The sequence below is a fragment of the Thalassophryne amazonica genome, chromosome 23 (assembly GCF_902500255.1).
Source record: "Thalassophryne amazonica chromosome 23, fThaAma1.1, whole genome shotgun sequence".
Lineage (NCBI taxonomy): Eukaryota > Metazoa > Chordata > Actinopteri > Batrachoidiformes > Batrachoididae > Thalassophryne > Thalassophryne amazonica.
Window position 1 is genome coordinate 34,795,467 of NC_047125.1, and position 71,249 is coordinate 34,866,715.

General features: G+C 43.2%; 4 protein-coding genes and 2 long non-coding RNA genes across 7 annotated transcripts in view; 4 read left to right on the forward strand and 2 right to left on the reverse strand.

Moving 5' to 3' along the window:
• The window catches only part of ephb4b (eph receptor B4b), a 43,501-nt gene extending 28,307 nt beyond the window's left edge, over positions 1-15,194 (forward strand). The window contains 9 exon segments of the mRNA XM_034164286.1: positions 3-116; positions 7,529-7,776; positions 9,143-9,289; positions 9,360-9,428; positions 10,001-10,050; positions 10,129-10,228; positions 10,304-10,497; positions 14,185-14,343; positions 14,429-15,194. Of these exon segments, the coding sequence (XP_034020177.1) occupies positions 3-116; positions 7,529-7,776; positions 9,143-9,289; positions 9,360-9,428; positions 10,001-10,050; positions 10,129-10,228; positions 10,304-10,497; positions 14,185-14,343; positions 14,429-14,534 (1,187 nt within the window). The 3' untranslated portion in view covers positions 14,535-15,194.
• Positions 15,195-35,344: 20,150 nt separating this feature from the next.
• Positions 35,345-41,337, reverse strand: si:ch1073-157b13.1 (7SK snRNA methylphosphate capping enzyme). 2 transcript variants are annotated; one of them, XM_034164821.1, is made up of 8 exons: positions 40,903-41,337; positions 38,329-38,712; positions 37,388-37,638; positions 36,882-37,179; positions 36,304-36,805; positions 36,009-36,221; positions 35,820-35,928; positions 35,345-35,595 (listed from the first exon to the last, which is right to left on the reverse strand). In XM_034164821.1, the coding sequence occupies exons 2-8, from the start codon at positions 38,703-38,705 to the stop codon at positions 35,543-35,545; spliced, it is 1,803 nt and encodes a 600-aa protein (XP_034020712.1). In that variant the 5' UTR covers positions 38,706-38,712; positions 40,903-41,337; the 3' UTR covers positions 35,345-35,542. The 2 variants fall into 2 exon arrangements, with proteins under 2 accessions (XP_034020712.1, XP_034020713.1); XM_034164822.1 differs by having other exon boundaries at positions 35,531-35,595; positions 35,798-35,928; positions 40,903-41,336.
• Positions 41,338-44,080: 2,743 nt separating this feature from the next.
• LOC117504756 lies at positions 44,081-59,798 on the forward strand. Its single transcript, XR_004558896.1, has 4 exons — positions 44,081-44,360; positions 54,846-54,927; positions 55,074-55,145; positions 58,976-59,798. It is a non-coding gene; the product is annotated as an uncharacterized LOC117504756 (long non-coding RNA).
• Positions 47,499-51,511, forward strand: LOC117504757. Its single transcript, XR_004558897.1, has 2 exons — positions 47,499-47,642; positions 51,475-51,511. It is a non-coding gene; the product is annotated as an uncharacterized LOC117504757 (long non-coding RNA).
• LOC117504755 (high mobility group protein B2-like) lies at positions 48,546-54,273 on the reverse strand. The gene is made up of 5 exons (XM_034164253.1): positions 54,117-54,273; positions 50,538-50,696; positions 49,978-50,129; positions 49,728-49,902; positions 48,546-48,703 (listed from the first exon to the last, which is right to left on the reverse strand). Exons 2-5 carry the CDS (start codon positions 50,685-50,687, stop codon positions 48,578-48,580), a joined length of 603 nt encoding a protein of 200 aa, XP_034020144.1. The 5' UTR covers positions 50,688-50,696; positions 54,117-54,273; the 3' UTR covers positions 48,546-48,577.
• Positions 59,799-65,942: 6,144 nt separating the features above from the next.
• Positions 65,943-71,249, forward strand: part of LOC117504780 (CST complex subunit CTC1-like) — a 10,913-nt gene continuing 5,606 nt past the window's right edge. Inside the window, exon 1 of the mRNA XM_034164277.1 lies at positions 65,943-66,135. Within this exon, the coding sequence (XP_034020168.1) occupies positions 66,094-66,135 (42 nt within the window). The 5' untranslated portion in view covers positions 65,943-66,093. The remainder of the gene's footprint in view (positions 66,136-71,249) is intronic.

Genomic DNA, 71,249 nt, shown 5'->3' on the forward strand with positions numbered 1-71,249 from the left:
AGCGATGAAGGTGTACATTGACCCGTTCACCTATGAGGACCCCAACGAGGCGGTGAGAGAGTTCGCCAAAGAGATCGACGCCTCCTTTGTCAAGATTGAGGAAGTGATCGGAGCAGGTAAAGTCGTCTTCTTTCTAACCCGAACCCTCTGCCTGAGTTAAATTATTCCACAAAGTAGGAAACACTTTACAAACTTTGAGAAAAATAAATAAATAATGTTGACCAGCAGTGAGGAATGTCAGAGAAAGTTTGGATTTCTCTTTTTTGTGAACATTTTACAAGATCATGAACCTTCTTGGAAATGTGAGAACATCTGAGAACTTTCTGAAGAATAATTTTGAATATTTTGATCAATGTCTTCTTATTGTTATTTGCAAGTTTAGAACATGGCAAACAGAAACAAAACTGTAGAAAGAACAAAGAAATCCCTCCCCTCCCGCCCCGTGCTATATCGGTTCACAAAACATACCATATTTCCATTTGGTACAAAATCATAATATAAGGATTTGCATACAAAATACAGAATTGAGCAGTTTAGATCAGATTGTTAGCAGACACGGTGTCAAAATAAAAGGAAGTGACTGATCATGGAATTTCCCAGAGGAACCTTTAAGTGTATATCTTATCTTTTCCAAATGTACATGTGCCATTACATCTTTCATCCAATGAGCGAATGTTGGAATGTTGAACAAAATTAATCTACGAGCCAATAAAAAACAAAAAGCAATCATTTTTTCTTGGTTTCTGTTCAAAATAGATTTTGGGGACACTTCCCCAAACAAAGTAATCCGAGGACAGGGGTACACAGTTTTTACTGGAAAGGCCTCAAAATGTAATCCCAATATCCACGAAGTCTGGGGCAGGTCCAAAACATGTGCACAAGTGTAACAGGTGTGTGTTTGCAACGATCACATGATGGGTCCAAATCTGGTTTGATCTCGGACAACTTGTCTTTAGACCAGTGCAGACGGTGCACAACTTTGAATTGGACCATTGCATGTCTGAGTGAGACCGAAGATGAGTGAATGTTATTTATCACCCTTTGCCACACAGAGTCCGATATAGTCTCATTCAAGTCCATTTCCCATTTCCGCTTAAGGTCCTCTAGACTGGGCTCATGATATGACATGAGTAAGGTCTAAATCCTACTCAAAACCTTTTTAGAGTCAGTTTCATAATCCAAAAGTTTGTCCAACAGTGACCAGGAGGGACACAAAGGAAAACAGCCAGAATTTGACCAACAAAATTTCTCAATTGCAAATATCTAAAAAAGTGTGACTTTGGAATATTATATTTCTTTACCAGCTGATCAAATGAAGCAAAATTGTTATCTATATATAAATTGTACAAAGAATGTGTCCCATGCCCCTCCCAGACAACAAAGACATCATCAGTCACTGATGGGACAAACATGTTTTTTTTTAACTGGTGCTGTGAATAGTAAATTATTACATTTAAATGATCTTCTACATTGATTCCAAATTTTTTCGTGTGTGTACCACCACTGGGTTGGAAGAGTAAGATGAGATAGACTGTTTGAAGGATAATAGAGCAATGCGACAGGAGAGCTAGACTGTATTGAGCCTCGTTCCAAAATTACCCAGCTAGGTGCTGCATTATCTCCTCTAAGCCAGTACAACGCCACTCTATTGTTAGTGGCCCAGTCATAATACATAAAGTTAGGGAGCGACGTGCCACCCAAATACCACAGCAGCTGCAGTATTTTCTTGCCCAATCTTGGATGTTTTTTATTCCAAATAAAAGATGATATCTGGCTATACAGTTTAGAGAAAAAAGATTTGGAAAGAAAAACCCGTCAAGCATATCCAACAACACAGGAATGCTAGACATAGGATTTGAAACAAACAATAGTGCATCGTCTGCATAAAGAGACACCCTTTGTTCTGAGCCCATACGATGACCAAACTCTGCCGTACTGCCAAGGCTAATGGCTTGATGGCCACTAAGAATAAAAGCGGTGAGAGAGGGCGCCCTTGCCTTGTGCCTTGTTGTAATAGGAAATAGGATGAGAGATTTTTGTTGGTCTGACCTGCTGCCATTGGGGAGCAATAAAGCAGTCTGATCCAAGATAGAAATTTGGGGCCAATTTTAAACATATCCAGAGTTTTGAAAAGGTAATCCCACTCCACCCGGTCAAAAGCTTTTGCAGCATCTAGAGAGAGAATAATTTCAGTATCTTTGTGATCAGGTGGAGTGGGGGAGTAAAGAATATTAAACAATCACCTGATGTTAAAAAAGGATTGGCGATTTTTCACAAATCCTGTCTGGTCAGGTGAAACAATCGTGGGAATAACTCTTTCGAGGCGCTTCGCCAGTACTTTTGTCAGTATTTTAGCATCTGTATTTAAAAGTGAAATTGAACAATAAGAACTACAGTTTAAGGGTTTTTAAAATCTTTTTTAAGCAGCAGAGGGTTGACAGCATGGCACGTGGACCGTGGAAGTAATGATGAATTCAGGGACTCTGTAAACATAGACAGTAATATTGGAGACAGCAAATCCGCAAACCTCTTACAGAAATCTGCCAAAAAGCCATCTGGTCCTGGAGATTTGCCACTTTACCAGGCTTATCTCATTTACTGAAATATCCCTCTCCAAGTCATTAACTAAGTCAGAATCTATTGCAGGTATGTTGAGATCTTTGAAGAAGTCTTCAAAATCAGGTGTCTGAGGAGGACAGTGATTGAAAATAATTGCTGAAGCATTTATTAATTTCTCCATCTTCTGAGAGCCTTGGTAATTATTAATTGTTGAAATACTTTGATAGGCAGATCTCTGTTGCAGCTGGTGTGCGAGCAGACGTCCCGCCTTTTCCCCATGTTCATAATATCCACATTTTGACTTGGAGATCAGATATTCAGCCTGCTGGGTAGATGAAGTATTGTATTCAGTTTGTAATAGAACTCGTTTCTTCACCAGTTCTGGTCAGGTTCCCTGTCCAATAACAAAATTGCTTCATTTAGACCTTTTATTTGTTCTGGGTTCTTCCTTTTCTTATCAGCGCAATATGAAATAATTTGACCTCTCCTGTAGGCTTTTATGGACTCCCAGATGGTACAAAATACCTGGGGTTTGATTAGTTTTAAGGAAAAAAGAGCATCTCTGCATTGATAAATTATCAAAGTTATCACCTGATAGGAGCAAAGAGTTAAATCGCCACAGATGAAACGCTGGCAGAGTGTCTGGAATTATAATTTTCATACTTAGTGCGGTGTGATCTGAAAAGACCACAGCACCACAGTCACACTCCTTCACAAGATGTAAAACTGTGTTGTCAATGAAGAAATAGTTGATTCTGGAGTGTGTCGTATGAACAGGGGAATAGAAGGAATAAGCTCTTGTAGTGGGATTATAACGGCACCATACATCGGTCACTCCATAGGTCTCTAGAAATGATTTTATTGATTGAGTCGACTTTGTGAGGTTCACTTTACCAGGTGCACTTCTGTCTAAAGAAGAAAGCACACAATTAATATCTCCACCAATTATAATACTGTGTTGACATGTTGGGAATCTTGGAGAAAAGTTTGTTAAAGAACTCTTGGTCGTCCCAGTTTGGTGCATACACGCAGACTAAAATTACAGGGAGTGTGTATAATTTTCCCACCACTATGACAAAGTGCCCAGTGGTGTCAGTGTGCACGTTAGATTCAGTGAACTGTATATGTCTGCTAATCAATACGGCTACACCTCTCAATCTGCTTCGGACGTTAGATTGAAACACCTGACCAGACCGTTTTTTGCTTAGGCTCAGGCTGTCAGAAGAACACACACGTGTCTCCTGCAGAAAGGTAATATCTGCATTCAGCTGCTTTAAATGTGATACAATTTTCCTATATTTTATGTTTTGATTAAGGGATTTTACATTCCGAGTTACAGTTTTGACTGGGAATCCATGAGTCTGCCTGCTCACACACACACACTGGTCATCTTAGAAGTATTTTAGAGTTTACTAGTACACAAACCATTATCCCTACAGAAACATAGGTACAGACAGAGATTTAAACAGTAACCCATAAATAGCTGGTATAGCAAACCCCCTCTCCTGACTGAACAAGGAGACAAAAAACAGAACAAAAACAAATCCACACATTAATGTGCTTGTATTGAGTTATACTGCTACGTAGGCTGCTTGGGCTCCCGTTTAGCCCCTAATTTAAAATAAAAGGCTCACATGAGCATTGAATGCTTATATTAGCTCCTCAATTCACCAAGAAACAAACTAGAAATACGTATAACTAAACGCCAAAGCGGCACAACAAATATGTAAACAGACATATTTCAGCATAAAATAACAACAGGTGGGTAAACAAACTGTCTGAGAAGATTGTAGATAATTAAAATCTAGATCTACAGTCACCTTCACCTATGCCATGACCTGGTCTGGATCTGTAAACACCAAGTCCTCCTCTCCTCGTGTGATGTGGAGTCGTGCTGGGAAAAGTCATCCATCTCAGTCGCGCAGCAGCCTCTTCACGGCTATAAACGCTGCTCCAGCCTTGGCCACGCCGGCTGTGTAGTCGGGGAAGATCATAACCGGTGCACCTTTAAAGTGTAGTTGGCCCTGAGTACAAGCGCGGCATAAAACCTCCACACATTCTTGGTGATAATGAAGGAAGTTTGTTCACAATCACCCGCGTTCTTCCGCCTGCTATTTTCTGTCCGGGCGACCAATGTGAGCGATCCACCAGCAGCTCCTTCTCCAGCTGTAACACCTCTCTCAGTCATGTAGTAACCGCTGCCGCGGAGCTGGACTCGGTCTCAGTGACACCAAGAATACGAACGTTACATCTCCTCTTCAGCCCTCCATATCTTCACCTTTGGCTTTCAGCTCGGCTACTGGTTCTCGTAAAGCAACCACTTCATCTGACCATGTAGACAGGCCCTCCTCCATCTCACTAACTCCAGTGTTCACCTGGGCCATGTCGGCACGGAGCGCAGCAGTGTTATTGGTTAGTGCCGTTTTCACTGACTGTAGCTCCAACTTAAGCATGTTGAAATCTTCTGTGAGGGCCTCTTACATTTCTTTCTTTATCACCTCAGAGATATCAGCTTTCAGATCCAGAGGTACCTCTGCCTTCAGGTCCGTCATCGTGTCGGCTTTGCTGCCCTTAGGGGAGGTTGGAGCATAGCTTCTCGCAGTATCTGGAGAACTCCAGTCCGAGGCTGCGGCGGGCCTACAACTGCTTTGTCCAGTGAACTTATATTTCCGAAGATTTGCAGCCATGTCAGGATTTTAGCGACGTGTAGAACAGCAGTGTCCCAAAAACTGAACCGAGTGAGCAAACAAGTTTCAGAATTTACTTCAGAAAATGCTCATTCAAGCAGGCTTCTCAGGAGCCCTCTTCCAACACGTCTTACCCCACCGCCGCCAGAGCAGAACCCCTCCAATTTGGAATACTTTATTTGTTGAGAACTGTTTTTGTAAACTGGCAGGAACTCCAAAAGTCTTAAAATTTGTTAGAAATTATGTGATTTTTTTCTTTTTTTTTCATTTTGCTTTCATTTCAAGTTTTTAAGAACTTGAGGCCCCTGAGTTTCCCCAACGAGCCTCCATGAACCTTTTGGAAATTTTAAAGAACCTTTTTTGAAACCTGTGTTTGTATAAACAGCCTTATTGTTACCCGGCACTCAGTGCTTTTTTACTTCTTGTTTTTTAAGAGATGCTTGTTTGTTTTATTTCATGCCCTTCTGTCTATTCCTACTGTTCTATGCTGCAATGTGACACTGAAATTTCCCCATTGAGGGATGAATAAAGGCTTTTCTTATCATATCTTATCTTAAACTGTCCACTGTGAATGATGGAAGCCTTTTTAAAAGAAGTCAAAGTCCAGCACATTTTTGGGGAAGACTGCACATTTTTTTCACCTGTTTTCTGGCTACGACACCACGGGTGTCAGATCCCTGTGGGTCCTGTGGACAGTCTTGTCAATGATGAAGAAGCCGTGACAGCAGTTTCAAACTGACACGGTCTTGACCTGTTGTGAAACATTTACACGTCCTCTTGCTATTGTCTTGAAGACAATCCTGGTCATTCTTGGACTCTCGGGTCACATCAGGGTCTGGACCAGTTGTCATGGTACCTGCACTAAACATCTTGCGCCATCGTAGACTTTCTGGTTTCCTTGTAGCTCCATCTTGTGCAGTCGTAGGAGAGTGTTGATTCTTGAGTCTTGGTTCGATCTTGGTGAATCATCTTCTCCGTGGTGAGAAGTTTGCAGTTTTGTCGTCAACACGTCTTGTGAGTAGATTTTGATAAAAGACATGACAGCGTTGAGGCGTTGACAGTCGTGGAGAGACTCGTGTGTGTGTGTGTGTGTGTGTGTGGGAACGAGGGTGCATGCTGGAGGAAAGGTGACAACAATCCGGGTCCTTGCACGAGCAGAACCAGGTACTGGATGTGGATCCGTAAACCGCAAACCTCTTCCACTGCTTAAAACTCAGACGAGCAGAACCTGCAGGTTCAGACTGAAGACGGCAGGAGACACACGTGTCACGTGGACGCTGCACGCCAGATATCATTCCCGCATTTTCCAATAATTTAAGGAATGTCAGTGTTCGTCTGATTGGACACCTGATTCACTTTCCAGCACGATGATGCTTGAACACTGAAAATAACATTTTACAGTTTCGTGGTGAGTTCAGGAATCGTTGGATTATTCTGTCACAGCAGCCAGATGAACTTGTGAACTTTGACCCCCCCCATAAGGAGACTTAGTTTTCTCAGCATTCAGAGTAAATTTTAGAAAAATATGACAGCTGATCAGCTCCATAAAGCTTTTTATTAAAAGAAAACAGACTTGTGAGACCAGAGACCCGTTGCAGCCTGGAGCTGATGAACAGATGGTTCCCATGGTAACGAGCGCCCAGTTACAGCTCGGTGATGTCATCAGCGGTATCTCCACACACGCTACATGTATGAAGTGAGCCCAAAGGAACATTACACCCCTTCAGAACGAATGACATCATCAGAGGGTGTCAGGACCCGGGTCAGGTTCCTGCTCCAGCCCTGATTGGTTCCCTCTTTGTGCTCGTGCCTGCACAGAGATCTCTGTTCTCCGCTCTTTAAACAGAATACGCAGGTTACAAAGTTGCGCTGCTGGCTCCGCCCACAACGCCTCCAGAGGTCATTTAACATGTTGAGACCCTCTAAACACATCATGGAGCAGGTGCCTCAGTGGGTGAGGACTTTGACTCCACCATGCAGACCCGGGTTTGAGGAGACTCTTCTCCTGCGTCCTATCAGTTCATCCACCTGGAAACGGGTACCGGCCTCAGCTGGGCGGACTGGAGTCCTGTCCAGCTGAGGAGTGGAAGACCCCGGTGATAAACATCAAGGCGTCCCTGGACCTGGTCTTAGGTCTTCCAGACACACCTGTCCAGGTGTTTGTTTGTGTTTTCTCAGTAAATCAGCTGAAACCTTTGACGGTTTTCTTCAGGCTTGTTTTCATGTTTGATTGCGTTTTAAAGGTCCTACCTCTCATCAGACCTTCTGCTCCACCTGTCCAGGTGAGTTCGGGGAGGTGTGTCGTGGCCGGCTGCGGATCCCGGGTCGGAAGGAGAACTACGTGGCCATCAAAACCCTGAAGGGCGGCTACACAGAGAAGCAGAGGAGGGACTTCCTGTCAGAGGCCTCCATCATGGGTCAGTTCCAGCACCCGAACATCATCCACCTGGAGGGCGTGATCACCACCTCGTGTCCCGTCATGATCCTGACCGAGTTCATGGAGAACGGCGCTCTGGACAGCTTCCTGAGGGTGAGACAGGAAGTAGATCAAAGACACCGTGATAGTCCATCCTGTCCACCTCGAGACTCAGGATCAGGTTCTAGTCAAAACTCTGGTACCTGTGGACTGACATGGTTCCAAAACAAACTGCTGTTAGAAAGTGTTTTGACTTGTGTTAGTTTGACAAGTTATTGATCCTGAATTAACAAAGTACAGATCACAGTAAATATCATGACTCATTAAAGAGTATAAGTACCACTGAGTACTTGTACTCATGTCTTCATTCACAACTCAACCCGGAACTCTCCATGGGAACTGAATAAACACCAGCGTTGTTTGTGACTTGGGACTTGATACTGGTACTTTAACAAGAACTCAAAGACTTGGGACCTGATATTGGTACTTTAACAGGAACTCAAAGTCTTGGGACTCGATACTGGTACTTTAACAAGAACTCAAAGACTTGGGACCTGATATTGGTAGTTTAACAGGAACTCAAAGTCTTGGGACTCGATACTGGTACTTTAACAAGAACTCAAAGACTTGGGACCTGATATTGGTACTTTAACAGGAACTCAAAGTCTTGGGACTCGATACTGGTACTTTAACAATAACTCAAAGACTTGGGACCTGATATTGGTACTTTAACAGGAACTCAAAGTCTTGGGACTCGATACTGGTACTTTAACAATAACTCAAAGACTTGGGACCTGATATTGGTACTTTAACAGGAACTCAAAGTCTTGGGACCTGATATTGGTACTTTAACAATAACTCAAAGACTTGGGACCTGATATTGGTACTTTAACAGGAACTCAAAGTCTTGGGACCTGATATTGGTACTTTAACAATAACTCAAAGACTTGGGACCTGATATTGGTACTTTAACAGGAACTCAAAGTCTTGGGACTCGATACTGGTACTTTAACAATAACTCAAAGACTTGGGACCTGATATTGGTACTTTAACAGGAACTCAAAGTCTTGGGACTCGATACTGGTACTTTAACAATAACTCAAAGACTTGGGACCTGATATTGGTACTTTAACAGGAACTCAAAGTCTTGGGACTCGATACTGGTACTTTAAGAAGAACTCAAAGACTTGGGACCTGATATTGGTACTTTAACAGGAACTCAAAGTCTTGGGACTCGATACTGGTACTTTAACAATAACTCAAAGACTTGGGACCTGATATTGGTACTTTAACAGGAATTCAAAGACTTGGGACTTTGGACATGACTACAAACCTGATTTGGTAGTTTTGGATTTTACTGATTTTACTGAGTTTGAAGGGGAAGATTCCAGAGTGGCGTGAAAAGACTGAAAGAGACCAGGACCTGACCTGGAACCTTGAGGTGGGTTGTGGTGTTTCTGACCTCATTCTTGTCTGACAGATGAATGATGGACAGTTCACCACCATCCAGCTGGTGGGGATGTTACGTGGCATCGCTGCGGGGATGAAGTATCTGTCAGACATGAGCTTTGTGCACCGAGACCTGGCGGCTCGAAACATACTGGTCAACTCCAACCTGGTCTGTAAGGTGAGACCGCCCGTGTGTCTCCGTGTGTCTGTCCAACATGTACCATCCTGATAGTTTTGTCTGTATTCAGGTGTCAGATTTTGGCCTCAGCAGATTCCTGACTGAAAACTCCTCAGACCCGACGTACACCAGCTCTCTGGTAGGTCAGCAACTCCTTAGCAATTAGCCTGTTAGCTCCAGACCACTCAGACTACATTTATAGACCTGAAAAAATACTGATAATGTCTGATTTATTTACTCAGAAATGTTGCATCTGATTAATTCTGACTTCAGACGGTCTGGAATAAAACCTGATTGTCTCACTGTTAGAGCGAAATAAAGAAAAATTAGGAGCAATAACCAAGTCTGTCTGATTCTTCCTGCTACCAAATTAGCATTAGCTAACATAGCCAAGCTACTGGTAGATCAGTATTAGCTATCTGAGTGTTTGTCTGAGTCTTGCTGCTATGAAATTAGCATTAGCTAACTGAGGCTAGCTGCTATCATATTAGCATTAGTTAACCTAGCCTAGCTGTTGGCAGCTCAGTATTAGTTAGCTGAGTGTCTGTCTGTCTTTGTCAGCATATTAGCATTAGCTAACCAAGGCTAGCTGTTGGCATATCAGCATTAGCTAACTGAGTGTCTGTCTAAGCCCAGTTGCTAGCATATCAGCATGAGTTGACCCTAGCTGTTAGCACATTAGCGTGAGCTAACTGAGTGTCTGTCTGTCAGGGAGGGAAGATTCCCATTCGATGGACAGCTCCTGAGGCTATCGCCTACAGGTGAGTATTAGCAGTATTAGTACTGCAGTACTACACTCGTGTTCGAAGTAACTGATGACAGCAACTGACTGATCGCAGGAAGTTCACATCAGCCAGTGACGCCTGGAGTTACGGCATCGTCATGTGGGAAGTGATGTCATACGGAGAGCGGCCATACTGGGACATGAGCAACCAGGATGTAAGATGTGTTTGTCTGTCACTGCCTGTCTGTGTCTCTGTCCACCTGTCTCACTGTCCCGTCCCTGTGCATCAGGTGATTAATGCCATTGAGCAGGACTACAGACTGCCGCCGCCCCCAGAATGCCCCGCCTCTTTACACGCGCTAATGCTGGACTGCTGGCAGAAGGAGCGGGCCAACCGGCCGAGGTTCTGTGACGTGGTGGCAGCACTCGATAGGCTGATCAGAAACCCCGCCTCCCTGAAGGTGACACACCCAGACGGACCAGGGTGAGACTCAATAACACACCTGACTAATGAGGCAATTAGACAGAACCTGATGGAGGTCAGAGGTCAAAGGTGAGACTGGTGTGCAGAGGACGGTCACGGAGAGGCTCCTCCTGTGTGCAGGTGAAGGGGCGGGTTTTAGAGTGAGTGACAGTCATAAACACTGTGACCAGCTACACGTGAGGAGGCGGAGCTTGTGAACCACAACTGTGATGCCGAAACCTCAGAAATTCGTAATGTTGTGGAAATTTCACATTCCTGACTTCATCCTGTAAAAAAAAGTGAGACCCTTCAGCTGCTCCCTTGGTCACCAAAACAAATCTGAGGTGGATCTGCATGATGAAGATACCTTCCCAACACAATTCCACCTTACACTGGAGAAATGTAGCAAAGGTGGGATTTGAACCGGGAACCTTCTGCACTCAAACCAAATGCACTAACCACTTGGCCACCACCACTGTGTTTCATTATCTCTAAAGATGAAAAAAATGCAACTTGAATTATGTGAAATCAACAGAATTAAAAGTCTGTTGTGCAAAAGGTCTCAGAATGATCAAACAAAAACAAAACAGCACTTGTTTTTTCACCTATAAAACAGCAACTATATATAAAACAGTAAACTTTGGTGACGTGTTGATCTTTGGTTGACGTGTGTACTGTGACGTATGTGGGTGACAAGATGGCGCCTGGTGCAACGCTGCCATACCTGAGCCTTTGGCGCCCTCTGGTGGCATTTTAATTGAATTATCAAACGTCAGTCAGAATTTGATACATTTTTATATCATGATCCATTTTCAAGTTGTTATAATGAATATTACAGTAAGTTATTGGCTTTTCTGTCCCCTGTGGTTGACATGAGTATTGCAGATCAAAGATGTACTGTATTGATACAGTCAGAAATCATCTTTAATCAGGCATGATGTCAAATATTTTACATATTTAAAGTAGACCTGCATTGAAATAAATGCAGTCAGATCTTTGGACCAAAAAATGACTTATATTTACACATAAGATCCTTCTGAATGTAGTAAAGTAAATCTGCAAGCCCAGATCTGTCATTCAACGGAGAAATCTTTGTTTAAAAATGACAAATTTACAGCTAACATTTAGCCCTCCGCAAAACTGTCTTCACATCCATGACGCTGCCGAGACGTCAGAGAGAAGACTCTCTCCCAGCATGCATTGCGCGCGCCAACTGTAATTTGTGGATTTACATCAGTTTGCATCTGCACCTTTTTCTTGTCTTATACGGAAGGATCTACTTTTTTAAAACTTCATATTGTCTTGCGGCACGTTTGGTGAGAACACATTTCTTTTATTTGTGCTTGAAAATTATTTTGGGGGACTTTTTCATACGCCCATTTGACTGAGTGGTGTCACATTGAAAATCTACTGTCTTTCGCCTCCGGTGTACCGTCGCGGGGTACGGAGGCGAGACCCGCAAAGAATTCAAGTCATTAAAAAGATATAAACCTCTCTCAGCGTCCATGGAGCTCTGCGGCTCCGATTACCGAGACGAGCGGCGCTGCAGATTTTGCAGCAAGACGTCTGTCCTTGCGAGCAACAGGTGTCACCGGCCGCTCCGCATCAAAACGGCGAGCGTAGTCTCTGGACTTGTGCCAAGTTGGCTGCACCTCCATTCAGTAGACAGAGGGGTGGTGCCGGCTGCACAGCAGACACGGGGGTGTGAGTGGCCCGTGGCGGAATTTAACGAGCGCATGCACTCGGTAAGCGTATCGGGGGCAGTGAGAGCAAGGCGTCGGAGAAGAATGTCGCCCGCTGTCGATGTCGCCGCTGATCTGAGCATGCAGATCTGTATCTCGCATTCATTGCAGCTTACTTCTGGATGTTGAAACCAGGACATGTTTAACAGTAACATTACTAACAGATAAAATCAATTTCAGTGCAGGATCGGACTGAAGGTGGGAGCACTCCGTCTTATCTCTTACGTCACTGCAATGTCCCAGATGTACAAACTGTTTTCACAGAGGGCTAAATTTTAGCTGCAAATTTGTCATTTTTAAACGAAGATTTCTCAGCTGAATTACAAATTTGGGCTTACAGATTTACTTTACTGCATTCACAAGGGTCTTATAAATACATATCAGCTATTTCTTTCTGAAATCTGACCACATTTATTTCAATGCAGGTCTACTTTAACAAATATTTGTCTGCATAACCCAGAACCCTTAACCTCTAACCCTGAATCCTTTATTTGTCCAGTCACAGAAAAATATTTTCCAGTTAAGTTTTTCAATATTTGTGGCTTCAGTTTCTTGTCCAACTAAAAGCAAATTAATATCCGTTGTCCCCCTGTGGATCACTGACCCTGTGTTTGTGTCTCTGTCTGTCTCTCAGTCCGTCCCAGCCTCTGTTGGACCAGCGTGTCCCTCCTCCGTTGTTCCCTGTGGATCACTGACCCTGTGTTTGTCTCTCTGTGTCTCTCAGTCCGTCCCAGCCTCTGTTGGACCAGCGTGTCCCTCCTCCGTTGTTCCCTGTGGATCACTGACCCTGTGTTTGTGTCTCTGTCTGTCTCTCAGTCCGTCCCAGCCTCTGTTGGACCAGCGTGTCCCTCCTCTCTTGTTCCCTGTGGATCACTGACCCTGTGTTTGTCTCTCTGTGTCTCTCAGTCCGTCCCAGCCTCTGTTGGACCAGCGTGTCCCTCCTCCGTTGTTCCCTGTGGATCACTGACCCTGTGTTTGTGTCTCTGTCTGTCTCTCAGTCCGTCCCAGCCTCTGTTGGACCAGTGTGTCCCTCCTCCGTTGTTCCCTGTGGATCACTGACCCTGTGTTTGTCTCTCTGTGTCTCTCAGTCCGTCCCAGCCTCTGTTGGACCAGTGTGTCCCTCCTCCGTTGTTCCCTGTGGATCACTGACCCTGTGTTTGTGTCTCTGTCTGTCTCTCAGTCCGTCCCAGCCTCTGTTGGACCAGCGTGTCCCTCCTCCCTTGTTCCCTGTGGATCACTGACCCTGTGTTTGTCTCTCTGTGTCTCTCAGTCCGTCCCAGCCTCTGTTGGACCAGCGTGTCCCTCCTCCGTTGTTCCCTGTGGATCACTGACCCTGTGTTTGTCTCTCTGTGTCTCTCAGTCCGTCCCAGCCTCTGTTGGACCAGCGTGTCCCTCCTCCGTTGTTCCCTGTGGATCACTGACCCTGTGTTTGTCTCTCTGTGTCTCTCAGTCCGTCCCAGCCTCTGTTGGACCAGCGTGTCCTTCCTCCGTTGTTCCCTGTGGATCACTGACCCTGTCTCTGTGTCTCTCAGTCCGTCCCAGCCTCTGTTGGACCAGCGTGTCCCTCCTCCGTTGTTCCCTGTGGATCACTGACCCTGTGTTTGTCTCTCTGTGTCTCTCAGTCCGTCCCAGCCTCTGTTGGACCAGCGTGTCCTTCCTCCGTTGTTCCCTGTGGATCACTGACCCTGTCTCTGTGTCTCTCAGTCCGTCCCAGCCTCTGTTGGACCAGCGTGTCCCTCCTCCGTTGTTCCCTGTGGATCACTGACCCTGTGTTTGTCTCTCTGTGTCTCTCAGTCCGTCCCAGCCTCTGTTGGACCAGCGTGTCCTTCCTCCGTTGTTCCCTGTGGATCACTGACCCTGTCTCTGTGTCTCTCAGTCCGTCCCAGCCTCTGTTGGACCAGCGTGTCCCTCCTCCGTTGTTCCCTGTGGATCACTGACCCTGTGTTTGTCTCTCTGTGTCTCTCAGTCCGTCCCAGCCTCTGTTGGACCAGCGTGTCCCTCCTCCGTTGTCCGCCTGTGGTTCGGTTTCCGAGTGGCTTCGAGCGATAAAGATGGAGCGTTATGAGCAGAGTTTTCTTCAGGCCGGGTTCACCAGCCTGGACCTGGTGTCTCAGCTGAACACTGAGTGAGAGACACCCCACGGAGACATCAGCCTGCCAGTCATCACTCAGGGCAACAAGCACTTATGCTGTCTTTATCTGTTTCCATAGAGACCTGCTCAGAGTGGGCGTGACCCTCGCTGGCCACCAGAAGAAAATCCTCTCCTCCATCCAGACACTCAGAATACACAAAGCCCCGCCCACCATGCTCTACTGACCAATGACAGCCCTGCTTGTCTGTACTGTGGAAAACCACAGCTCTTGTGATGCGTCATGCTCCTCCCACTAATGTTTGACACGCCCAGTTCACTTAACTCCTCCCATTACCCTTTGACTTCTCCAATCTTCACTCCGCCCACTGTTCCAGTCACAGGGTGGTTGAAAATGGGCGGGGCCTGAATTTTGTTGATGTCATGACTGGTTGCTGAGGTGATATTATATTAGGGCGGAGCTAATTTAACCAGACAAGCTCAACAAGTGTGTTTTTTACACTTGGACAGATCAGGATTTGATCAGACTGGATTATGTGACACGTTAGCCGCCTCTGTTTAACTCGCCTCGGACTTCTCTACCTTTTACTGACACACTTCCAGAATGACCTTTTACCTCAGTTAGAACAAACTCCGCCTACTTCCGACCTGTGGCTAATCAGAGCAGAGATCAGCTGAGACTCGTTAATGATGTCAGAGGTGACTGTTTGTGCATTTTTATCGATTAAACATGAATTATGTCTGTTTTTAAGTGTTTGAAGCAAAAAAATGTGAATTTTTTTTTTTTAGTCCAAAGAGCAAAAACAAACAAAAATCCGTGCAGATTTTAGAATCTTGTTGTGACTCCGCCCTGCCACAACACACCAGCCAATCCACACCTGAGGAAACTCAAAGCCCCTCCCATTTCAACCTGATTGGTCCCACTAAGACGCCAGCATCCAGCACACAAACATCATCTCCATTAAGCCCCGCCCACTGATGCCAGCTGGGCCAGTCACAGTTGTGAACGCAGTGTGGGAAGAAAAAAAGGGTTTTTACAGAGAACTAGAACAAATTCAGTGCTGTTTCCTGGACACACGCCGAATAAGAATCAAACTATGACTGCAGGAACTCAGGAGGACCAGTGTCCAAACATTTCAGAACTTCCAGGAGACTGAAGATTCATGTCTCCTTGAATCTTTTTAGTGAGGAATCTTCTGGGATCAGTGCCGTGGAACATTTTCAGGAATTCTTTGAGACCACTATCGGAGATTTCAGCGGAAATCTTTTGGGACTTTCAGGGAAATATTTATGAGACATTAGAGGACCGTGAGTGGCGGTTTGACGCCTGCAGATGGACATGAGTCCACGGCTCTGTTGGAATTTAAAGTGCTGTCGTGGATTTGAATGAGGTCACTCAAGGACTCCAAAATACCAAATCTTTAAGAAAAATACTGAACAAACGGACGTCAAAGACAAACGTGTAAAGATCCACCTGACAGATATCGGAACGATTGTAAAACTCTTTTTTGTATTTTAGCACTTCTTCTTGTATCTGATCGTCTTTCACGTTTTTATACAAAAACTGTATTTCAGGAAAAGTGTCGTTATTTAGTAAAGAAACAAACACAAACATCTGTCTGGTTTTTCTTTTTTCTCTGGGATTGAAGACACGGGATCAGATCTCCAGGACCAAAGACCTGGTCTGAGACCGTCCCTCCTGTCTCTATGACATCACTGTCATCAGATGAAGTCACAGTTTATGACATCATAATGAAAATCACTTCAGCCATTTTTAATGAAAAAATATTTAAAATATCTCCTTTAATCTTCAAATGAAAACAAATCTCAACCACACAACCGACATTAAAATATTAAACTCAAAATAATGATTTTAATGTCATTTAATCCTGACTTAAGATGCACTGACAACAGGTTTAACTTAAACCAGACTTTGTGTATTTTCAGTGCAGTTTGATCAATTTCAAATTAATTTCATTTATATAGCACCAAATCACAACAAAGTTGCCTCAAGCTGCTTCACACAGTAAGGTCAAATATTACTAACCCCCAGAGCAAGAACACAGGTGACAGTGGGAAGAAAAAACTCCCTCTGATGATTTGAGGAAGAAACCTCAAGCAGACCAGACTCAGAGGGCGACCCTCTGCTTGGGCCATGATACAGACACAATTTACAAAACAATACACAAACCTTTAGTGTGCTGACCTCTGGAATTTTATTTATGTCATTTTGTTGAGATTTGTTTTCAATCTGAATTAAAAACATTTTTTTATTAATATAAAAAAAAAAAAATCAGAATTAAATTTTAAATTAAATGTTACCAAAAAATAAACTGTGTAAACATGATGGGACACAAACCTTTAAAAACACTGCACGTTTGCAAAGTTCACTACTGATATTTCTGATTATAAGACAGAAAAATCTCAAATCTCTTCTTTTAAAACACACTTTGATCTATTTCCTGTGGTCTCACTCGGATGTTAATGTCCACTGTACTCACGCCGCTGTTTTTAGATGAAACGGTGTCACCATGGCAATGCTGGTTTAACGTTTAATCCACGTTCTTTTTCAGGAGCAGCTTTAGTCGTCACATTCAGTTTCATTGTTATTTGATGTTTGAAGTGTGCTCATAGTTCAGGATGCTACAGTGCTGCTTTATTAATCCAAAGGTTGTTGGTTCAAATCCACCAATGAGGCTGAGTTTATGTTTTGGTTTTGTTGTCCACTCATAAAACAGAAAAAACTGAACCTAGTTTGTCTTTTAAAATGTATGAAAACACTTACTGTATGTTGTTGGTTTAACGCCCAGTCAATTTTATTTCAAAAGTCTTGATGAAGCTCCTGAATGCCTACTGAGAAAAAAACAAACAAACCTCAGTTTAAACAACTGAGGTATGAAAGAATCCACAAGGAATTTTAACCAACAACCTCTGTGACCAGTCCTGATTCTTAACCAGCTGGAATCTGACAGATGGAACTTTGATTTGATTGTGAGAGATTTCAGCAGCTTCAGTCTGACCTGGTTTCCTGTTTGAGCAGTGCTGAAGATGGTCGAATGGTGAAGGACGCTGCACGGCAACGTGCAAATGTGGGTTCAAGTCCCAGCAGGATCAAGTACAGGTATGCAACACATATGTGAGTGTGAACCAAAAACTTCAAAACTGGGTTGCGTAATATCTTTTCCGCCGTTGTTGGCTTGCGTTGCATCATTTCTTGTCGTCAATTTGCATTTCATCATGAAGAAAGACATCATGGAGCTCCACCCAGGTGAGTTAACGGTAGGTGTTTCTTTATTGCGTTCGGTTTTATTAATTTCATAATCCGTGATCGCTGCAGCGACTTTATTCTCCTGAATTTTTATTTCATTTTAACATGCAAACTGCTCCTGTTTGTGGTGTTTCCACAGTTCCACATTTTAGATGCAGAGTGCTCACACGGGGAAGAAATACTGAAATAAAAGTATAAATACTACACTGTCAAAATACTCTGTTCCAAGTAAAAATAACGTCCTGTTGAGTTTCTTCCCACGACTGTTCCTCATCATCACAGCACAGACTGACCTTTTATTTTTAACATCACTAGCAGCTCAACACTGACGGCTCAGTTAGCAAACGTTGTTTTACTCATCTGAAGGTTGTTGGTTCAAGTCTGTATTCAGGTTAACTCACTGTTTTATGTTTACAGGCCACATTTGTGACAGAAAAAGTGAACTCTCAGCTGAATTCAATTTACGATACGCAACATGTATGTCATTGGTTTGAATCCCGGGGTAGCCTGCTGAACTTGCTCTGAGAAAAACTTCTTTTGATATAGAGCCACAGAGGATTTGAACCCATAACCTCTGTGTTTCCAAACCTGAGTCTGAATCTTTTGGGATCTGATGAACTTTTGTTATTGGATTGTGATAAATTTCAGCTACGTTTCAAACTCAAACCCACGGCTGCAGCTTCAGCCTGGTCTGGTTTCTGGTCTTTGTCAGAGTTAAAGGTCGTCTAACGGTGAAGGACGCTGCACAGCAATGTGGAGACGTGGGTTTGATTCTCAGCAAGATCACATAGTTTTTTGAAGTGTGTTGGTTTATTTGTCTGTGACACTGTGAAGAAAGAAGCCTGGTGATGTAACTGCTGTTTTCTGAACATTAACTTTCTTCTCCTGGAAGTGATTTTATTTGACTGTAAAGTTCAGAAAACGTCTGAAACATTTGAGTCAATAAACTCCTCTTTAGTAAAGTTTCTCTTTGAACTTTGAAAACAGTTTGACTGAAGACAAAAGAGTTTAGAGGAAGACAAACGTCTAGCGTGCAGCAGAATTACCCAGAGTGCACTGCTGCATCATTATGGAAACATGATACACATTTCTGTGTGTGTGTGTGTGCGCGCGCGCACTTGCCGTTAACTGTTTTCACAGAAATAGAGAAAGAAAGAGAGGAATGCTGTTGTTGGAAGCTCTCCATGAACACACAGTCTGATGGTCTTACCTCCAGCCAATCAGGATCCAGCAGGATGCACTTTGTTCCTCAGCTATCAGCAGTGGGTGAGGTCGTGACCCAGCCCCCTTTTTCAGGTGTAAGTGACCTGTTAGCCTATCAGCTGACAGATCACCCTGCTGATGGACAGGTATGATCACCATGGCAACAGGCCGCCTGTCTGTCAGTCAAACACAGACATGATTTTATCAGTTTTTACAGACGACACAAATACCTGAAACTTAAAAGTGCACGTGCACATGCGCGCGCACGCACATACACACGGGTGATAGGATCATCCCGCTGACTGAGTGCAGTACTCTGTGTCACCACACAGGATTTAACACAGGGTGAAGAGGGGCGCTGTTCCACACATTTTAATACACCAACACTTTTTATTCATATAAACCAGTAAATGTTGTAAGGGATGATTTGATTTTTCACATACAACATTTAGATTCATAATTTAGGTTTAATTAACATGTTTAAAATATGTGCTTTGCCATTCTGAATATTAACTCAATACCTCGACCACTTATAAGTTATTTCAGAGTGAAGTGAATATAAAATGTGAGGAAATAAAGGACTGGAGTTCTGTCGAGTTGAGCTCTCTATCACGTTTCACTATTCATTCACTGAATATACGATTCTTGACAACGTTTGCTTATTCTGACAGGCAAATAAATGTATGAATTATTCATCCGAACATAGTAATGTGTAAAATGTACTCACTATAAAAAGATAAGTATTCTTAACCTTCATCTTTTTATTGTTGAGATAGTTATTCATCACAATAAAAATATTAGTTTTAGCCTAAAATGTACTGTTGTTGTCATCTAAGGTGGGTTTACTTAGAGGAGCTCAATGCCACGTGTGAGGTGGAGCACCACTCGACGGGTCATAACATTAAAACAAAATAATATCAACGTCATCTGATTTCTCTTTATGTTGGATCACTGATCTGTATATGTTACTGGATCGCTCATCGCCCCGCTGATCTGTATATGTTACTGGATCGCTCATCGGCCCCGCTGATCTGTATATGTTACTGGATCGCTCATCGGCCCCCGCTGATCTGTATATGTTACTGGATCGCTCATCGGCCCCGCTGATCTGTATATGTTACTGGATCGCTCATCGGCCCCCGCTGATCTGTATATGTTACTGGATCGCTCATCGGCCCCGCTGATCTGTATATGTTACTGGATCGCTCATCGGCCCCCGCTGATCTGTATATGTTACTGGATCGCTCATCGGCCCCCGCTGATCTGTATATGTTACTGGATCGCTCATCGGCCCCCGCTGATCTGTATATGTTACTGGATCGCTCATCGGCCCCCGCTGATCTGTATATGTTACTGGATCGCTCATCGGCCCCGCTGATCTGTATATGTTACTGGATCGCTCATCGGCCCCGCTGATCTGTATATGTTACTGGATCGCTCATCGGCCCCGCTGATCTGTATATGTTACTGGATCGCTCATCGGCCCCCGCTGATCTGTATATGTTACTGGATCGCTCATTGGTCCACACACACTCCGTACAATCCGCTGAAGCAAACTGGCGGCCATCTTACCACTCCCAACTTATGCAGACTGCACATAGACAGCTTATTAGAACGTCAATTTCAAGTAATAACTGAGGTGATTCTCTTATTTACTTATTTTTGTTCTTTGGATAATGTAAGATTGATCCCTCCTAATCAATGCCTGCCATGATTAGCTATTTGATTTATTTTCTTTCTTTCTTTTATTACTTTGACACTTTCTTCTCTTACTCATATCTCACCGGGACAACTATCTATTATCTTTGCCTAAATGCTGGAATAAGGGACAGAACTCTTCAAATTATTGTTCATTATTTCCCATTTCAATCATACTCACAGGTGAAATGTTCCTCCACAGCCTTTGATCTGGCGATTTGCGCAGTTATAGCTGCACAAGAAGGTATTTTTTAACAAAATTACAAAGAATAAAGTTGCATGCGCCTCATTAAAGATCACTAGAAAAGAGCGTTCAGGAGCGGGACATGGGAGTGGTAATATGGCGGCCGCTTTGCTTCAGTAATATTGGCCAATGACAGATCCGGTATTATATAGAGATCAGTGGTCGGGACACCGTTCGTTTTCGGCCACAGCAGACTCTCCACCGCACACTGCACCCAAGCGTTAGTCTCACCCGTCCCTCTGCCTCGTCCGCCTTGTTTATTTCAGAAAAGTCTTCTTATATCCATTTTCCGTCGTGAATTTCACACTCTGCTAGATTGTCTTTCCGCCGTTTCGCGCGCTCTTCACCGTTCCTTTCAAATTAGAAGCCCAGGTTTCAAATTAAAAGCCAACTTTTGAATACTACATTCAACATTTATAATTAAAAATAAACATATTAATTATTAAAAAGATGTATAACGTGGAGGAAAACTTTGCTTTTTGAAAACGGTTTAAAAGTCCAGCACTGTTGTTGGTAGCTAGCGGTTAGCTCATGTGTTAAATAGAAACCAGAGAAAAATAAATAAATCTGCATCAAATCGCAGTTTCTGTTCTTCTTGAACAACGTCAGATTTGATGGTTGGACCACACTGACCTTTTTAATCCTACTGGGAATCGAACCACCACCTCCACGTGTCTGCAGCGTCGCTCACCGCTCGACCGACTTCAAAACCGATAAAAAACAGAACCCAGATGAGTTTGAAAACTATTTGAAACTGTCCTCATGAAGGTTGTATTTGGACTTGATTCTAAAGGTTTCGATGCAGGTGTGTTGTGATTAAAGCTGCTGGTTCAAATGCAGTGAGGAAGTTTATTCCTTCAGGTCTGAGTTTGTTCCCAGAAGAAGCTTGGCTGGTTTGGAGCGTTAAATTAGGGTTCGGGTTCTAATCCTAATAATGAATTCAATAGCAGGAAGTTCTTCAGTCCGTACGGGTCAGAGGGTCAAAAGGTCAAAGGTCCGTTACCGTGGAGACCTTAGAGAGGCCAGTCAGACCGTCAACTACACATCAACCAAATCAAGACGGGACCAAGTCCTCGAGACCAAGTCCTCGCCCATCTCCTGACGTGTTGACATCTGGACTCAATCAGACCAGGAATGATGGAGGGGAGGAGACAGAGAGAGAGGGAGAGAGGGGGGGAGACAGAGAGAGAGGGAGAGAAGGGGGAGAGAGGGAGAGAAGGGGGAGAGACAGAGAGAGAGGGAGAGAGGGGGGAGAGAGAGAGGGAGAGAAGGGGGAGAGAGGGAGAGAAGGGGGAGAGACAGAGAGAGAGGGAGAGAGGGGGGAGAGACAGAGGGAGAGAGGGGGGAGAGACAGAGGGAGAGGGGGGAGAGACAGAGAGAGGGGGAGAGACGGAGAGATAGGGAGAGAGGGGGGAGAGACAGAGGGGGGAGAGAGAGAGGGAGGGGGGAGAGAGAGAGTGCGAGGGGGAGAGAGGGGGAGAGAGAGAGAGAGAGGGGGAGAGACGGAGAGATGGGGGAGAGAGGGGGAGAGAGAGGGGGGGGAGAGACGGAGAGAGGGGGAGAGGGAGAGGGGGAGAGAGAGAGGGGGGGACAGAGAGGGGGGAGAGATGGGGAGAGAGGGGGAGAGAGAGAGGGAGAGGGGGGGAGAGGGAGAGGGGGGAGAGAGAGAGAGGGAGGGAGAGGGGGGAGGGAGAGAGGGAGAGAGGGGGGAGAGAGAGGGGGGAGAGACAGAGAGATGGGGGAGAGAGGCGGAGAGAGAGAGGGAGAGGGGGAGAAGGGGGAGAGAGAGGGAGAGAAAGAGGGAGAGGGGAGAGACGGAAAGATGGGGGAGAGAGAGACGGAGAGAGAGGGAGAGGAGGAGAGAGAGGGGGGAGAGACAGAGGGAGAGAGGGGAGAGACAGAGAGAGGGAGAGAGGGGGGAGAGACAGAGAGAGAGGGAAAGAAGGGGGAGAGACAGGGAGAGAGGGGGGAGAGACAGAGACAGAAGGAGAGAGGGGGGAGAGACAGAGAGAGAGGGAGAGAGGGGGGAGAGACAGAGAGAGAGGGAGAGAGGGGGGAGAGACAGAGAGGGGGAGAGACAGAGGGAGAGAGGGGGGAGAGACAGAGAGAGAGGGGGGAGAGACAGAGAGAGAGGGAGAGAGAGAGGGAGAGAAGGGGGAGAGACAGGGAGAGAGGGGGAGAGAGAGGGGGGGAGGGGGAGAGAGAGAGGGAGAGAAGGAGGAGAGAGAGAGGGAGAGAGAGAGGGGGGAGAGATGGAGAGATGGGGGAGAGAGGCGGAGAGAGAGAGGGAGAGGGGAAGAGACGGAGAGATGGGGGAGGAGGGGTAAGTTCAGTTTCTATTAGCTCACTTTGTTTTCCTTCTTGAATACAGATTTGGAGTAAATTTAATTATGTAACATGAACTACTTTCCAGAAAGTTCTGCTGTCGCGACCCGATCACACCACATCTTTTACATTCAGTCACAGTCACACATCCAGGACGTAGCCTGATCCAGAGGTCTGTGGCCTGAAATCCAGCAGCGACCAATCAGCACATAATCTGGTTCAAACCAAAAACCTGAAAGCGCTGTTTTGTTTTTTCTGTTGTAGACACTGTAGAGAGTGAATGGAGGAGGAACTACTTTATAAACGTCACAGGAACTGAATCCTCTCTAATCACAACCACTGAATCCTCTCTAATCAAATCAAATCAATTTTATTTATATAGCGCCAAATCACAACAAACAGTTGCCCCAAGGCGCTTTATATTGTAAGGCAAAGGCCATACAATAATTACAGAAAAACCCCAACGGTCAAAACGACCCCCTGTGAGCAAGCACTTGGCTACAGTGGGACGGAAAAACTCCCTTTTAACAGGAAGAAACCTCCAGCAGAACCAGGCTCAGGGAGGGGCAGTCTTCTGCTGGGACTGGTTGGGGCTGAGGGAGAGAACCAGGAAAAAGACATGCTGTGGAGGGGAGCAGAGATCAATCACTATTGATTAAATGCAGAGTGGTGCATACAGAGCAAAAAGAGAAAGAAACACTCAGTGCATCATGGGAACCCCCCAGCAGTCTACGTCTATAGCAGCATAACTAAGGGATGGTTCAGGGTCACCTGATCCAGCCCTAACTATAAGCTTTAGCAAAAGGAAAGTTTTAAGCCTAATCTTAAAGTAGAGAGGGTGTCTGTCTCCCTGATCTGAATTGGGAGCTGGTTCCACAGGAGAGGAGCCTGAAAGCTGAAGGCTCTGCCTCCCATTCTACTCTTACAAACCCTAGGAACTACAAGTAAGCCTGCAGTCTGAGAGCGAAGCGCTCTATTGGGGTGATATGGTACTATGAGGTCCCTAAGATAAGATGGGACCTGATTATTCAAAACCTTATAAGTAAGAAGAAGAATTTTAAATTCTATTCTAGAATTAACAGGAAGCCAATGAAGAGAGGCCAATATGGGTGAGATATGCTCTCTCCTTCTAGTCCCTGTCAGTACTCTAGCTGCAGCATTTTGAATTAACTGAAGGCTTTTCGGGGAACTTTTAGGACAACCTGATAATAATGAATTACAATAGTCCAGCCTAGAGGAAATAAATGCATGAATTAGTTTTTCAGCATCACTCTGAGACAAGACCTTTCTAATTTTAGAGATATTGCGCAAATGCAAAAAAGCAGTCCTACATATTTGTTTAATATGCGCATTGAAGGACATATCCTGATCAAAAATGACTCCAAGATTTCTCACAGTATTACTAGAGGTCAGGGTAATGCCATCCAGAGTAAGGATCTGGTTAGACACCATGTTTCTAAGATTTGTGGGGCCAAGTACAATAACTTCAGTTTTATCTGAGTTTAAAAGCAGGAAATTAGAGGTCATCCATGTCTTTATGTCTGTAAGACAATCCTGCAGTTTAGCTAATTGGTGTGTGTCCTCTGGCTTCATGGATAGATAAAGCTGGGTATCATCTGCGTAACAATGAAAATTTAAGCAATGCTGTCTAATAATACTGCCTAAGGGAAGCATGTATAAAGTGAATAAAATTGGTCCTAGCACAGAACCTTGTGGAACTCCATAATTAACCTTAGTCTGTGAAGAAGATTCCCCATTTACATGAACAAATTGTAATCTATTAGATAAATATGAATCAAACCACCGCAGTGCAGTGCCTTTAATACCTATGGCATGCTCTAATCTCTGTAATAAAATTTTATGGTCAACAGTATCAAAAGCAGCACTGAGGTCTAACAGAACAAGCACAGAGATGAGTCCACTGTCCGAGGCCATAAGAAGATCATTTGTAACCTTCACTAATGCTGTTTCTGTACTATGATGAATTCTAAAACCTGACTGAAACTCTTCAAACAGACCATTCCTCTGCAGATGATCAGTTAGCTGTTTTACAACTACCCTTTCAAGAATTTTTGAGAGAAAAGGAAGTTTGGAGATTGGCCTATAATTAGCTAAGATAGCTGGGTCAAGTGATGGCTTTTTAAGTAATGGTTTAATTACTGCCACCTTAAAAGCCTGTGGTACATAGCCAACTAACAAAGATAGATTGATCATATTTAAGATCGAAGCATTAAATAATGGTAGGGCTTCCTTGAGCATCCTGGTAGGAATGGGGTCTAATAGACATGTTGATGGTTTGGATGAAGTAACTAATGAAAATAACTCATACAGAACAATCGGAGAGAAAGAGTCTAACCAAATACCAGCATCACTGAAAGCAGCCAAAGATAACGATACGTCTTTGGGATGGTTATGAGTAATTTTTTCTCTAATAGTTAAAATTTTATTAGCAAAGAAAGTCATGAAGTCATTACTAGTTAAAGTTAAAGGAATACTCGGCTCAATAGAGCTCTGACTCTTTGTCAGCCTGGCTACAGTGCTGAAAAGAAACCTGGGGTTGTTCTTATTTTCTTCAGTTAGTGATGAGTAGTAAGATGTCCTAGCTTTACGGAGGGCTTTTTTATAGAGCAACAGACTCTTTTTCCAGGCTAAGTGAAGATCTTCTAAATTAGTGAGACGCCATTTCCTCTCCAACTTACGGGTTATCTGCTTTAAGCTGCAAGTTTGTGAGTTATACCACGGAGTCAGGCACTTCTGATTTAAAGCTCTCTTTTTCAGAGGAGCTAGAGCATCCAAAGTTGTCTTCAATGAGGATGTAAAACTATTGATGAGATACTCTATCTCACTCACAGAGTTTAGGTAGCTACTCTGCTCTGTGTTGGTATATGGCATTAGAGAACATAAAGAAGGAATCATATCCTTAAACCTAGTTACAGCACTTTCTGAAAGACTTCTACTGTAATGAAACTTATTTCCCACTGCTGGGTAGTCCATCAGAGTAAATGTAAATGTTATTAAGAAATGATCAGACAGAAGGGAGTTTTCAGGGAATACTGTTAAGTCTTCAATTTCCATACCATAAGTCAGAACAAGATCTAAGATCATATCTATCTAAAGTGGTGAGTGGACTCATTTACTTTTTGAGCAAAGCCAATAGAGTCTAATAATAGATTAAATGCAGTGTTGAGGCTGTCATTCTCAGCATCTGTGTGGATGTTAAAATCGCCCACTATAATTATCTTATCTGAGCTAAGCACTAAGTCAGACAAAAGGTCTGAAAATTCACAGAGAAACTCACAGTAACGACCAGGTGGACGATAGATAATAACAAATAAAACTGGTTTTTGGGACTTCCAATTTGGATGGACAAGACTAAGAGTCAAGCTTTCAAATGAATTAAAGCTCTGTCTGGGTTTTTGATTAATTAATAAGCTGGAATGGAAGATTGCTGCTAATCCTCCTCCTCGGCCCGTGCTACGAGCATTCTGACAGTTAGTGTGACTCGGGGGTGTTGACTCATTTAAACTAACATATTCATCCTGCTGTAACCAGGTTTCTGTAAGGCAGAATAAATCAATATGTTGATCAATTATTATATCATTTACTAACAGGGACTTAGAAGAGAGAGACCTAATGTTTAATAGACCACATTTAACTGTTTTAGTCTGTGGTGCAGTTGAAGGTGCTATATTATTTTTTCTTTTTGAATTTTTATGCTTAAATAGATTTTTGCTGGTTATTGGTGGTCTGGGAGCAGGCACCGTCTCTACGGGGATGGGGTAATGAGGGGATGGCAGGGGGAGAGAAGCTGCAGAGAGGTGTGTAAGACTACAACTCTGCTTCCTGGTCCCAACCCTGGATAGTCACGGTTTGGAGGATTTAAGAAAATTGGGCAGATTTCTAGAAATGAGAGCTGCTCCATCCAAAGTGGGATGGATGCCGTCTCTCCTAACAAGACCAGGTTTTCCCCAGAAGCTTTGCCAATTATCTATGAAGCCCACCTCATTTTTAATCACAACCAGTGAATCCTCTTTAATCACAACCACTGAATCCTCTTTAATCACAACCAGTGGATCCTCTCTAATCACAACCAGTGAAGCCTCTCTAATAACAGCCACTGAAGCCTCTCTAATCACAACCAGTGAAGCCTCTTTAATCACAACCACTGAATCCTCTCTAATAACAGCCACTGAAGCCTCTCTAATCACAGCCACTGAAGCCTCTCTAATCACAACCAGTGAAGCCTCTTTAATCACAACCACTGAATCCTCTCTAATCACAACCAGTGGATCCTCTCTAATCACAGCCACTGAATCCTCTTTAATCACAACCACTGAATCCTCTCTAATCACAGCCACTGAAGCCTCTCTAATCACAACCAGTGAAGCCTCTTTAATCACAACCACTGAATCCTCTTTAATCACAACCACTGAATCCTCTCTAATCACAGCCACTGAAGCCTCTCTAATCACAACCAGTGAAGCCTCTTTAATCACAACCACTGAATCCTCTCTAATCACAACCAGTGAAGCCTCTTTAATCACAACCACTGAATCCTCTTTAATCACAACCACTGAATCCTCTCTAATCACAGCCACTGAAGCCTCTCTAATCACAACCAGTGAAGCCTCTTTAATCACAACCACTGAATCCTCTTTAATCACAGCCACTGAATCCTATGTAATCACAGCTAGCAAAGCCTCTCTAATCACAGCCAGTGAATCCTCTCTAATCACAGCAACTGAATCCTCTTTAATCACATCCAGTGAATCCTCTTTAATCACAGCCACTGAACCCTCTCTGAACACAGCCACTGAATCCTATGTAATCACAGCTAACAAAGCCTCTTTAATCACAGCCACTGAATCCTATGTAATCACAGCTAGCAAAGCCTCTTTAATCACAGCCACTGAATCCTCTCTAATCACAGCCACTGAATCCTCTTTAATCACATCCAGTGAATCCTCTTTAATCACAGCCACTGAATCCTATGTAATCACAGCTAGCAAAGCCTCTTTAATCACAGCCACTGAATCCTCTCTAATCACAGCCACTGAATCCTCTTTAATCACATCCAGTGAATCCTCTTTAATCACAGCCACTGAATCCTATGTAATCACAGCTAGCAAAGCCTCTTTAATCACAGCCAGTGAATCCTCTCTAAACACAGCCACTGAATCCTATGTAATCACAGCTAGCAAAGCCTCTTTAATCACAGCCAATGAAGCCTCTCTAATCACAGCCACTGAGTCCTCTCTAATTACAGCCAGCAAAGCCTCTTTAATCACAGCCACTGATTCCTCTCTAATCACAGCCACTGATTCCTCTCTAATCACAGCCACTGAATCCTCTTTAATAACAGCCAATGAATCCTCTCCAATCACAGCCAGTGAAGCCTCTTTAATCACAGCCACTGAATCCTCTTTAATCACAGCCACTGAATCCTCTCCAATCACAGCCAGTGAAGCCTCTTTAATCACAGTCACTGGATCCCCTTTAATCACAACCAGTAAAGCCTCTCTAATCACAGCAGCTGGTTTAAAGAGAATACACACACACACACACACACGTGTGGATCAGGCTTTTATCAAAGAAGGAAGCCCACTCCCGACAACCCACCAGCTTGTCAGCAGTTGGCCCATGTCACAATAAAAGCATCTTTACTGCCCTCTGCTGGTTAAACGTTTCTATTACAATGCCCAAAATTGAGCTTTATTATTATTATTTGTTTAGTTTTATAGTGTATTTTGTACTTTTTTTGTAAATGATGCAGTATTTTTGTCAGCTGTGAAGTGTAACAGATCACAGAAATACTTTTGACAACAAATACATATGTATAATTCTACAGAAGAATAAATTTTGTCATTTTAAATAAAGTTTTTCCTTAATAACAAACAATAAATAAAATATTTTTAATGCTCACATGTGGTTGTTACACTTCAGAATACTTTTTGGATTTTATTTATAAATGCATTAGAGAATTGTTTTATTCTATTTATTTAATCCTTTGTCTGAGGGTTCCTTAAGGTTCCTGTTGTCAGACTTTAAGATTCCTCTCTACGCTGATGACTTCACTGTTTCTCCTGCAGTGATCCAGGTTCCTATGAGTCACATGATCGATAACAACAAAGACAGAAATTAAAAAATAATCCATCAGTGGGTCCAGCTTTGTTTCCTGATCATTAATACAAACGTTCAGTTTGGAAAACGGAGAACTTTGTTTTGTCTCAGTTTCTGCACAGATGTTTTATTGATAATAAAAACAGTTTTTACTCGCTCCGCCTCGTGAGGGCGCCGGTCCAGAGCGTCTGATGTGGTTCCTTCGAGCCTGTGATTTTCTCACAAACCTAAAAATTTACATTTTTCTGTCGCCGGCCAAAAGTCAGAGGCCCAAAATATTCAACTTTTAGGAAACACAGGAAGAGGGTGGGTGTGTGGGCGTGGCCTCAGACATGTGTCTATATAAAAGGTTTCTGTCCTTTCAGGACATTTTCCCTTTATTTCTACTCACGTTTCGTCAGAACGTGCTATTTTCAGGTTGCAGGGGCTTTTTTACGCTGCTGTTTCTCATAGCTCCTCCCATCAGGTGAGAGCCAATTAGAAGCCAGCTACATATTTTAGTGATTATCCAACTTTTTTAGTAATTAGAGTACGTAAAGCTAATGTGAGAAGGCTAATGCTAAGCTAACAAGAGATGCTAACTGAGCCCATAGACATATATCATCATTTAGCTAATCTGGGCTAACATCACTGCATATTTTAGCTACGCCATGCTAAGCTAAGCTAATGCTGCGTTCTATCGCCTTGTTTAATTCAGGCTGACTGCCTGTCGTGGTCTTCAGACGGGGAATCTGGCCATGAGGTCTGTGGCTCTGATCAGCTGTTTGCTGCTGGATTTAGTTTCTTCAATTCCTGTAAGAACGTGAACTCATTTTTGGAATCAATCAAAAAATTTCCATTTTATTTTATGTGTTTACAAGCTTTACTGGTGCTGTCCTGTAGCTGCAGGGGGCGCCACAGTCAGCACAGTGTAGCTTTACACTTTAAATGCCATTTAAGAAGTGTCTTTTTGGAGGGACAGACAGACAGGCAGACAGATGGACAGACAGACAGGCAAGCAAACAGACAGACAGACAAGCAGACAGACAGACAGACAAACAGACAGGCTAGCAAAGAGACGAACCTGAAAGCAGGCAGACAGAGAGACTCTGTTCACCAGCTGTTTTAACAAAATCAGAGAAAAGAATAAAAGTGTGTGTGTGTGTGTGTGTGTGTGTGTGTGTGTGTGTGTGTGTGTGTGTGTGTGTGTGTGTGTGTGTGTGGTTTGTGGCTGCAGAGTGTTTTACATTCAACAACACATTTAGAACACAAACCACACACCAAAACACACACATACACACACACACATTTTTTTAAAACCAACAACCACAACAAAACATGCCAATTCAGCCTGAGGGGCAAAATAACACAATAATCAAACAAATAAACAAACACGTTTATATTTGTTGACTTCCTTTATATCTGCTGTGTTTATTAAAAACCTGATCAGTTTTCTGATCTTTAAAAACAATCAATAACCTGTTAAACTCCACACGGCCTGTTTAACCAGAACTTCAACTAAAACACTGGAGTGTTGAATATTTTAACAAGTCCAGAATATTTAAGCATTTTTTATACTGACTGAGTAGAAACACATCTGCCCATGAATAAAATAAAAATAAAAATAAAATAAATGAATCTGCAATTGTCCTGATGTGTAGCGGCTCAGTCGACACACTCTGGGCCCTATCTTGACAACCCATTACGCCTGATGTAACACCCATAATGCACTTGGGGTGAGTCCAGCTCCCCCTGCTGTTTACATAGCACATAGGCACCAAGCAGGTGCGGGGTGGGAAAGTGGGTGGAGTCAAGCAGGAAATGAACCAATCAGATTTTAACTGGCTCTCCCTTTTAACATCCTGGTGCTTTGCTATTCACACGACAAGTTCTTTTGCTTTTTTTTCTGATTGGCAGCTGAATCTGAATTTTAAAAAGTAAATGTTTGTTTAAAATAAATATCAATACAAGCATTTCTGTGTTTTTAGCTACCTGCAGTGGGTGTGATCTCTTCCAAAACCCCGCCCACATGGCCACAGCCTCCATCAGGTGTGATCATTGAGGTTGAGGACACGAAGACAAACGTCACTGTCCGCTTGGCCGTCTACATCATCGCTGAGGAAGAGGCCGATGAAGGCAGCGGGACTGATGGAGGAGGAAGGTGAAAAGCGTCTTCGCCCACCTGCACTGAAAAAAAACATCTAAACTTAAACATTAAAATTAGATTTTTTACAAATTACCAATTCTGTGTTTATTTTAATTTCAAAATTATATATAGTATTTTTCCAGTACAGATTTAAAACATGAAGCTTTTTTCTTTTAAATATTTTATTTCTTAAGATAAATAGTAATTGATTCAGAATATAAAGATATAAATAGTAAATTTAAAAAGAAGTCTTTTTTATTTATTTGGCAAAAAAGTTACCTGTGAATTATAATTATTATTATTTTAATCAGAGTTGAAGAAAGCAGCAGCAGCGACAGTGATGACGTCAGCAGTGACATCAGCAGTGAGGAAGCAAATACGTCAAGTGAGCAGCCAATCAGCTTGCACCTCCACCCTGTTGCTGGAAAGATCGGACAACCAATCAGTGAAGACAGCGATGATCGCGTGACCATCATGGAGGACAGCAGCGCCATGATAACGAGTTCTAACAGAGACGCAGACAGTCCGAGGAAGGAGGTCGTGTTAATTTATTTTGATCAAACAAACCACCTGCACGGCAGCAAAGTGTCAGAACCAAAGCGACGCGAGGTGACAGGTTCTAACGTGGGTCAGGGCAGGTTTGATCTGAGCCAGAGGTTCATGTTGGATTCTCAACTTCAGAAGGTGTTCAGCTCTCTGCAGGATATCAGTTTGTTTCCAGACAAACATAAAATAATCAGCACTAACCAGCAGGTTGTTGGTTCCGCACCCAGTCCTTTGACCCTATCACATTTGTCTTTGAGCTCTGACGAGAGTGACGAGGGTTTAGAATCATTTAGTTCAAGTAAAGCCAAACCTGCTCCTACACTTCAGCCTGGCATTGGTGACAGGTTCTGCATCCAACATGTTGTTGGTTCTACAAATACGCCCACTACCTCTGTTCAGAACAGTGGCACCAGTTCAGACCAGGGTTTAGAAATTGCACTTAGGGCCATGCAGAATGATGCAACCAGCAGCCAAGATGATTCTTCATCCCAGATCCAGGTGGACATCAGTTTAAATCCCACAAGCTCTGAGGAGAGCCTGGTCTCAGCAGGTCAACGGGAGGTTGTGGGCTCAAGACTGACAAAGTCCAGCTCCAGCAGTGAGGAAGCCCGGTTTGGCCACACCCCCTCCTCCCCTCCTGTTCCTCCCTCTAAAACACCAGTCCACTCAGAACCAGAACACTTTGATCCAGATCCAATCCTGACCTCTGGCTTGAACCCTAATCTGAGACCAGGGTCTAACTTTAATCCCACTCTCATGACAAGTCAAGATTCTGCAGAATTACCCAATGTCACTGTCGCAATGGATGCTAAGCCTATTATAAGTGGTAGCACTATTAGCATAGTTGCTAGCTCTGAAGCTAGCATGGACTTGAACACCACTGACCACGTGAAAGATAACGAGCTGAGTAAAACTGATGAAGCTACAATTGGTGCTAGCACTAGTGCTCCTAGCGTGGATGTCAGTGGTGATGCTAGCAGAGAGGTGAGTGTTGAAGAGGATGTTAGCATAGAAGTTACGAACGACCCAAACTCTGCTGTTAGCGTCAGGCTAACCATCACCAGTGAGCTCAGCACAAACCATCCTGACTCAACTGTAGGAGCTACAACTACCACAGGTGCTAGCGTCAGTGTGGATGGTTCAGGCGCTAGCACTGAATGTAGCAAAAACACTGCTAATAGATGTCGCCCAGACCAGTATGCTAGCATTGAGCAACACATGACTCCTCCCCCTCTTCGCAGAAGGATACCCTATCGCTTTGGCTTCCTCGGTCCCATCATCCACTCCTATAGCAACCGACCTGTTGCCATGGTAACAGTCTCCCGAGAAACCGCTGCATTACGTCAGACCCGTACCCGGAAAGGATCGACAGCACAACATCAACGGCGTAAGGTGCAGCAACATTACAATCGTTACACCATGAACCGCCACAGTGATGTCACCAGTCAGTATGACGTGAAGGTGAAGCGCCACCATCAGGTCATCAGCCGTCAGCGCAGCTCCAAGCAGACAGCGGAAACTCAGAGCAGCAGCGAGGAAATGGATTGATGAGTGTTCAATTACGGGCGCGACAGGGTGTTTGTTTTTTTTTTTAATCATAAAAAGAAATTCACACTTCAGCAAACTTTTAAATAACTCAAGTTTTTAATCATGTAATTAAAGGTCATTTAAAGAACATCCGTGTCTGGTTTCCCACAGCTCCTGAACACAGCAGCAGACTGAACATTTTTGTATAAATTTTAAATGCATATTTATATCCTCTGACATTTTTTTTTTTTTAAAGAACTTTAGTTTTAAGTGATGACAATGTGTGACAATAAAGATTCATAAAAGATTTTTCAGTTTAAAGTGTTTGTGTCATTTCTTGTCTTTTTTTTTCATATATCACATTTTTCAGTCACTTGTCATGACTGTCATTAGGTGATGAGGTGCAGGTTTGCTGGGTTAGGGTTGGAGTGCTGTGTTTGAACCCCTCTGTCAGCAGGCTGAGGGTCACTACACCACAGATGCCTCCGGTCACCCCACGTTGCAGGTCCTTCTCCAGCCTGGATTTCCCACTCAGCTCTGAGCTGGATCTCCTCCTGGAATCATGAGTGATCCCAGGCAGCTTTAGGGTCATGTCTGTTTCATCTCCTCCATCCACACCAGGTGCAGACCCATAATGTGTTCAGAAGTATTACCACTGCATTTTACACGGTGCTACTGAACAGTCAGTCTACACGAAACATGACATCAGGGCCTATGTGACCAATCAGCAGCATATGTGTCAAAGAGCGAGGTGGGCGTGGCCAACGCTGCTCCAGAGTCCAGAACAGGTGAAGGACCAGCAGAACAGGGTAACTCAAACACATCATGGACACTGTATTTCACTGTATTATTAAAAACAAAACAAAAAAACCCTCATGAATGCATCATGACTTCACATGAACTGTTAATGTGAAGAGGTGACTTGTCAAAGCAAACCCCGCCTCTCACCCACCGCTGCTGGGACAGGCTGATTTGACTCAGATCTTTTTATGATGTCAAACCTTTTGTGTGACACTACCCCCTACAGGCTGTAGAGCAGATGGCAGCCTCACAAGAGGTGAGCTGTCAATCAAGGAGGTCAGCTGATGAGATGAAGTTTGATGTTGATTGACAGGCTGAACTCTGTGTTTTCAGTCAACCAGTAACAGCAGCCCCTTGAACCCTGAACTGGTCCTGCCGGGACAGAGAGTCGGTGAGGCGGATCCAGACAACTACACCAGCAACAAGTCACATGACTCCACTCAGTCCATTGAGCTCGTACTCACCGTGTCCATGTCCACGCGCAGAAGCTGCTGTTCACTTGTCAGCACCTCCAGATTGGACGTCACAGAGCTGCAGGACCTGCTGTAGTGGGCGTGGCTAATGATGGCGAAGAAGGGCGTGGCAAACAGAGAAGGAGGGTTCAAAGAAGAGAATCATTCTACTTTTTCCAGAACAGGGAGAGTGGAGGATCCATCCTGACTTGTTAGACCACACCCTCCCATCTGGTTCCCATGGAGATGAGACAGGCTTGGAACTAAGGCTGTAATGGAGGCCACGCCCCTTGCAGACATTTTATTAATCTAACCACAGAACTGTAGTTTTCTTTATGACATCACGTGTTTCCTGCTGCATAGGAAGCAGCCAGCTGAGTGTATGGGGACAGTGCCCCCTGGTGACCAACACTTGCATTGAAAACTGACAAGTTTCAATTTGTATGTAAAACTTTATTCTGATGTCAGTGAATCATCCTAATTACAGTTTTTTAAAAATAATCTCGTGTTAATGTAAATTTTTTAAGCTTTCTTCTAAATAAAAACACACACACAGAACATGATCAATAAATCAGCATCTTCGACTAAACCAACAGCCTTTTTACATGTCAAAACCAGATTGTTTTAAGTTTGTGTGGCGGCGCCACGCCCTCGTCACATTAAACACAGCCCACGCAAACTGCACAAAAATATAAAACTATTTTTGAAGACTGCAGTTTCATTATTTATTTAATAGTTGTGTCCAGCCCCATATCGTCCAATCACCTTTCTGAATCAGAGGCTCCGCCCACAATCCTTGAGTTTCTTTGAACAAACCAGCTCCAATCAGAGTCTCTGATGGCTCAGTAGATTCCAGGCATCAGCTGCAAGTCTTTCAACAACACCAAAATAATGTTTTCTGTCCATAACAGGTCGACCCTGTGACCTCATTGTCTGAGGGCGGGACCTTTGTGGAACATGTAGATTGGCCGCTGCTTACCTGGAAAACACACACACAGTAACTGCATCACCTAAAAAGTGCAAATATAACTGTTTACGTGCAGATGTCTGTGCATGTGCACAGACGTGTGTTTATGTGTTTACGTGTCTGTGTGTACCTGTTGTTTACTGGCACCGAGCAACCGACTTAGAACTGGTGCAGACCAGGGGAATCAGACTGTTTAATTAAAACAAAGCATCACTTGTGTGTGTGTGTGTGTGTACCTGCACGTGTCAGCAGCCTGTAGGAGGTGAAGCCCACAGTCTCAGTCAGGTAGCAGGTGAACTGTTCTGGTCTCAGTCTCAGACTCCTGTAGTTGCGGTATGTCGTCTCCTAGGCAACAAAAGAGGTCTGTCAGTAAATCCGTCACCGAGCACTCGCTGAGTGTGATTAGCGTGTCACTGGCGTGTTACCGAGGCCCTCTTGCTGCGGCTGTAGCTGCTCCACGGTTGCGGCTGCAGGATGAAAATTCCGCCCGCCATCAGGCTGTCAAACACACGCCTGAAGAGCCTGACCACGCCCATGTCGCCCGACTGTAGGTGCATCCACTTGGTGATACCCAGACATATTATGACATCATACTGGCCCTGGCCAGGCCACGCCTCCTCCTCTGACACATAGCTGCCCTGTTGGAGGAGACCGATGTGGTGAAGAGCTGTAACTAAGGGCTACCTGGTGACTGACCATTAACCTGCGGCTGTTACTCACCTGGATGAAGGTGACGTTGTTGGGAAACCTGGAGTTTGTGGGTGGAGCAGACAGAGAGAGGAGGGGAGGAGCACTGAGGGGACCACGACTCACTCTGAAGGAGAGCGGGAAGGAGAGGAGAGACGCTGAGCTCTGGAGCTCCGCCCTCCTCTCAGTCACCACCAGGTCATGTGACATGAAGTGTCTGATGTTCTGATTGGCAGCATGGACCAGATGTTCATCCCACTCCACTCCCAGGATGTGGGCGGGGCAAAAATGGCGGGCGACCGCCAGCGTCAAGTGTCCGGCGCCGCAGCCGATATCCAGCACACGTTTTTCTCTGAACCAAACGGCTTCCAGCAGCCCCAACCGTGAGTCATCCTCTGCCCCGACACGTCCCTCTAACTTGTCACCATAGCAACCATGGTAACCATAGTACAGGCTGTGGTTGCCATGCTGGTAGCGGTGTTTGTCTTTCTTCTTTGGTGGTGGGTGCGAGGCACTGAGCTGAAGTCCTCCACACCTGCGGGGGCAGCAGACATCATATGATCAGACAATTAATAATATTCACCCGTCTCAAAGAAATTCAAACAACATACCTGCTGCCTCTAGCTCCTCCCACCAAAGGAGTCTGAAATTTGGTTGGCTGAGCTGCAGCCATTGTAACAGCCGCACGGACCGCCCCTTCTGATGACCTCACCGAGTTCGTACGACGCCGTCTGCGTTGGCGACCGTCTCCCTGGTTACAATGCTTGTGGGCGTGGCCTGATGGAGGGTGGGTGTGTCTCCTGGGTAGTATGGGAGGTGGGGCCAAGTCATCTCGGGAGGTGATTGCTGTGTTGAGTTCACAGGGCATTGGTGACATCTGAACACTGCCCTCTCTGGTCAATGTTGGTACTGTGGACAACAATGACTATACATTTATTTTAAATTACACGGAAGGTCAGTTATAGTTCACGCTGCGTTTAAAAGGAGACTCTTGCATTTGAATTGTCCATTTTCTGATGAGATCTGACATTTTGTGTCATTTTTAAAAACTCAAAGCTTTAATTAACTAATATTTGAGACTTTTTGGACAGAGCTGCCACTTAAAATGAGTCGTCACCTGACGTGGGGCGAAACAGACGGCCCGGTATCCCCTCCCGCTCTCCTGGAACCCCGCCCCCATGGTGCCGGTTCCGGTGCCTCTTCCTGGTCTTCAGGGGGGACAGGAGGACTCCTCCCCCATCCTCAATGCCCTCCCCATCCCCCTTCAGGTTGAGGGGGTCTGTGATGTCACGGGGAACCAGAATCTCCACAGGGTCTCTGCCCCGAGATGGCAGGGGGGAACACTTGGGAGTTTCCTGATTGGTCACCCTGGGATGGAGGGGAAAAATTAAAGGTGTCAATCACTTTCATCGATGTTTTTTGTATGCAGTTTCCCTCCGATCCACCGGGTGGTGACACTACACTATCTCACGAACCTCAAGCCCAAGAATTTTAGATGCAGTTTACAAGTTTAATCTCACAGTACAACACAACACGCCCACTTTATTGTCTCAGACGGGCAAAATCCTGGAAAAGACAGAATACAGCATGTACACCTTTTCAAACTTTGAATTCTCATTTAGACTTTGGAACTGGAATGTTGAAAGAAAAAAAAAATCTCTTTCATTTTAAATGGGAGTTTTGTGAATTTAGAAACGATGTCAAGAAATGTCAAATTAAATGGTAATTTTGAAAACAAAAACTCAAAGTAGTAATTCTCTGAGGGGGGAATGTTACACTAACGGAGAGAGAGAGGAAAAAAGCAAAACAGAACTTCCAAAAGTAAAATTATTTTGCTATGTTGGACGGCTTAGAGACAGTGGCACTAACAAAAAGACAGGAGACAGAGCTGAAGATGTTCTGATTCTCTTTGAGAGTGATGAGGATGGACAGGATTAGGAATGAACATATCAGAGGGACAGCTCAGGTGGGACGGTTTGGAGACAAAGTCAGAGAGGAGAGACTGAGATGGTTTGGACATGTGCAGAGGAGGGACCCAATTAAAATTAAATTCTGTACCTATTGACCTCTTCATCCAACAGCGAGTTCAGGTTCAGCGGATCAAAGATGTTTCCACCCAACAGGAAGTGACTGGGCAGCACAGGCTCTGATTGGTTGTCACTGTTGGCACGGCGACGGCGTTTGGCCATCCTCTTGAAGCCGACACCCATGGAATAGCGGCGCTTTGCGATTTGCTGAGGGGGTGCGTTGGAAACAACAGGGACCTGATTATTGTTATTTGAAGACTGGAAGCCATTTTTGGGGTGGAGTGGGCGTGACTTTGTCAAGCTGGACTGCTCTGATAGGCTGAGGCTTGTTGTGAAGGTGGGACTAACTTTGATGGGCAGCTCCTGCAGCGATTTGACCGTTTCTTTGTCCAATGACATCTTCAGCATTGTCCACCTGTAGGTGTTTAGGAGAGGAATTATTCTGATTGACAAGTAGCAGAGCCAATCAGAAGAACATAAACACTTCACAGTCTCGGTGTGCGTTCTGTTCACGCAGTGAATAAAGATCGTTCAAATTTGGCCAGTTACCATAACTGTACCCACCGTCAACCATTCACGATGACATCACAGTCAATAACAGTTACAGTGACGCTGATTGGCTGAACTCAAATAAAAACGTGTCATATCGATCAACAGGAAATGGCACACGTCAATCAAAACTGTACAACCCCAAATCCAATTAAGTTGGGACGTTGTGTAAAATGTAAATAAAAACAGAATACAATGATTTTCAAATCCTCTTCAACCTATATTCAATTGAATACACCACAAAGACAAGATATTTAATGTTCAAACTGATAAACCTTATTGTTTTTGTGCAAATATTTGCTCGTTTTGAAATGGATGCCTGCAACACGTTTCAAAAAAACTGAGACGGGGCAACAAAAGACTGGGAAGGTCGATGAATGCTCAAACACCACCTGTTTGGAACATTCCACAGGTGAACAAGTTAACTGGAAACAGGTGAGTGTCATGATTGAGTATAAAAGGAGCATCCCCAAAAGGCTCAGCCGTTCACAAACAAAGATGGGGTGAGGATCACCACTTTGTGAACAACTGTGTGGGGAAAAAAAAAAGAGCCAACAGTCCATCAGTTTAAGAACAATGTTTCTCAACATTCAATTGCAAGAAATGCAGGGATTCCATCATCTACAGTCCATAATATAATCAGAAGATTCAGAGAATCTTAAGAACTTTCTACATATAAGCAGCAATTCTGAAAACCAACACCGAATACACGTGACCTTCGATCCCTCAGGCAGCACTGCATTAAAAACTGACATCATTGTGTAAAGGATCTTACCACGTGGGCTCAGGAACACTTCAGAAAACCATTGTCAGTTAATACATTTCGTCGCTACATCTACAAGTGCAAGTTAAAACTCTACCATGCAAAGTGAAAGCCAAACATCCAGAAACGCCGCCGCCTTCTCTGGGCCCGAGCTCATTTGAAATGGACAGATGCAAAGTGGAAAAGTGTGCTGTGGTCTGATGAGTCCACATTTCAAATTGTTTTTGGAAATCATGGACGTCGTGTCCTCTGGACAAAAGAGGAAAGAGACCATCCAGATTGTTACCAGTCCAAAGTTCAAAAGCCAGCATCTGTGATGGTATGGGGGTGTGTTAGTGCCCATGACATGGACAACTTACACATCTGTGATGGCACCATCAATGCTGAAAGGTACATCCAGGTTTTGGAGCAACACATGCTGCCATCCAAGCAACGTGTTTTTCAGGGACGTCCCTGCTTATTTCAGCAAGACAATGCCAAGACACATTCTGCACGTGTTACAACAGCGTGGCTTCGTAGTAAAAGACTGCGGGTACTAGACTGGCCTGCCTGCCGTCCAGACCTGTCACCCATTGAAAATGTGTGGCGCATTATGAAGCGCAAAATATGACAACGGAGACCCCGGACTGTTGAACAACTGAAGTCGTACATCAAGCAAGAATGTGAAAGAATTCCACCTACAAAGCTTCAACAATTAGTGTCCTCAGTTCCCAAACGCTTATTGAGTGTTGTTAGAAGGAAAGGTGATGTAACACAGTTGTAAACATACCACTGTCCCAGCTTTTTTGAAAGGTGTTGCAGGCATCCATTTCAAAATGAGCAAATATTTGCACAAAACAATAAAGTTTATCAGTTTGAACATTTAATATCTTGTCTTTGTGGTGTATTCAACTGAATATAGGTTGAAGAGGATTTGAAAATCATTGGATTCTGTTTTTATTTACATTTTACACAACGTCCAAACTTCACTGGAACTGGGGTTGTATTAGAAACTCTGATGTCCATAATTTAACTGTGTTTTTGGAATCATTGCTTGAAACATAATTACTCAAATTGATGTTTGAAACAATAATTCAATTTCTGAAGCAATCCTTTTACTTTCAGGGCTTTGAACCTGCAAACTGATACAACAGACCAATTGCTTCATTTGATGTTTTGCAACAATAGATTAATTTAATACTTTGACCGCTTGAAGTTACAAAATGCTTCTATCATTCGGATTCAGGTTTAAACATGAGATCTACCTCACGACCTGCACCCTGGCCCAGATCCAAGACCAGGACTAGTACTCACCCTGTCGGCCCGTCCTCAGATAGTCCAGGTCCTGTCACCGGGTCCGTGTCTGCGCATTAAAACAAATACAATCTGTGCGTTTGTCTGCGCTCCCTTTCAAACTTTCATTAGCATACAACCCCGCCCCTCAAAGAGTCGACGAATCACAAGGTCCGCTCATGAATACTTTAACCACGCCCCTTCCTGCAGCAGCCTGGTAAACAGCTCCTCGCGCTAATACTTAGCATAAGGCTAACACGCATTAAAACTGCTGCAACAGACACGAGCACAGCGCGTGCATGACGACACCCCAAAGCACAGCACCACGTGCGCATCTAAGCGTGTGCGTGAACACGTCAACAGTGTGCAAGTTGAACTAAAGCATAAACTCACTACTAGCTGCTAACTATTAGCTTCTGCTTCCTCTCAGCGTCCGTGCTCCTGTCCCGCAGCGCGCGCCCTTATATACAACAGCGACGGGGCCGTGCCGAGGGGCGTGAGCGACAGCGCAAATCACCAATCACAGCAATCACTATGCTCCCGCCTGGCTGAACGCTGACCAATCACAAGGGAGGTGACAGAGGCGTCCTTCGCTGTGCCTGAAAAAAAAAACAAATAAAACAAAACAAAACAGGTCAACGTTTATTTACCAAGTTTTATTTTCTAATGACGATAAAAGTTATAAATATGAGCGTTCATGATTATAGATGTTCTGTGAGTTCGAGTTTTTAACTTCAAACGTATGGTGATAACTGTCACACAATGAGAACAAAATGAAGAAACGATTTACTGTAGATTTAATTAATACAGTGTGTTTTTAAAAGTAATGCAAAGATGTAAGTGTTGATAAGAAACATCACCAGGTTTAAAGAGGATTAATAAATTACATTTAGTAGGAGCAAAATGAACATCAAATCACAAATTTTACAAACATCATAGATGATCACTTTGGTGCACCATTATCTTCACATTGTTAATCTATTCATCATCACATTGTTAATCCATTATCTTATAGCCCAGTCACACGGCACTTAACGAAGGGTGACGAAGCCCTGACGAAACAAGAAATCTGGACTTTCGTTGTCATCGTTTAACCCTCGTCAGCTTCGTTCTGGCAGCGGTCACTTCGTCAGGATTTTTAAACTGTCAAAAATCTTCAACGAACACCACCAAAAACCTCAATTCGTCCATATTTCGTTTCGGCGTCGTTTGTGACGGTTTGTTATGGTTTGGTTAGTTTTTGTAACGTTAGCCTTTCGTTCACTCTTCGTTCACCTCGGTTGAACGAACATGACGACAGCTGAACGAGTAATTAACGAATACATAACGATGCCTCGACGACCTAAACATTTTCATACAGTAAATATAGCGTTAAGAACGTTTCATCAACTATGTACGGATGTTTCAAACGTTTCGCCTTTGTGTGGGCGTGGCCTTCGTCGGTCTTCTTCTTCTTCATTCGTATTCAATGGCGGATGGTACCATTTACCGCCACCTACCTGGCTGGTGAGTGATCGCTGTTTTTAGCTGTCGTTCAAAGCGTCGAAGCTTCAGTTTCAGCTGTCGTTCAAAGCGTCAACGTTAATGTTTTGTCTCGTTTATCCTTCATTCGTTTTGCGCTCATGATTCGTTGGATATTCGGTGATTGAAATTTGTCGGCTCATTCGTCAACATTTTCTGACGAATTGGTTTTTTTTTTTCCTTCGCCAGGGCTTCGTTACCCTTCGTTAAGTGTCGTGTGACTGGGCCATTACATTTGGTAATCCATTATCTTCACGTTGTTAATCCATTATCATCACCATATTGTTAATCCACTATCTTCAGATCGGAAATCCATTATCATCATCACATTGTTAATCAAGTATCTTCATATTGATAATCCATTATCATAATCACATTGTTAATCCATTATTTTCAGATTGTTAGTTAAATATCTTCAGATTGGTAATTTGTTATCTTCAGACTGGTAATTTGTTATCGTCAGATTGGTAATCCATTATCATCTTCAAATTGTTAATCCATTATCTTCAGATTGGTAATCCATTATCATCATCACATTGTTAATCCATTATCTTCAGATTGCTAATCCATTATCTTCAGATTGCTAATCCATTGTCATCATCACATAGTTAATCCATTATCATCAGACTTTGATCCATTATATTTGACATTTAGATCAGACTATTGATCCATTATCACCAGATTGCTTATCCATCATTTCATCAACTCCTCCCTGTTCGCCTCCATCAACTCCTCACTGATCTCCTAGTCTCCTCCCTGGTCTCCTCACCTGGTCATAGGCAGGCAGGCAGACAGACAGACAGACAGGCAGGCAGACACACAGACAGATGGACAGGCAGTCCGAGAGACAGATGAACAGGCAGACAGACAGACAGGCAGACAGACGGACAGGCAGACGGGCAGGCATACAGACACAGGCAAACAGACAGGCAGACAGGCAGGCAGTCAGGAAGGCAGACAGACAGACAGGCAGGCAGACACATAGACAGATGGACAGGCAGTCCGAGAGACAGATGAACAGGCAGACAGACAGACAGGCAGGCAGACACACAGACAGATGGACAGGCAGTCCGAGAGACAGATGAACAGGCAGACAGACAGACAGGCAGACAGACGGACAGGCAGACGGGCAGGCATACAGACACAGGCAAACAGACAGGCAGGCAGTCAGGAAGGCAGACAGACAGACAGGCAGGCAGACACATAGACAGTCAGACAGGCAGACACACAGACAGTCAGGCAAGCAGACAGACAGATAGACATACAAGCAAACAGGCAGACAGACAGACACACAGACAGACAGACAGATAGAGGGACAGGCAGACAGTCAGAAGGATAGACCAGCAGACAACACACAGACAGGCACTCAGACAGGCAGAAGACAGAGGAGCAGAGGTGGGCTTACAGCGAGGAGGAGGGCTCAGTGAAGGTCAAAGGTCAGTAGCTGTCTAAAGCTGGTGGCTGGGGTCATGTGTTCAATAAATTAAATATTGTCATAAGCTCCGTATTTTCAAAAGTTGAAAAATGCGCATTTATTTAATAAGAAAATTTTCAGCCTTCTGTTTCTAAACTAATATTATTTTATTTCTTACTTATTTATTTAATGAAACAGTTTTCAAAACTCAAACATCAGGCTAAAGAGCTGACAGTGAGACCACAAATTATTTTTCCCATCACTTTAATAAAACAAACTTTTTGAATGTTGTTTTAAGTTGATGACGTACTTCCGTAGCCTCGCGCATGCGCAGACTTCCGGTGCGGCTCGCGCACTGACGTGCTTCCTTCCGGGAGCAGAAGCTGTGGTTCAGTTTTGACAGTTAAACCGGTTCTGGTCCGAACCCGGAGACTTTTGTTGCTGTTTGCTGTAAAGAGTGAGTCGATCGATGGCGGGAGAAGATCTCATGTGACCGTTCTTCAGGAACTCTTCTGTGTCGGACTGACGGTTCCTGTTTCTACAAGTAAGAACTTTACCTCGGAACTTCATCAAGTCAACGCCAGGGTTTAGTTCTTATAAACTCATGTTTCTGTGACGGTTTAGGATTTTAATTATAGAAAAACAGGAACTATCAGAGAGTTCCACTGAACAAGCGAGTTCCACTACATTTTAATAAGATCTTTTTATTGGTCTTTAAAGTTTCAGTGGACCTTTTTGCCTGTGTCGCAGACCGAACGGTCCCCCTAAAAATCAGTCCCCCCTGATGACGTGGTTCACGGATTATCGCCTCGTTTCTGCTTAAAACAGCCTCGTTTTCTGCTTCAAAATGACTTTAGAATGATTTAAGAGGTTTTACATCTGATGGTTAATAACCTATTAATCCAATTGATTACTTTGGGTGAAGAGACTCTGTCTCAAACGTGCTACTGTGGTCCCATGCAAAAGGCGGACTGATTTATTTTTTATAGGGGCGTACTGTTCGGTCTATGACACCGGACTTTAAAGTCTTTCTACTGGTCTTTAAAGTTTCACTGGACTCATTTAGCAGACTTAAAAATTTCACCAGATCTGTTTATTGGTCTTTAAAATTTCAGTAGACCTTTTTGCTGGACTTTAAAGTTTCACAAGTCATTGACTTGTGCTGGACTTTGACCAGTTTTTGTCTTTCTCAGGTCTTTGACTTGTGCTGGAGCATCTGACATGTCACCGTTTTAAAGACGCTGAGTCTTAAATACCGTCAGACCTTCGGGAGCGGTCCCACTTTTCTAGTTCTGAGTTTTCTAGTCTGGTTTAAACCAAGCCTGGAAGTGATGGAAGTGACGTCCCGTCACTGTATTAACCAGTCAGAGCAGGTCGTTGTAGTCACAAGCACACGTTACCGTTTCACCCTGTGACCAGTCATAAAAAAGCCACTTAGTTTGGTGGATTTTAACCTGGGTGCAGTGTTCTAGAACACCAATTTCATGACAGTGAACCCAAAGTTTAGAATCACAGAACAAAGTGTCCTTCCACTGGAGGGACGACATTCTGCGAACCGTGTTCCGTCTGACAGGCCCTGAATGCATCATCAGGTTTTCCTTATGTCTTATAGAGAATGTTGACAATATTCTAAGACCAGAGCTGAGCAGGTCCACGTGCAGAGTCCACGCTGTTGTTAGAGCGCATCCCCATATATCTGATGGACAGCAGAGAAGTGCTTCGTTCATTTTGAAACAGTGATTGGGTTTATGAAGCACTGACCGGCTTTCTGATGCAGGGAATCCTGCACCATCCAAGTCTGAGCTCAGTTCAGGTTTGAAATGGTTCTGGTGTCCTCAGTACCTGCTTCTTTTTGCGTGAGATGATGAGTGGATCCTTGGTGTGAAAAGAGGAATAATGTCTGCAGACTGAAACTGTTTCTCTGTGTCCAGAGCTTCAGTGTGCTCACACCATCTGCAGTTTGACTCTTTAACACACTTTATTTTTTAAAGTCAGGACTTGTTCCAGAGTTTGCTGCTGTTTAAAGAAGCACTGGTCCTGAATGTGGTGTGCACCTCCGTGCACTCCCAGCACTTCCTGTGTGTCAGCGCTGCAGCCATGCTGAGGCCATTTCAGAGTCAAGTTGATGGTTCGAGCCAGAGGAAGCCTTGATTCAAGTTTTATTTATTCGACAGGAAGACGTTCAAACGTACAGGAAAACGCTGCTGTAAATGTCCATGCTGCGCTCGGTGGTTTGGTGCGTCTGTGACATCATGAGTTTGATCAGAGTTCACTGCAATAACAATATTGATGATGATTTTAGAGTTTCCGAAACGTTGGAGTCTGGATGAGGACTGTTCAGACCGGTTCAGGGAGCTCAGCCACACCTGAATCTGAGACTGATCCCTGAACCGGTCTTGATCTCTAAACGGTTTGTGTGGCTGTATGAACCTGTGGGTTTTCTATTGTTATTTTTTAAGCAAAACTTTAAGTTCCCGTGTGAATGAACGCATCACTTTTGTAAAATACACTGAGGACGAGAAAACCTACAAGAATACAAACATCCAAATTTTACATTTAGAAAATCTCACTTTAAATGTTTCAGCTTAAAGAAGAAAGTCACACTTTGACCTCTGACCCAAGGCTGGAACAATCAGCTGATTGACAGAATTTTTTTTAAAATTCCACTTAGAAGTGTTTCATTTTTCTTACAGAAAAATGTAAAATCCCTTCACATTTAGCTGGTTTTAATCTGGTATTACAGATTTTTATGCTGTGTACCAACAGTTTAAAGCTTCTTTAAACCAGTATAAAGAAGCTTTAAACCAATATAAAGCATCTTTAAACTGGTTAAAAGCAGATGTCATGTTTCTGATAAACTCTGAGGGAGTTTTTTTTTTTTCCCCCCTTTCTGCCGTTCAATCAATGTAGCTATGAAGTTATTTTGTTTTTTCAGTATGTTCCAGAGTAAATCTGGTCAGTAAAAGAAATCTTTTTTTTAAACCAGATGCGGATACAGAATTTAAATCCCCCTTTGATTTGAATGGTGTTACCTGTTTGGTGAAACAGCGCCCCCGCCTGTACATTAGCTGAGTTAGCCGCGATTAGCATGCTGAGTCTTCTCCAGACTTTATTGGATGAAGCATTAATGTGAGATTATTTAAAAGCCACTGACATACTGTGATCAATAAAATCCATTATTGATTAGTTATTCACTGCAAAGCTGTAACAAATGATCGATTAATCAATGACCAGTTGACTGTTAAGTTAATCCCCAGTTATTACAGAGATCTGACACAACTCTCCCTCATGGATCCACCTGACGGTTTGGACTCTGGTGGCTGAGGCGTGATTGATACCGTATCAATCAGTGTGAATGATTTAAACATGGACAAAGTCTTCATGCTGTCAGAACAAAAATAAGAAACGACTTCTGGTTTTGTTGGTCTGCACTGCAAATTCACATTTATTTTCATAAACGGGAAAAAAAAAAATGCCAGTGTCCAGATATTTATGGAGTGGGCCGGTGGTGTGTGTGGGCGGAGTCTTGTGTTTGTGAACACGTGATTAAAGAGCAGACTGGTGGTTTTTTTTCCCTCAGCTGGTTGTTTTATTAAAAAAGTTTCTACTTTGACAGCGAACAAACAAACATAAACCTCCAGTAAGAAAATAAAAAAAACATGATGAAGAGCTGCAGGGGGGAGGGGGGGTTTCCATGGCAACACACGGTGGATGGCAGGGAGGGGCGGTGCAGAGGTAACCATGGTAACAGTGACGAGTAGGAGGGTTTTCTATCCTCTGATCTGCGGACAGCTTAACACACACACATTTACATCACACACACACAGTGTGTGTTTCAGAGTCGTACCATCGTTTATGATTATCAAAAAAAAAAGTAATCATCTTTGAACAGCCGAGTTTCACAGCGTAGACAAATCCTCTGTCTCCCTCTAGTGGTGGTTGACATTACAGCTCATTCTGCTGTTTTTTTTTTATTTTATTTTGCACTTTAATGGTTAAATGGCATTAAAATATGTTGATTAAAATATTTTAACTGTTTTTACAGATGTATAAAAACTGTTTAAAACTTAAAATTTAGTAATTACTCGCTAATCAGTGTTCCTAATACGTCTTCTAAAAAACAAAATTATACTCATGTACACTTGCAGCTGTTTCAGTATTAGAAGGGTTTTAACTGAACATGTAATTCCATAATATTTTATTGAATTATAACAAATATGAATAATTTGTGGCACACATTAAAGATTTAGCAGTTAAATGTGGCTTAATTTAAAATGAAGATCGACCCATTTCCTTGGACACCATGTGGGCATGTTGTCATCCACACAGATTTAAATGTTCTTTTTAAAACTCTGCTAATCAATAAACTCCAGTAACCAATAGAAAATGACAAATGATTTCTGTCAGCTGCTTAAATGTCTGAAACTGATTTAATTTCAAACATTTCTTCTGGGCTTGTTTGAAACTGATATGTATTTAAACTGAAATGTTCTCAGAATAACTCGCTGATCACATCGACAAACTTGTTACTTTTTACTGCCCCCCCCCCAAAAAATACTTCTATTTTGTAGTGATTTGAGGTCACTTCCTGTGCGGCTGACCTGAAGGTTTTCTTCATGGCCTCCTGTCAGCCAATCAGCTGTGAGCTTCATGATGATGTTCAACGTATAAAAAAAGATATTTTGAATAACACCTGACCTTTGACCTCTGAAACACACACACACATGCGTACACGTGGATTGAGCCTTGGGCTCGCTGTTTCTACTCATCATCCTCTTCCTCCTCCTCCTCCTCTTGGTCCTCTCCCTCCTCCTCCTCCTCTCCTCCCTGAGCCGAGGAGCCGGGATTTCTGGCAAACGTTCCGCCGCCACGGTACGCCACCATGTCCTGTCAGAGAGGAGACCAGCCCGTTAACACAAACAAAAAGGCCTGCTTCATTAATATTCTTCATCCAGGCTTTAAAGCGTCTCCAGGTCGGGTCCTTCAGCTCCTCACTTTTTACTCGGGATCGCCACAGCAGACCCGACTTAGAATGGGTTCTCCAGAACCAGGAACCTTCTGTTTTGGAAGCTACTGGCCTGACCGCTTGGTCACTTACTGTCGTGTAAAAGTGTTAAGTCTTGGCTGAGGTTTACGCTTCACTGACTGCGAATATGATCAATATGCTTGATTATAATTACACAATGATTTATTACATATTATAACTTGTCATATCAGCAGTAATTTTTCCTGATAGGAAAATATTTTATCAAATAAATGATGCAGAAAAACACTTTGGCTGTTGGAAATGGCATCATTACAGTGTTTGTCCAGCAGATGGCACTCTAATTGCATAGTCTATGATGCTGTCAATCATGGCTGTGACCCTGTTGCCCCTTGGTCACATTAGCTAAAAGAGACTGAGGCAAAGCGACACGGTGCTCACTGATCCAGCTAAAGGCAGCGTGAAACACATCGGTGGGTTGTAGCCATTTATAATAAAGTTCACGCTTAAAAAAAAAAAAAAAAAAAAAAATCAAAGCTCACTTGCATGACAAAATTAAATCTGTATTAGTTGCAGTCTGAAAAAAGTATCTTACTGCTGCTGTTACTTGTCCACATTGTGGTCTCCAGCTGTAACTGTGCTAAATCTTATCTGACCCGTAGATGGCAGTAGTCTTTAATGAGGCTTCACCTCTTTGTTTATGACTGTGTAATGTTTGCTATATTCCGTGATGTTCTAAATGCTCGTGTACACAGCTGTAGTGTTTTTCTGCTTTAGTCACGTGCAACAATGGTCTTTAGTTGTACTGCTAACCTGCATGGCTCCGTGTGACCACGGGACAGTGACTTGACAAAGGAAGGGTTGTGGGTTTGACTGTGTGCACTGTGTTGAGTGGTACTCTATGCACGAGAGTGTGTTGGTTCTGACCCGGTCGTATTTCTCTCGTAGCTTCTGGGCCTTCTCTTCGTACGGCTGTTTTTCGGACTGGGATAGTTTGCTCCACATCTCGCCCAGTTTCTTGGCACAGTCTCCTATAGACAGACCAGGGTACTGCTGCTTGACGCTGGGACGGTACTCGCTGCAGAACACGAAGAACGCCGACCTGCAGGGGCACACAGGATTAAAGTCTCCTCTGGCTCCCAACCACGCGGTCTGTCTAAAGGACTGGTTTCCTTACGGGGGCCGTTTGGGTGCGTTTGGGTCTTTCCTCTTGCGTCCCCTCTTTCCGAAGCCCTTGGGTGGGACGTAGTCCTTCATCTCCCTGTTGTAACGTGCCTTGTCAGCCTTCGCCATGTCCTCAAAACACTTCTTATCACTGGGAGACAGAGCCTGAAACCATGAGACAGAAACATGTGACCTCACGACCCCGTGACACAAACAGGACTTCATCGGATACCCAACACTTCAGTGTGTGTGTTCTTCAAGTGTGAAAGAGTGGCAGCATTTTCATTGTTTCTATCATATCTGTAACTTCACACAGTGAGTGTACAGTGAGTGACCTGTCAGTCATCTTTAATCAGCCTGTCAGGCTCTGTGGCTGTTTTTTTTTTTTTTTTGGTTTTCCAGGTGACATATCATGAAATTCCTAAAGTTATTCTCCACCAGGAACCTTCGTGTTCATTGTCTGTTCAAGAATACTGATGGCACAGTTTATGGAGGTTAGTTGGGGGGGGGGGGGGGGGGGGTCAGACTCTGTCTTGTGTCCCCCCCAAGTGTCTTTCGTCCGTGCCCGCTCACCTTCCACCTTTCAGAGCATTTCTTGGAGAACTCGGCGAAGTTGACCGACTGCTCGGGGTTCTTCTTCCGATGTTCCTCTCGACATGTCTGAACAAAGAATGCGTACGCCGACGTTTTCCCCTTCGGCTTGTTCACATCTTTACGCATCATAGTGAAGGCCTGACAGAAAGATTAAATAAAATAAAGTCAGAATGGATTTGTCAAAAGCAAAGATAGATTTTTTTTATAATCACTTAAGTACAAAAATAAGTTGAGAATAAAGGTCATTTTGTGCTAAATTAACTTGTGTTACGCCACAAGCTAAGCAAAAAATAGCAGAAAACAAATCATGCCACAGACAGCTGCACTAATGAGCGCTAAGAACCGTTCACAAAGTTCATAGCCCGACTGTGGTGTCAGGTTCATAGTGATGGTAAGACCAGGTGACAAAACGACCACGAAGATACTGAGCTTTGGACAGATCCAGACCACTTTAACACAGCGGAAATAAATGTGAAAAGTTTTATTTGAGACACTGGGGGTCAAGAATGTGCTGGACCTGTATGTTTGTATGTATTTTCTCTAAAGCCGAGGAAGCGGTTTATTTCCTGGAGAGTTATAGTTGTGCTGATAGTTCTAACAGGAGAACAAAATAGAGTTTTGTAAAGAGATCAGCAAAACTCTGAAGTCACTGTCAAGCCACATGCAAGGAGAAAGACATTTCCTGTCCTGACCCTTCACAATAAAAACCAGAGCAACACACTGCTGTTACCATTAATAATAATAATTTTAACAGCACTTTGACATTTATACAGAGTACGTCTGGCAATAAAGTACAATAAAACAAGAATTTAAGAATAAACGCAGCATTATTAAATTCTATATTGATTATAAATGTGGAAAATAACAGTGACACTTTTCCGCATAGTCTACCAGTCTTAAGTGACAACACTTAAAGGACAAATACACAGAAAAAAAAAAAAAAAAAAAAACACTTAAAGGACAAATACACAGGTAAAAAAACCACTTAAAGGACAAATACACAGAAAAACCACAGTGACTAAAGTTGTCGTCAGCCACTGCACAAAGTGAATCAGAGCTTAAACTCACAATTTTTACAAACAAACAAATCAAAAGACACAAAGTAGAGCACTCAGAGAAGCCCAGGATCAGTAAAACGGAGACTTTTGGCCTTTGACCCCAACAGCTACTTCACCTGTGAGCGTTTCTGCCCTGAAACCACCTCAGAGCAACTGAGTTACCACGAAAATCCAAAAGTGTCCTGACAAAAGTCAGACCTTCATTGCACAGGATGTGAGGAAATGTTTTTATATATGATAACGTGCCATGACCTTTAACCTTGTCCTTGATATTTGACCTTTGAGAAGGATTGTTGAAAGCCACCTTCATGAACTTCAACATTCAACTTGCAGGATGCAAAAAAAAAAAAAACAAAACACTTTTTGAACTTGACCTATGACCATGCTCCTAGACAGAGCAGGGTAATTCTGGACCCAGGATAAAAATCAAGGGCAAAGGTCAACTAGGTAAAAAAAAAAAAAAAAAAAAAAAAAAAGAGCATGACAAGTGGACTTTGACCTTGACCACAGACCTTAAATCCAGGATGTGGTAGGGTCATTAGCTGGGTGCATGTCAGAAATAGAGGTCAAAGGTGCCTTAGAGCATGTTAACACAGACAAGTTGACTTTGACCTTGAATCAGAGACCAGGTAGAATTACCAGGATCCAAGCTGAAAATCAAGGTCAAAGGTTAATTAGTTAACACATTACAACATGAATTCCACAAATGCAGTTTGTAATAAATAGATAAAAAAGACACACCCAGAAACTCTTTGACTGAACGCCAGTTAACGGCTTTTCAGTCATTCATCAAACACTCAACACACAAACAAAAATGGGACAACAGTCAACATTAATCAAGAATAACGTAAATAAACAGGTAAATGTCTCAATGTCACCCTTCACAAGGTGCCCCCCTCCTTATTTCCTCCTTTCTGGGGGGTGGGGTGGGGTGGGGGGTGTTGATCTCTTTGGTTGGGGTATGTTTCAGGTTCTCTCCTTCATGCTGTGTTCATGTGCACATCAAAAGAAAATAATTCTGATTCTGCATTTCCAACAGTCAAAATGTGTTTTAGTGCATCTGCTCAGGAAAAGGACATCACGCTCCTTTCTGCAATATTTTCGGCTGTCATCATGGGAAGGGGATTGTTACGTTTGTGACCCACGACTCAAGTCAGGAGCCGTCAGATACATTTACTGCATAAAACATGACTTAGTAAAGTAAGAAATAATGAAAATGTCACCCCGTGCTGTGACGTCAGACGGGCACCCCCCTCTATATGGAACTTACCCACGTATCCAACATGGAGTTCTAAGCAATAAAAAAAAAAACTGTTCAACTGTTTTGTTTTCAGCATAAAACCGAAAAGGCTCTCAAGTCTAATTTAATTAAGGACTAAATTGGTGTACAATCAACTGATTAACAAACTGATTCATGGGATATTTACTAATAAACTGATGATATTTGGTCAATTTGACCTTTTTCCAACAGTTAATGAAAATGTGATTAATCAGTAATTTGACTGATTGAACTTGAGAGCAGCCAGTGAACCACAAACCTGTTAATTTATTTTTATGAAAATATTTAAACACATAACGTCAATGATTTGATTATTTTACAGTTTAAAGGCCGCAGAAGAATTTTTAGCAGAATAACTCTTTAAGATGAAAACAATTTTTTTTTTTCTTCACATCAAGTCCTGCCAGCTGAGGCGGCTGTGATCGATAACCGTGTGATTGATTAGTGATTGCTTCATTGTTATTCTCACATGGCCCCGAACAAAAGGAGCCCACCGGGGACCCGTTTTTCTGCCCGGCGGAGCTCGGATGCCCCGCGGCCGGGGGCCGGGCGGCACTGAGCGGGCAGGGCGGAGCGCGCAGGCCGCCGCACGGCGCCTGGAAGCGGCTTAAAGAGCCGCTGGCTGCGCGCCGCGGAGCTCCACGGAGCGGCTAGCCTAGCATGCTAACAGAACAATGGACCACCATTTCCCTTCCCGCCCTCTGCGGAGCTCCGAGCCGCCCCATCCCCCTTCGCTAGCGGCCGGCTAGCAGCGCGCCAACGCGCGGCAGCGTCCACAACACCGCGCTTTACACCAAAACTCCGTTTATGCTTTGGCGACGCGCCGCTCTTTACTTCCGAACGGCGCGTCTGCAATGGAAAGAACGTGTCACTCCAGCAGCTACGCATTTTCAACGCAGGGCTCCGGCTACGCTCTGGAGGGGTCTATGTTGTGTGGATGGGATGTGGCTATTTCCTGGTATTCATGCTCCAAAATGGGCGTTTCGTGTTTACAGCGACGTGACCGGACAGTTAGCGCAGCTCAGCCGCAGAAACACGTTGAAGCATGGCTCAGTCTCTCAGCCAAGCCGCTCGGAGCTCTGAAAGCAGCCATTTTTATTTATTTATTTATTTATTTATTCCCCCCCCCCAGCCGCAGTCACAGAGCTTTTTCCCCCAACAGCCCACCAGCCGGCCCGGGGCCGCCCGCCCGGACCCGGCCGGCGCCAGAACGGTACTCACGGGTCAGGAGGGCCGGTACACGCTGCAGCAGAGTCCGGGCCAGTTTCTGGGTTCGGGACTGTCGGTTCTTGTTGTTGTTTGGGGATGAAGCAGCGACTGGAGCCGTTGGTTCACTTTCAAACTGGGTCGAGCTCCAGCCTGGCCCCGCCCACACGGAACGCCCCCTTTGGTCATTCTATTCTGAGGGCGTTTACGCAGAGTGCGAATATGGGCGTGGCTCAGATGGACACTCGCTTCTAATTGGTTTACTTGACCGCATGTCAACCTGTGCGGCCACAAGGCTCCGCCCACTCAACAAAGGGAGAAGGCGGGAACTGTCCATTCCAAACAGGGCGGAGCTAAGGTGCAGCGGTGCGTCTGACTGGACAGAAGTGATACATGACAAGTCCAGTAACCAATCAGCAAGCAGGAGGAGGAGACACAGTATAAACTCAGATTTAAAGTGGATATATTAATATTTAATATTAAAATGTAATTTTTATTCAGACAGATTTCATGTTTAATATTACAGACACTAAGTGCTGCTATCTGTCAAAACACCTGTAATCAATATATTAAGATCATGTGAAAACATCTTTTTTTTTGTTGCTGAGATAAAGGAATAATTTCCACGAGACCTTTGCAAAAAAGAGCTTCTGTTGATGAGTGACAATCTCAAAATCAAAAACTTTTGTTTTTCAGAGAGAGCAGAATAATTTTCCTTGTGACCTTTTGAACTTTGTTTTCCAGTGATAACGGTAAAAATGTCGCTCTGGGTTTCCAATTGTGCTACGAGAAGGTTCCTGACCACACTAAAGGACGTTAGCTAGCTGTAAGTGATACATGAATAGGAACCAAACCTGATGACAATATTAAATGTTTAGTAAGAATCAGTTAACAGTAATGTCAATGTCACATGATTCCATTTGGATTTATTTGGTGAGCTAACAACATGCTGTCGTTATGCTATTATTTCAGTGGCGTCGTCTCACTGCTTAGAAACAGAGATGGACACCAGAGAAGAACCTCAGTGTGACAGAACATGATGAGGTAAGCTAGCACGCTTTAGCTGCATGTGTTTGGCTATGCTAGCTTAGCTAACATGAGTGAATCTAGTGTCTGTTGGATATATTCTATTCTAGTAAATGTGTCCTCGCTCTACTTTTCTTACATAATTAACGTGGCTAACTGCTGCTACTCTGACGTCAAAGTAGCAGACATAACATACAGTAGTGTTCAGAATAATAGTAGTGCTATGTGACTAAAAAGATGAATCCAGGTTTTGAGTATATTTCTTATTGTTACATGGGAAACAAGGTACCAGTAGATTCAGTAGATTCTCACAAATCCAACAAGACCAAGCATTCATGATATGCACACTCTTAAGACTATGAAATTGGGCTATTAGTAAAAAAAAGTAGAAAAGGGGGGTGTTCACAATAATAGTAGTGTGACATTCAGTCAGTGAGTTCATCAATTTTGTGGAACAAACAGGTGTGAATCAGGTGTCCCCTATTTAAGGATGAAGTCAGCACCTGTTGAACATGTTTTTCTCTTTGAAAGCCTGAGGAAAATGGGACGTTCAAGACATTGTTCAGAAGAACAGCGTAGTTTGATTAAAAAGTTGATTGGAGAGGGGAAAACTTATACGCAGGTGCAAAAAATGATAGGCTGTTCATCTACAATGATCTCCAATGCTTTAAAATGGACAAAAAAAAAACCAAAACAGAGACGTGTGGAAGAAAACGGAAAACAACCATCAAAATGGATAGAAGAATAACCAGAATGGCAAAGGCTCACCCACTGATCAGCTCCAGGATGATCAAAGACAGTCTGGAGTTACCTGTAAGTGCTGTGACAGTTAGAAGACGCCTGTGTGAAACTAATTTAGTTGCAAGAATCCCCCACAAAGTCCCTCTGTTAAATAAAAGACATGTGTAGAAGAGGTTACAATTTGCCAAAGAACACATCAACTGGCCTAAAGAGAAATGGAGGAATATTTTGTGGACTGATGAGAGTAAAATTGTTCTTTTTGGGTCCAAGGGCCACAGACAGTTTGTGAGACAACCCCCAAACTCTGAATTCAAGCCACAGTTCACAGTGAAGCATGGTGGTGCAAGCATCATGATATGGGCATGTTTCTCCTACTATGGTGTTGGGCCTATATATCGCATACCAGGTATCATGGATCAGTTTGGATATGTCAGAATACTTGAAGAGGTCATGATGCCTTATGCTGAAGAGGTCATGTCCTTGAAATGGGTGTTTCAACAAGACAATGACCCCAAGCACACTAGTAAACCAGCAAAATCTTGGTTCCAAACCAACAAAATTAATGCCTCGCAGATGTGAAGAAATCATGAAAAACTGTGGTTATACAACTAAATACTAGTTTAGTGATTCACAGGATTGATAAAAAAGCAGTTTGAACATAATAGTTTTGAGTTTGTAGCGTCAACAGCAGATGCTACTGTTACTGTGAACACCCCCTTTTCTACTTTTTTTTTTACTAATAGCCCAATTTCATAGTCTTAAGAGTGTGAATATCATGAATGCTTGGTCTTGTTGGATTTGTGAGAATCTACTGAATCTACTGGTACCTTGTTTCCCATGTAACAATAAGAAATATACTCAAAATCTGGATTAATCTTTTTAGTCACATAGCACTACTATTATTCTAAACACTACTGTAGTCCTACAACCCCCGGCAAAAATGATGGAATCACCGGCCCCGGAGGATGTTCATTCAGTTGTTTAATTTTGTAGAAAAAAAGCAGATCACAGACATGACACAAAACTAAAGTCATTTCAAATGGCAACTTTCTGGCTTTAAGAAACACTATAAGAAATCAGGAAAAATAATTGTGGCAGTCAGTAATGGTTACTTTTTTAGACCAAGCAGAGGAAAAAAAATATGTACTCACTCAGTTCTGAGGAATAAATTATGGAATCACCCTGTAAATTTTCATCCCCAAAACTTAACACCTGCATCAAATCAGATCTGCTCGTTAGTCTGCATCTAAAAAGGAGTGATCACACCTTGGAGAGCTGTTGCACCAAGTGGACTGACATGAATCATGGCTCCAACACGAGAGATGTCAATTGAAACAAAGGAGAGGATTATCAAACTCTTAAAAGAGGGTAAATCATCACGCAATGTTGCAAAAGATGTTGGTTGTTCACAGTCAGCTGTGTCTAAACTCTGGACCAAATACAAACAACATGGGAAGGTTGTTAAAGGCAAACATACTGGTAGACCAAGGAAGACGTCAAAGCGTCAAGACAGAAAACTTAAAGCAATATGTCTCAAATGCACAACAAAACGAATGGGAGGAAACTGAAGTCAACGTCTGTGACTGAACTGTAAGAAACCGCCTAAAGGAAATGGGATTTACATACAGAAAAGCTAAACGAAAGCCATCATTAACACCTAAACAGAAAAAAACAAGGTTACAATGGGCTAAGAAAAAGCAATCGTGGACTGTGGATGACTGGATGAAAGTCATATTCAGTGATGAATCTGGAATCTGCATTGGGCAAGGTGATGATGCTGGAACTTTTGTTTGGTGCCTTTCCAATGAGATTTATAAAGATGACTGCCTGAAGAGAAGATGTAAATTTCCACAGTCATTGATGATATGGGGCTGCATGTCAGGTAAAGGCACTGGGGAGATGGCTGTCATTACATCATCAATAAATGCACAAGTTTACGTTGATATTTTGGACACTTTTCTTATCCCATCAATTGAAAGGATGTTTGTGGATGATGAAATCATTTTTCAAGATGATAATGCATCTTGCCATAGAGCGAAAACTGTGAAAACATTCCTTGCAAAAAGACACATAGAGTCAATGTCATGGCCTGCAAATAGTCCGGATCTTAATCCAATTGAAAATCTTTGGTGGAAGTTGAAGAAAATGGTCCATGACAAGGCTCCAACCTGCAAAGCTGATCTGGCAACAGCAATCAGAGAAAGTTGGAGCCAGATTGATGAAGAGTACTGTTTGTCACTCATTAAGTCCATGCCTCAGAGACTGCAAGCTGTTATAAAAGCCAGAGGTGGTGCAACAAAATACTAGTGATGTGTTGGAGCGTTCTTTTGTTTTTCATGATTCCATCATTTTTTCCTCAGAATTGAGTGAGTCCATATTTTTTCCCTCTGCTTGGTCTAAAAAAGTAACCGTTACTGACTGTCACAATTTTTTTTCCTGATTTCTTATAGTGTTTCTTAAAGCCAGAAAGTTGCCATTTGAAATGACTTTAGTTTTGTGTCATGTCTGTGATCTGCTTTTTTTCTACAAAATTAAACAACTGAATGAACATCCTCCGAGGCCGGTGATTCCATAATTTTTGCCAGGGGTTGTATAACATGTCTTCACATCCCGTTCTGTTCCGTGATGTTTCTGGGATTAGGAAAAGCCCTTTGCTGGGTATTCTCATGTAAACAGACTAACTGTACAAACAGACACAGATGGACCTTAAACGGGATTCTGGTAACGCGCGTCAAAAATGTGCCAAAACAAACCTCGTAAAGTCGCTGCCATGTTTCTCATTATCTGCTGCCCAAAAAATCTGATGCAGGATTTTTGAGACCGATACTGATTTTGATATTTGATGTTTCTAAAGTCATCTAAAGGTGCAGTTGTCCTATTTGGCACCTGTAGAAGATGTCCACAGTTAATTAATAGATGTAATAAACATTAGCCTCGTAACAGATATTGCTGAAGGACATGTCCCAGCTGTGGCGTGGAAACGCGAGGTTCTAAAAACATCCTGCATTTACTGAGGGGGAAACAAAAGTCTTTAGTTCTGGACTTGGTATGTGGAAACGTGTAGCCCAAAGAAGACTTGAGTACAGTTTTTGTTTTCTGTTTTGTAGGCAGAGCTGAAGGTTGCCAGTATGATGGATGAGGACACACCCACACAACCATAAAACCCGGGTCTCAACAAGCCTCAGTAGGTATGACAGTCAAAAAGAATCTGTTCTGTGGATGCTGCATTAGAACGAGGAAGTTGAGAGAGAAGATGTCCAACTGAGCAGAGACAAAACGATAGCAGGGGGAAGGAAGTCTTCTCTGCAGGGGGGAAATCATCATCACCATCATCGTCATCAGGAGGCACTGACGACCCACCATTCAGGAGTGCGAACAGCTTGTATGATAAATCCAAGCAGTAAACTTCGATGGTTTCTTTTGTCACCTTCCTGCTAGTCCCAAGCAGTTGCAGTTCCTTGACCGGCCACGTGAAGTTCCCAAACAGCGCACATTTCCATAGATGTCTATGTTAAAATGCCCAACTTTAGAGCAGATATAAAGATGTTTACAGCCTGGTACAAAAAACCCGAAACAGTTTTGATCTCTGCAGCTAGTTTCCTCCATGACAGCTGTGAATTTTTTTCTAACTTCTTAGTTTATGACATTTTAAACATAAAGTTTTGTAAATTTGGGGGCGTGGTCTCTTTGAGTGACAGGGGCTGAGTCCAGCAGCTCCTGGTGTCAATGTGGAGCCGCTTACCGTCGTGGAACCCATCTGTTTGTTTCATCTGGAGTATTTTATGACAAACACCTGGAATAATCTCAGATGTCTCTGCTGTAATATTCACACTGAGTGAAGCGCTGTGGTACCGACGGTACCGACCCGCTCACCGTGGTCCGCGTGTGCACACGCCAGTATGCACAGTACAAAGCTGATGTGACGTTGAGAAGCAGAAACCACATTCAGCAGGTGAGAACTCTGAACGGTGATATGTTTTACAGCCTTATTTATTTCACATTCTGTTTTATGTTCAGCTGTGACACGCGATGGAGGAGCTGAGAGTCTGTCACTCTGAAACCAGCTTCAGTCTTCATAAAAATACAAACAGGGTGATTTTTAAGTTCACCTTTCAAACATATCACTCTGCAGCTTTGTTTTATTGATTTCAAAGTGCACAACCTCTTTATTTACTTTTGTTTTAATTTGCAGAGTCAAATCAGCCACACTGTTCTGTTCAGTTTCTTTCCAAGTACACCTGAACATACCCTGTATTTTATTTTAATTCTTGTATTATATTATGTTTAGTGCTTTTATTTGTTCTAACAAGTTAAAAAAACAAAACAAATATTCACACTTAGTCATTCTATAGTTTTGTGGATGTAACACAAACAACCCCAGGAGTTGTCTTGGTGGCTCCCCTCAGTCGTCTCCTTCCCGCTCAGTGACTTTGTTTTTGAGAACTGTCTGCTTGACACAGATTTTCTGTCCAGTACAAACTGTTCTTGTTAATAACTGATGTGAAGTCCAGATGTATTCAGGGACTCAGAAATGTTCATGTGTTTATCTTCTGACTGGCTGTAAAAGTGATGATTTCATCCTGATGTTTATTGGGGTTATAAACAAAATACAAAAAAATACAACTATGTCAACTTTATATGTATATAAATAGCTTTATATGAAATTTATGTTGCTGTGTGATCTTTCTGAATTTATTTTAAGGGTCAGATACATTTTGTGGCTCCAGATGAGTTTAATTTGTGGGAGATGAACAGAAAAGGCCCTTTTCAGGGTAAAGGTTGGAATAAATGAACATGATGGGTAAAGAAAATCTGCATTGTTTCGGCCTGTTTGCGTGAGTCCACTGGACCTGCTGACTGGGACTGAGCCATTCTTTCAGTCCGTTAACTTCAGTTAATGATCTGGATCTCAGCTTTCTGTTCAGTTCTAGTCCACTGGATGGAGATAATCCTGCTCAGGCTTATTCCTGGGACATAAGGAAACCTCTCCCATCCAGTGTCACCAGGTTGGATGTGATGCTTCCACATTCTCACCACTGTAACTACAGTGTACACAAACAAACGCTCACCAGAAAAAAAGGCCAATATCAACACACTGCTCATTTCTGCTGACAAATACAATTATTCCTTTGAGTAACAAGATGATTAAATTTTCATTATGTTCGGCTGAATGTGATCTACCGTCTTAACGACTTACACAAGAACACATTTAAATAAATAAAGTGAACATGATTTTTGCTTTGTTGGAAGAGAATTCAACAATCCAATTTCACAACTTCTGATTTGTACATTTGCAAAAAAAACAAAAACTATGTTCTTAGCAGAAATGTTCAAGTGGTGGAGCTGAAGTGGACAGAAACTTTAATGATGGAAGGAGCAGGTAATGAATCCACTGACAAATAACTTTCTCTGCCAAACTGCTGATCAGTTTCAGCACCGCAGACATGAGGACAGAGACACTAAGTGCTGATTAAAGCGCTGATCAGTTTCAGCACCACAGACGTGAGGACAGAGACACTGACTGGAGATGAAAGTGGTGATCAGTTTCAGCACCGCAGACGTGAGGACAGAGACACTAAGTGCTGATTAAAGTGCCGATCAGTTTCAGCACCGCAGACGTGTGGACAGAGACACTAACTGGAGATGAAAGTGGCGATCAGTTTCAGCGCCACAGACGTGAGGACAGAGACACTAAGTGCTGATTAAAGCGCTGATCAGTTTCAGCACCGCAGACGTGAGGACAGAGACACTAACTGACTGGAGATGAAAGTGCCGATCAGTTTCAGCGCCGCAGACGTGTGGACAGAGACACTAAGTGCTGATTATAGCGCTGATCAGTTTCAGCACCACACACGTGAGGACAGAGACACTAACTAAGTGCCAATTAAACCACCAATGAGTTTCAGCACCTCAGACATGTGGACAGAGACACTAACTTACTGGAGATGAAAGTGCCGATCAGTTTCAGAACCTCAGACGTGTGGACAGAGACACTAAGTGCTGATTAAAGCGCTGATCAGTTTCAGCACCGCAGACGTGAGGACAGAGACACTAAGTGCCAATTAAACCACCAATGAGTTTCAGCACCTCAGACGTGTGGACAGAGACACTAAGTGCCAATTAAACCACCAATGAGTTTCAGCACCTCAGATGTGTGGACAGAGACACTAACTGACTGGAGATGAAAGTGCCGATCAGTTTCAGCACCGCAGATATGTGGACAGAGACACTAACTAACGAGATGAAAGTGCCGATCAGTTTCAGCACCGCAGATGTGCGGACAGAGACACTAACTAACTGGAGATGAAAGTGCCGATCAGTTTCAGCACCGCAGACGTGAGGACAGAGACACTAAGTGCTGATTAAAGTGCCGATCAGTTTCAGCACCGCAGACGTGTGGACAGAGACACTAACTGGAGATGAAAGTGCCGATCAGTTTCAGCGCCACAGACATGAGGACAGAGACACTAAGTGCTGATTAAAGCGCTGATCAGTTTCAGCACCGCAGACGTGAGGACAGAGACACTAACTGACTGGAGATGAAAGTGCCGATCAGTTTCAGCGCCGCAGACGTGTGGACAGAGACACTAAGTGCTGATTATAGCGCTGATCAGTTTCAGCACCACAGACGTGAGGACAGAGACACTAACTAAGTGCCAATTAAACCACCAATGAGTTTCAGCACCTCAGACATGTGGACAGAGACACTAACTGACTGGAGATGAAAGTGCCGATCAGTTTCAGCACCGCAGACGTGAGGACAGAGACACTAAGTGCTGATTAAAGTGCCGATCAGTTTCAGCACCGCAGACGTGAGGACAGAGACACTAAGTGCTGATTAAAGTGCCGATCAGTTTCAGCACCGCAGACGTGTGGACAGAGACACTAACTGGAGATGAAAGTGCCGATCAGTTTCAGCGCCACAGACATGAGGACAGAGACACTAAGTGCTGATTAAAGCGCTGATCAGTTTCAGCACCGCAGACGTGAGGACAGAGACACTAACTGACTGGAGATGAAAGTGCCGATCAGTTTCAGCGCCGCAGACGTGTGGACAGAGACACTAAGTGCTGATTATAGCGCTGATCAGTTTCAGCACCACAGACGTGAGGACAGACACACTAAGTGCTGATTATAGCGCTGATCAGTTTCAGCACCACAGACGTGTGGACAGAGACACTAAGTGCTGATTATAGCGCTGATCAGTTTCAGCACCGCAGACGTGAGGACAGAGACACTAACTAAGTGCCAATTAAACCACCAATGAGTTTCAGCACCTCAGACGTGGACAGAGACACTAACTGACTGGAGATGAAAGTGCCGATCAGTTTCAGCACCGCAGACGTGAGGACAGAGACACTAAGTGCTGATTAAAGCGCTGATCAGTTTCAGCACTGCAGACGTGAGGACAGAGACACTAACTAACTGGAGATGAAAGTGCCGATCAGTTTCAGAACCTCAGACGTGTGGACAGAGACACTAACTAACTGGAGATGAAAGTGCCGATCAGTTTCAGCGCCGCAGACGTGTGGACAGAGACACTAAGTGCTGATTAAAGCGCTGATCAGTTTCAGCACCACAGACGTGAGGACAGAGACACTAACTGCCAATTAAATCACCAATGAGTTTCAGCACCTCAGACATGTGGACAGAGACACTAACTGACTGGAGATGAAAGTGCCGAACAGTTTCAGCACCGCAGACGTGAGGACAGAGACACTAAGTGCTAATTAAAGTGCAGATCAGTTTCAGCACCGCAGACGTGAGGACAGAGACACTAAGTGCTGATTAAAGTGCCGATCAGTTTCAGCACCGCAGACGTGAGGACAGAGACACTAAGTGCTGATTAAAGCGCTGATCAGTTTCAGCACCACAGACGTGAGGACAGAGACACTAACTAAGTGCCAATTAAACCACCAATGAGTTTCAGCACCTCAGACGTGTGGACAGAGACACTAACTGACTGGAGATGAAAGTGCCGATCAGTTTCACCACTTCAGACGTGTGGACAGAGACACTAACTGACTGGAGATGAAAGTGCCGATCAGTTTCAGCACCGCAGGCGTGTGGACAGAGACACTAAGTGCTGATTAAAGTGCAGATCAGTTTCAGCACCACAGACGTGTGGACAGAGACACTAACTGACTGGAGATGAAAGTGCCGATCAGTTTCACCACTTCAGACGTGTGGACAGAGACACTAACTGACTGGAGATGAAAGTGCCGATCAGTTTCAGCACCGCAGGCGTGTGGACAGAGACACTAAGTGCTGATTAAAGTGCAGATCAGTTTCAGCACCACAGACATGAGGACAGAGACACTAAGTGCTGATTAAAGCGCTGATCAGTTTCAGCACCTCAGACGTGTGGACAGAGAAACAATTTGCACAAGCAACAGAATGTGAACTGAAGTAAAACCTTTGTGCATGATATGATAAAAGTAGAACCAAATGAGACCCATCTGGTTCGGTGGACTCATGTCACTGCCCACTGAAAGTCCTGGAGGACATGTCTCCACTCGTCCACAACCAGTCTTTTGATGATCAGCACTTTGTCTTGAAGAACAGCTGATCTGAACAGTGTCCGTTTGTCTCCAGAAAGCTGTGATCTGTTCTCATTCCAGTACTGAGAGCTGGTCTGAGTGTTTGATGGAGACCTGTTGGTTTCTGCTGCTCTGACCTCAGTCAGGTTTGTTCTATTCAAATGATTTGGAGCAAGCAACATCCAAATTGATGTTCAAACTGCCCGTGTGTGTTTAACTGAAAATACAAACATGACAACAAAGCTGGTAAGTTTCATGATGCACACAAGAAGAATGATCAAAAATGTAATTTATCACCCTTTCTCCAAAAATAAAACAGAAATAAAAATAATACAACAGCAGTAAAATAAAAAATATTAATCTGTTTATATTAACACGAGTAACAGTAGTGGTATCATCGTTATTAACATTTTATTTATCAAATAATGATTTTAATTATTATAAAATTCAACACAAAACTTTCAGCTCATTCATGAAATTAACATGAATCACTGACAAAATATGTAATTTCATGTCATAAACACCATAAGTGAATTATGATCCTTTTACAGATTAACTCCAAAAGCTTTTACACATGGTTAGGATAAGAAAATATATATCCATCCATCAATCCATTTTCTTCCGCTAAGAAAATATATATAAATGAATAAAATTACAGTTCATCTCCAAAATCTTCACATTAATTTACTGGAGATCAGGAAAAATCAATCAATCAATCAATTTTATTTATATAGCGCCAAATCACAACAAACAGTTGCCCCAAGGTGCTTTATATTGTAAGGCAAGGCCATACAATAATTACAGAAAAACCCCAACGGTCAAAACGACCCCCTGTGAGCAAGCACTTGGTGACAGTGGGAAGGAAAAACTCCCTTTTAACAGGAAGAAACCTCCAGCAGAACCAGGCTCAGGGAGGGGCAGTCTTCTGCTGGGACTGGTTGGGGCTGAGGGAGAGAACCAGGAAAAAGACATGCTGTGGAGGGGAGCAGAGATCAATCACTAATGATTAAATGCAGAGTGGTGCATACAGAGCAAAAAGAGAAAGAAACAGTGCATCATGGGAACCCCCCAGCAGTCTACGTCTATAGCAGCATAACTAAGGGATGGTCCAGGGTCACCTGATCCAGCCCTAACTATAAGCTAAAAATGAAGAATTTCTCTCTCTCTCTCTGTGTGTGTGTATGTGTGTGTGTGTGTGTGTTTCTGTGTGTGACATCACAGGTTTAAGAGCAATAATTTCTTTCTTGTCACTAAACACATAGCAGCATTAATCCTCTAAAGGAATCGAACCTTGTTCTGAGACGAGACCATCCGCCCCACCGAGCTGAAACTGAAACTTCACTTTGATCCTGTTCATATGAAATCAGCTGCTCGGGTGAACTGCGGCTAAGCCCCGCCCCCCACCTTTAATTCGTTTACTTATTTTTACTTTTTCTTGTTTCAGACGTGGATGTGTTTCACTTGTTCCAGCAGGTGGCAGTAATTCAACACCACGTCAGCTGACCGGAAAACTAAAGCGGAGGAAGAAGAAGAAGAAGAAGAAGAAGAAGCAGAATCTTGAACTCCCGCTCGATGTGCTGGTGGAGTTTGTTTATTTCTCATTTTTAAAGTTTATCTGTTTGTGATCGTTAATCGTGTCTCCGGTCGGACAGCAGAGGAGAGACTGGAACCGTCCAGATCCGGACATGGACTCGTTCCTGAACCACTTCAGACCGAGCAGCGAGGCGGTTTGTAGAAAATCATCTGAACTCCTTTAAAAAATGTGTCAGTTTAAATAAACTCTGGTTTTTATGACGTTGCAAACAAAAAATGAAACCAAAAACTGGCGCTAATTCAGTGAAGTTTGCACTTAAAGTCGGCCGTATTATAACTGTGAAAGGCGAAAGTTTAAACTCTGAAATAAAGTTCGACAGAGAACGTTGGTGTTAAAAACGGCGCCGATTCGGTAAAAACAACATATTTTAATTTAGTGGAACACAATAATGTAAATATTTTATTTTCAGTCTTCTTCTTCCAGCTGTTCCCGTTAGGGGGCGTCACAGCAGATCAGTCATTTCCATCTCACCCTGTCCTCTGTATTGTCCTCTGTCTCAAAAACCACCTGCATGTCCTCAGCACATCCATGAACCTCCTCTTTGTCCTCCCTCTTCTCCTCCTGCCTGGTGGCTCCATCCTCAGCATCCTTCTCCCTATATACCCTGGGTCCCTCCTCTGCACATGTCCAAACCATCTCAGTCTCACCTCTCTGACTTTGTCTCCAAACTGTCCCACCTGAGCTGTCCCTCTGATATGTTCATTCCTAATCCTGTCCATCCTCATCACTCCCAACGAGAATCTCCACTTCCTGTCTTTTTGTTAGTGCCACCGTCTCTAAGCTGTCCAACATATCTGGTCTCACTATTGTCTTATAAACTTTCTCCACTCTTGCTGATATTTTTCAGTCATAAATCACTCCTGCCACCTTTTTTCACCCTCTGCCTGCACTCTCTTCTTCCCCATTCCACTCTGATTAACTGATACCATCTGCTCAATGATGTTAATCGGTGAAATCACCTGGTGGAGTGGATGGTCCCAAAGAAATGAATTAGGTCAGCGAAGTAGGGAGATGCAAGTCCATGAACAATTTTATAGGCTAGTAGAAGAACCTTAAAATCTGATCTCACAGGGACAGGAAGCCAGTGAAAAGACGCCAAAATGGGTGTAATGTGGTCGAAGTTTCTGCTTCCTGTTGTAACGTTTATGTATTTATTTATTGGAGACACTTTGCTTTACAGATATTCAGGCCTCGCAACGGGGAAACATAAATATGTAACATTTATTTAATAATTTTTACTGAACCGCGCTCACACGGGACTCCATTATATGTAATGTTTTTGTTTAAATCTTTATGCCTCCACACAGGAGCACCAAATATGTAGCATTTATTTATGGAATAAAACGCGATCGGCTCACACACGGGGAACCATTAATATGTAGCAATTTATAGTGAATGAGTAGTTAAACTCTCAAAATGAATCAGATTGGACTAGGCCCAATGTAACAAAATAATTAATTTAGGGTTTAATACTTATTATTTAATCAGTAATTGGGGCACAACTTATTTATAGCATAAGTGCTTTAAACATTATTTATCAGTCTCGAATTAATCAGTCTTGATTTAATTTAATCAATCTCTGATCTGAAGTCTGAATTCTCACAAAATAAGCCACAGCAGAAAATATTTACAATTTATTTACAATTTATACAAGAAATGAACATTTTACTGGCATTTTCTGGACAGTGATTGGAAATAGTAAGTTCATTCATGGAAACAATTTTCTTACTCACTTATGAGACGTTGGAAGAAAGAGGGAAAGCTTAAAACTTTAAGTAAATAAATCTGATTGGAATTTAGTGATGAATTTTGAAGCTGATTATTAAGAAAAATATTAAGCATAAATATGTTTAAGAAAAGGGGCCAAAGGGTTAAAATTAGCCACTTTGTATCCATAGACAACAAACCTTTTTTGTGGAACCATCGACTGGGTCACTTAGCTGCTGTTGAAGAGTTTTTGGACGGTCCAATCTGTCCGTTGCGGATGTCCATGCTCTGGGCAGTGTGAGCTCACCTGGGTCGGAGGGGTTAACTCAGAGGTGTCCCTGAGTGATCCCAGGGCTTGGGTCAGCTGGCTTTGCCGACGGTTAGCTGCTGGGTTGAAATCAGCTCTGTTGTCAGCTTGCAGGAACCCAGAGGTAGAAGGTGTTTGTTGAAAATGGTGTCTGGTAGCTTTAAAAATTGTTGAAGCCAAATTAAAGTCTTTGTGAATTTAGAAAAAGTAAAACTTTAAGAGCGCTGAAAATTATGAAAAGGAGAAGTCGCTTTTCTGTAAATTCGCTCTTAATTTGAAAAGCTCAGCTCGGAGGTTCTCTTAAGAATTCAAAAGATTTGACACATCTTAAAGCGTCAGGTTAAAACTTTAAGTTTGTCCAAAAGTAAAGAATGAATGAATGCCACGTGGTAGCTTAGCTTTGCACTGCTTAGCAATGGGGCCTGCCCCCCCCCCCCCCAAAAAAAAAAAAAAATTAAGTGTTTACAAAGAAGAAAGCAGAGAGAGAAGGAAGCAGAAGTAGGCAGAAGACGGAGGGAGAAGGGTCAAGCGAGGCTCTGTGCTAACTTCTTAAAGGGGGACTGATGTCACCAAACTCCGCCGATTTAGGGTGTGTGTAATCTCACAGAAACTTCATGTCGTCAGAGCAGACTCAAATGATTCAAGTATTTAAACACATTAATTAATTTGAAATACTATTTGTTCTCAGACATGCTAATGGACACCCATTATTAATAGACACTTAGACACTCCATTTGGTTAAAACAGAATACTTCATCAACATGCTGACACTGCAAAAAGATCACTTAAACACACATCAGTTAAAAAGGACACAGGTCAATAAAATAGAATACATGCACAGCATTTGCTTGAATAATCAATACAAACACCCTTATAAGTTTTTATACATGTGAATCAAAGAATACTGATGTGATTCTTTTATTTTAAAAGAAAGGTCTTTTCCTTTGCTTTAAACCCCAAGATAAAAGCTGATTGTCAGGACAAAGTTTATGACCACATGTTATCATGGAGCAAGCCCCCCTGCCAGATGAGGAGAGGTCCTGTCTTAGCTTGATCATAAAAGTTTGGGTTCTCATGGCCTGGAGAAGCTCAGATTCTGACGTGAAGCAATTATAATGTCATGTCATTCATAATGACCAGAGTTTACCCGATAAAAGACGAGGGCTTCCTTTTCAAGAGCTTTGAATTACAGCTTTGTTTTCCTCTGCGAAACAGTGTTGGACCATTGGGTGATGTCTCCAGACTTATCTGAAGATCTCCAGATGACTTAGGAATTTCTCAACTGGGGGTGGAAATGCAGTCTCTGTCTCCAGTGTTTTTTTTTTTTTGTGACTGAGACAGGATTAATATATTTTATTTAATCAGGGCGAATTGAGGCCATGGCGCTACACTGTCAAAAGTCTGGCTGCAGCATTTTGAACCAATTGGAGAGCCCTAATGCTGGACTGTGGTAAACCAGAAAATAGAACATTGCAGTAATCCAATCTAGAAGAGACAAACACATGAATCAGTGTCTCAGCATCAGCTATAGACAGGATGGGACGAATCTTCACTATATTTTGCAGATGGAAGAAAGCAGTCCTCATAATGGGCCTCATGTATCAAAGTTGCGCACTTGTGGCGTAAATTTACGGTGTAAATGTGAAGTACACCAAAGTTGCCGTGACATGTATCAAGCAGTGCGCACCTGCCCATTTCTGGCGTACGCCTGACGTGACCTTGATAAATGCGGCGGGTGAAAACAATTGTAATTATAATAAACACGCCCATAAATATTCAGACTTCACTTCAGACACACCCTCATTTTACGACATGGAAGCCAGGAAGACGGCAAAGAAAAAGAACTCCACCAATCACGACGCGTGCCAATAGAGCGCCAAAAGCGGCCGTCGTATCAATTGTTTTATAGTATAATCAAAAAAGTGTTACAGTGGTCCCTCGTTTATCGCGGGAGTTACGTTCTAAAAATAGCCCGTAATACGTGAAACCGCGACGTAGTTACCGTTATTTTTTACAATTATTATAGACGTTTCAAAGCTGTAAAACCCCTCACTACACAGTTTATACACGTTCTCAATCAGGCATGAACATTTTCTCACTTGTCCCTCGTGTGTAAACACTCTCAAAGTTCAAACCTTAGTAGGAAAATAAGACCAAACTGTTTTCAGGCCCAAACATTTGTTTGAGAAATAAAAATAGAACGTTTTCCTATAAATAATTATGATGGCATTTAGAACTAACGAATTTAATTTTAACGATCAACGTACGAGGTTGGACACATAAGAAATTATTAATAGTGACTGACCAGTATTTCACAGATCGGGCCTCTGCGTCCTGACGCTGCGCCTTTTTTCACTCACACCTGGCTGCAGCAGGTGATTGTTTCCGTGTGACAAACACAGTTATGAGTAGTTGTTGGCGCTCTTTTCTCTTCTGGGCAACAAGATTCTTATAAACAGATACGCAGAACACTGTAAAAAAAAAAAAAGGCATGCAAAATTGGACTAAATACTCCGCGAGACTCCGAGGCCACGACAGGTGAACGGCGTTATAGCGAGGGACCACTGTATTCTCTTTTCACATGTCAATAATTCTTGACATGTGGATATTTGCTCGCTCAATTAATAAGACACGCCTAATCTGTCAGATTTCTTTATTTTTTAAATGTATTTCTGTATTTATTTTATTGTGACAACCGAATGGAGACGACAAAACCTGGTTGCAGTACGGGCGAATTAAGGGAATGACGAAACTACAGTTGTTATTATCAATTTCATAGTCTAAAATGATCACACCACATGAAGTTAAGCTCAGCGCTGCTCTGGCTCCAGGCTCAAAGTCTGGAGAAAAAGGCGAGCAGTTTTCTTTGCAGTAACGCTGTGGCCACGGATCGTGCTCCATAACAATCCCGCAAAGGCGGGATTTGTATTAATTATTATGTAGTATAATCAGGAAAGTGTTATTTATGTAACATATGCATTGATTTGTATAATGGCACTGTTTATCATGTTGATCATCTTCATTTTTATGTGGATTCCAGCGCTGGTTCATTTTGGTGTATAATTTACGCCACCTCTCGACCTGGTGTATATTTTCAGCGCAGCGTACGCCAACGACCACATTGATAAATGCCAAGTAGCGCAGCTGTTTTGGCGTACACCCCATATACGCTCAAATATCGCCGTACGCACGTTGATACATGAGGCCCAATATCTCTAATGTGGAGGTAAAAG

What these genes read in the sequence shown, in the direction of transcription:
- si:ch1073-157b13.1 (XM_034164821.1), bottom strand. Translation starts at nt 38,705, where the DNA reads ATGCTGAAGATGTCATTGGACAAAGAAACGGTCAAATCGCTGCAGGAG. An exon ending in TTGGATGAAGAGGTCAATAG is followed by an intron (nt 37,639 to 38,328) that starts GTACAGAATTTA and finishes CCTCCATCCCAG; the next exon opens with GGTGACCAATCAGGAAACTC. An exon ending in ACAACGTCACCTTCATCCAG is followed by an intron (nt 36,222 to 36,303) that starts GTGAGTAACAGC and finishes CTCCTCCAACAG; the next exon opens with GGCAGCTATGTGTCAGAGGA.
- LOC117504755 (XM_034164253.1), bottom strand. Translation starts at nt 50,687, where the DNA reads ATGATGCGTAAAGATGTGAACAAGCCGAAGGGGAAAACGTCGGCGTAC. An exon ending in AACGCACCCAAACGGCCCCC is followed by an intron (nt 49,903 to 49,977) that starts GTAAGGAAACCA and finishes GTGCCCCTGCAG; the next exon opens with GTCGGCGTTCTTCGTGTTCT. An exon ending in TACGAGAGAAATACGACCGG is followed by an intron (nt 48,704 to 49,727) that starts GTCAGAACCAAC and finishes CCTCTCTGACAG; the next exon opens with GACATGGTGGCGTACCGTGG.